This window comes from Sus scrofa, chromosome 1 (genome assembly GCF_000003025.6).
Source record: "Sus scrofa isolate TJ Tabasco breed Duroc chromosome 1, Sscrofa11.1, whole genome shotgun sequence".
Lineage (NCBI taxonomy): Eukaryota > Metazoa > Chordata > Mammalia > Artiodactyla > Suidae > Sus > Sus scrofa.
In genome coordinates, this window is record NC_010443.5 from 1,787,238 (window position 1) to 1,856,919 (window position 69,682).

The 69,682-nt window shown below is 55.4% G+C and overlaps 1 protein-coding gene and 1 long non-coding RNA gene across 13 annotated transcripts; one reads left to right on the forward strand and one right to left on the reverse strand.

The window, feature by feature from the left end:
• Positions 27,534 to 28,727, reverse strand: LOC106506295. The gene is made up of 2 exons (XR_001301502.2): positions 28,594 to 28,727; positions 27,534 to 27,931 (listed from the first exon to the last, which is right to left on the reverse strand). It is a non-coding gene; the product is annotated as an uncharacterized LOC106506295 (long non-coding RNA).
• Positions 29,446 to 47,936, forward strand: LOC106506286. 12 transcript variants are annotated; one of them, XR_002342163.1, is made up of 6 exons: positions 29,446 to 29,572; positions 38,202 to 39,447; positions 40,532 to 40,586; positions 40,934 to 46,857; positions 47,053 to 47,182; positions 47,431 to 47,936. XR_002342163.1 is itself a non-coding variant. In XM_021085861.1 (4 exons), the coding sequence occupies exons 1-4, from the start codon at positions 45,871 to 45,873 to the stop codon at positions 47,614 to 47,616; spliced, it is 369 nt and encodes a 122-aa protein (XP_020941520.1). In that variant the 5' UTR covers positions 44,072 to 45,870; the 3' UTR covers positions 47,617 to 47,936. The 12 variants fall into 12 exon arrangements, 2 of the variants coding, with proteins under 2 accessions (XP_020941520.1, XP_013839775.1); XR_002342167.1 differs by having other exon boundaries at positions 38,202 to 41,055; positions 41,152 to 41,217; positions 41,465 to 46,857; positions 47,053 to 47,936; XR_002342168.1 differs by having other exon boundaries at positions 40,790 to 46,857; positions 47,053 to 47,936.

Below are 69,682 nucleotides of genomic sequence, written 5' to 3' on the forward strand. Positions count from 1 at the left end.
ATCCGCTTTAGTCCTGAATCCCAGGAGCCGGGGGGAGGGGGGGACCCCTGCCATTTTCTGTTCTTTTTGACATGCATTGAAGATGTCTGTCGCCCTGTTGGTGTGGATTCTGAGCCCCTTTGGGATCCTGTGGGCTGTGCAGCCCCCTGTGGGCCCCGACCCGGGGGGAAGCTGACACGGTGTGGCCTCCTGGAACTTGTGGCCGGGTGGCTATAGCCGCCCAGCAGGGCTGGTACGGGCAGCGGTTCCGGGCCTTGGTACCTACGCTCAGCAGCATCGAGTCGGCTTCTCTGTGAGAGAGCATGGAGCAGCTGCCCGGGGGCCCAGCCTGAAGAGCTGCTGAAAATTAATCCGGCAGGGAACATGCAGCCTGGGCAGGGTCGAGAGCTGCGGGAGGTGAGCGCGCGAGCTTGCCCCCGAAAGGTGGACACAGGGCTGGCCTGGTGGTCCCGATTCCCGAGCCGCCACCCCATGACCCTCAGTGCTCTCCTCTGTGTAATGGGAGTACAAACCTGCACTCGAGCAGGCAGGAGTGAACCCGTGTGTAAAGGCCCTGGCATGGAGGCCTTGCTGCAAGTGCTTGTTGCAGCATTTACACAGCTCACGTACTTAGAAAACATCTCTTAGCTTATTGAGCCACGTTCCCGTCAAGGTGACAAATGACATCTAAATGCTATGCGACAGCATCCATTCCCATCAGCAGGATGCACCAGGGCTGCGACTGTTTTCCTAGCACGTTTGGTCAGGTGGACTCCACTGTGGCCCCCGTGGCCGTCCCTGGCACACCCCTTGTCACAGAATCTTGCTTGCAGGATGTTTGCTTATTTGTAAAAATCAGAGCTGAACTCAAACAGGCCGGGCACCCAGGGTCTGCAGGGAATGGGAGCAAAACAGGTCTGGCTGTGCCCCTGTGCACAGGTACGCAGGTGCAGGCCAGGCCCCAGCAGCAGCGTGGTGGGAAGGGGTGCCGTCGGCGGGACCCCGTTCTGTGGACGTTGCCACGGAGCCATCGGAAGTGGACTTCATGGTAAATCTGCAGCGGGCGACAACTCCACGGCAGTGAGTGAATGGGAGGGACGAAGACAGAGGTCCTTGGACAGCGTCTCGAGCGTGTGGCCCCACCCGTTTGTACACAGGGACCTGAGTTAGGGCTGCAGCAGCTTCAGGATTAGACCCCAGGCGCCGAGCTCCCTCCCAGGCCCCATGGCTGCTCCTTCTGCTCGTTTCTAGTGAGATCAAGCGTGGGAAATGAGGGCAAGGCTTACGTCATCACCAGAGCATCAGGGAGCAGACTACGTGGGCCAATGGCAGCTCGACTGCTGGTTAGCGGATTGGAACCCAGCTGGTCCCTCTGGGCAGCGCCCACAGAGCGATTTCTAGGGACAAGGCAGGTTCTAGAAATGCATGTCCCCATCGGATTGGGGACAAGCCAGAGCAAGTCCTGCAGCAGGGACCTACCGTGGTCACAGATGCGCTGAAGATGCGAGTGGGGTGACGTGAGGGCCCCCGAAGTGGGCCTTCGGGGTGTCAGGACCCCTGGGAGCTCCGAGAATGCCCCCTTCCTGCTTAAACAGTCTCCTGGGAGTGGCCCTGGACACCAGGATTTTTTTTTTCCTTTTTGTAAACACTTACACATTTTTTAAATTGAAGTAGAGTTGATTTTTACAGACACCAGTATTTGTTTTTAACGGATGATCACCAGGTGGTCCCAGCAGGTAGTTTGGGAGCCACTGCTCTAGAGAAATACCACTGGCTGGAGCCTCAACAGCCCCACCCACGCCTAACGCCCGGTGTTTCTCAGCTGCGAGCTGCTGTGAGGCATAAAACACGCCCTGACTTCACGTTCATTTTTTCAGGGGAAAACCTGACTTACATTGTCTGTGAGAGACGTCCTTTTCCCAGGAAGGTTACAGTGTGAAAAAGTACGTGTAAGAATTAATGAAAGTGACCTCCGAGTAAACGTGAATTACATAAGCTTTCCAAACGTAGGGATAGCTTTGAGACGGAGTTAACACTTGAAAAAGAAGTCAAGACCCCACATCATCTGAAAGACAGAGCCAAGCGCCGACACGCAGCAGGAGAAACGAAACAGGGACGTGAGCAGAGACGTGCAGAAGATAAAGTGCACAAAACACAAGAGTGAACAGCAAGATCCGGGCGTGTCAGCTGCTGAGATTCAGAGTGGTTCGGGGCTGGAATTCGCAAGCTGATGTTGGGGCAACGGAGCACTTAACAAGCGCTCTGTGTGTCACTGTGAGTGTTTGTAACAGAAATACTACAATCTCTCTCTCACACACACACCCACCCACACACTCACACAGTGCCCTGAATTCTCCTGGAGGCACGAGGTCAGGCTGCAGAAACAGAGTCATTTGGTGAAGATGACAGAGCAGGCTTTGAGCTCAGGAACTCACTCCACCGCCTGCCCCAGAGTCTCGAGAAAATGCTGCTTCACACTAATGCAAACCTTTGTTTTAAGGTTCGTTTAAGGTCAGACCTCCTACAGTGACGAGGCAGCCTCTGGAGCATTACCTGACGTCCTTGTCATCGCCGCCTTTCTGAGTGGTGAGCCTCGGAGGCCATGGACCCCTTGAAGCGAGGCTCCATGGAAAATGCCCAGAAGAACATGCTATGATGTGTGACCTGCAGTTCAGTGCCTCCCCCAAGCCGGCCCTGGACCCAGTCCGTCACCTCCTCTTATGGGAACCTCACTGACCCCCGTCCAGCCTCAGGGGCCGGCCGGGCTGGTGAACATTCCAACGTAACTTCTTAGAAGAAAGAGAGAGGGCGTTTTCCATGCTTCTCTTGGAGAAGCGAGAGAACGGGTATGTGAGAAATCTCAGCACTGTTTCCAAAAACTGCCCGAGTTATCACATGAAAGAAGCGGCACATAGAGTCTGTGGAGAACCAGAGGGCAGAGCCAGCAAGACGGAGACGTGGCAATTACAGGGGAGGAGTTCCCACTACGGCTCAGCAGTAGCGAACCCGACCAGTTATCCGTGAGGACGCGGGTTCGATCCCTGGCCTCACTCAGTGGGTTAAGGATCAGGTGTCGCTATGAGCGGTGGTGTAGGTGGCAGATGTCGCTCAGATCCCACGTCGCTGTGGCTGTGGTGTAGACCCCTAGCCTGGGAATGTCCATGTACTGTGGGTGTGGCCCTGAAAAGAAAAGAAGAGAAGAGAAGAGAAACGTGCTCATGCGTGCGGCGGAGGGGCCCTCCCTGCTCTGTTGCGCCTGGGCGGCAGGGTGTGAGGTGTGCTCACAGCCCCTGGAGAACCTACGCTGTGTCGGGAATCCCTGCGTGTATGGGGTGGGGGTGGGGCGGCGATCTGCAGAGCCAGGACCTGAGGGACCCCGGGACTGGCGGGGGGAAAGGTGGGGTCAGCCTGCAGGCCCCACCCATGTTCCTGTCCACGAGAGATGCCCCGTTGGCTGGCAGCTTGGTGTGGCATGAGGCTGAGGGGAGCGAGGCCTCGGGTCCCCATGCAGGAGCTGTCTCAGGTCAGTCCCTGCTGTGACAAGTCCCAGGTCGTGGGGACCTAGACACTCGCTGGACCCCGGGGTGGAGAAGGTATTGGACCCCGTGGGCAGCTCCAGACAGCTGTTATTAGCGAGCAATCCACAACCAGCCTGGCCTGGCCGGGCTCCTTCCGGGCTGGGGGCCTCCCTTGGGCCTGTGCCTGGCGAGGCCGAGCCCCAGGCTCATGACAAGTGCTTGTGACGGTCTCTGCCCCCTGTCCTGAGAACGTGGGGGCCCGGCAGGGCCCAGCACCAGGAGGAGAGGAGAAGGCAGACCTTTGCTCAGCTCCCTGTGCGTCCACGGGTCCCCAAGTTGCTGCCATGGGGCCTGGATGGGCTGCAGGGAGCAGGCTGGGGGTTCACTCTGGCTCTTCTGCCACTTGTCATCCTAACCTCCACGGTTGCCATGGCAACGCATGCCCTCCAAAGACAGCTTCTGAAAAACGTGCCTCTTCTGAAAAATGAGCTCAGGAGATCTGGACATCAGCTACTTCCCGTCTGACCTTCCAGCAGCCGGGGGATATGGGGGGTGGGGGGACCACGACCCAGGGGACAGCAGGGGACTACTGTCTGCCCTGGCCTGTCAGCGTCCCCTTGTGTTTGGAATTTCCGTGTGATGTGTGGCCAGCTTCTCTGCCAAGGGCCGGGTGTCTGCCTTTTCTCCTGGGCCTAAGGAGCACTCCTGGCTGCTGCCCTTGACCTGAAGCAGCTCACGTGACCCTCGCCTCCCCCGCTGGCCCCTACCCCCGCCTGGGGGCTCTCCTGCAAACCTGTGTGTCCCCCCGCCTGCCCCGGTGCTGTACAGGCGGCAAGTGTGAGCAGATGAGTAAGACTTCACACTGCGAAATCCACAAGTGCAGCCTCTTCTCCCGTGCCAGCTTTTCTCCTGTGCCAGCTTTTCAGATCAGGGAGTGAGGAGGCAGGAAAGAGGCCACGTAAGGAGCAGTAGATAGAAATACAATATTCTGGGGAGAGCTGCATCTCTGAGCAGCCAGGAAAGCCAAGTACGTTCGGAAATGACAAATGAGCCTTGTTCAGAGACAGCCACTGTCCCCCAAAAGCTGTGTCATGCTGCCGTCTCGTTCATGTACACAGCCTGGCCCAAAATCCCGTGAGGGAGAGAGTCACCTAACACTACTTGGTGCCACCGTTCAGGGCATGAGGGCGGAAGGGCGCTGGTTTGACAAAATCTGCTGAGGGGAAAAGTACGATGTCCCCTCGATGGAGGAGATAAGCTTTGTCCTCAAAATAAAGCAGCAGAGGTCGGCCAAGTCTCCTTCTGCCGAAACGCCGCTGCAGGTGCCTCCGCGTCCCCTGCGCAGGTGCTGGCCCAGCGGTCAGGCTGCTGAGCAGAAACTCGAGCCTGGGTGGCCTCCCTGTGACAGCCGGGAGGCTGGAGGAAGGGGTGCAAGAGGGGGAGGGGTGGCGGAAAGAGGCGGGGCCTGGCCTCTGGCACCTCTGAGCTGGGTCCACCCGGGAGTGTCCAGACGCAGGGTGTAGACGCAGGCGTATGAGGGCGCAGGCCCCGGTCCCCTGGAGGACCAGCAGGCACTGAGGCGTTCCGTTTAGGATGCAGAGAGGAGGGAGCAGGGCCGCGTGACGGAGTGAGGCTCGTTGTCTAACGGGGCAGCTCCTGCCAGTCAGCCAGGGCCCAGCTCCGGTGCCCACATGACCTCGTCGGGGGCTCTGGGCTGGCAAGAAGGGTTTGAAAGTCGTCTTCAGTTAAAGGCTGGCTGGAGTCCTGGTCACAGATGCGGGCTCTCGAGAGGCACGTGCAGGGCGAGACGAGAAGGGTGGGCAGGAACAAGCCTCGGGCTTGAGCGCCTAGTATCCAGGGAGGAGACGGCGTGTCAGGAAGGAAGCCAAGGACAGGCCACAAGGATGGCTCTGGAGTCGAAGGGGACAGTGAGGAGGGTGACAGGGCTTTGTCCCCGGTGCACCATGAGTCCCCAGAATGATTTACAAATGCACTTGGCACTATCCCCGTGGCCTCTCCTTTCTGCATGGCACCTGCCAGCCACGTTGCCTTCTGCACACAGATATGCATTGTCCCGTGAAAGTCGTGTCCTGACGACTCTGGGGCACACATCACCCTGCTACTGTCCCTTTCCTCTTAGGACAGTGTCTGCTGCCCTGACAACGTCATATCGGTGGGCACTGGGCTTTGCAGACCTAGCTCTCAGGCTGCTGCCCCAGCTGGGGCAATAGTTTTTCCAAAAATAGGAGAGTCATTGAATTGACATGGATGCACAGTCAGCGTTGGGCTTATTACCACGCACCTTTGCTGTGTTATCTCTTCCGGAACAGTGGGGGGCTGGGGGGGCAGTTATCCTGTTAATGACAAAGTCAGGCTTCCCTTGCGTCCTGAAGAGCCCCTCCCACCACACAGGTGGATTCGCCAGCCCTGGGATGCTAGATGGCTTTGAAATCTCCGAGAGGAAGGCGCAGCTCTTTGTCACCATAAACCGCTCACTTTTCCAAACAACCCATCGCCAAAGCCTGTGTGTTGGAGGGTGGGCTGGACTCTAACCCCTCTGCCTTCCTCTGTGCCCCCGAGGAAAAGCTGGGAGAGCAAAAGGGAGCGAGGAAGGGGAGGGAGAATGGAGCCGAGGTGCTCAGAACCCCAGGCTCCCACAGGCAGGCTGACAGACTGGCCCAGGCGTCGTGACCTGTCCCTGAAGACGAGTGGCCTTGGTGGAGGTGACCCCAGAAGAGCCTGGGGCAGGACCACCGGCCTCTGGCTGTGGCGTTCCTCTCACATACTGTCAGTTGCAAATTGAAAATTCCCCGTGGCTCCTGAAGCCGGTCACGGGTGCGGGGGTGGGGAGGGGGTGATCCATGGGCGGCAGGGACGCAGTGTGAACAGCCAGCCCTGGCCTATTTCCGTCCAGATCGGAAAAATCAATGATTGATCAGCCTTGTTCAGATGGTGGCGAAACCCCGTGCTCTGTTCCCTGCAACACCGGCCCCGGGGGCCCCTTTACCACCCCGTCCCCCAGGAGGGAGCCGCGGTGCTGGACTTTGGATAAACCCGTCTCTGTAACTCGTCCTGCTCCCTTCCTGCCCACGCAGCGCGCCGCGGATCAGCGTGACCCCATCTGCGGCGCGGGCGTCCTCGAGCTTCTTCGGCTCAGTTTTAGGATCCTGAGCTTTGCCACTCTGCTGCTGGTGGATGTGACTGGCTCCTGTTTGTTGGCAGACACACATACGGGTTTTTCCCACTGAGTGTGTGTCCTTTGGTGTTTTCCTGGGTAGACGTCAGATCCCCTTGTTTTCAGCCCCATGGCAATAAGTGATACTGGGTTTAGGGGGTCGCATGAACCTGCGCACTTTGGAACCAACCGAGGACGTGTGAGTGGAAGGAGAAAAAAAATTGGCGGACAGTTCTACAGTTTGAACAAATTGTGAATGAAATAATATGCAATGTGACACTTCAAAGCAGATGGAAAAATTAAAAACAATAAGCTCTCACATTTGAGTAAAGCAAACGGAAACACAGAAAAACTGGGCTGGATGGAGTCACGGCAGACCCACTCACAGGCGGCCCCGTGATTCAGTACCTGAGTCTGATGGAGACAGAGACGCGTTAGAGCAGCGGTGGTCTGTGGGCACTGCGAGGCGCTGGCGCCACTCTGCCCACTGGCAACCCCCACCCCAGCCCCCGCCCCCACCCCCCACCCTATCTCCATCCCCCACCCTATGCCCCCCCACCCCCCGTCTCCACCCCATCCCCCACCTTCCACTGCCATCCCCCATGCTACCCCCTTCCCCCCGGCTCGTCCCCATCCCCTCCCCCCATCCCCGTCCCACCAGCACAAAGGCAGCTCCTCCTCCTTGGAAATGCGTGCGTGTGTAATTACAGATGCCAAGTGTCCCTTGAAAGATGCCTAAGAAGCTGGTTCCACTAGTGCCTCGAGAGATGGGAATCCGGTGCCTGGGGTTGGGGTGGGTGAGACTCTGTGCTGTGACCTCTGACAGGTCTCGAGGTTGACCCCTGTGCAAACGCTACTGAAAAACGCAGGTGAAAAATCGTCAGCCCAGGAAGAAAATTCCATTTCAGCCACTGACGGTGTGGGGGCTTTACAGGCAGAAAAACAGTCCCACCGTGGGCCTGGCCAAGGAGAGAATTTGCTAGAAATGAAAGGACTGCTAGAGTAATTTGGACTTTGTAACATGATGGTTTATTTGTTCGGGGTCCAGTGAGGCTCCCTTGGCAGAGGGCTCCTGAGCGTGAGCAGGCGCCCTGGGGACAGCACTGGGAGTGGGCTGCTGGCCACTTGGAGAGAGCAGAGAAGATTCAGACAGCAGCCCCCCCTCTCCCACCCAGAGCCACACACACAGGACACTGGCCTTGAAGGGTCCGCAGACAGAGCAGCAAATCAGAAAAGGCTGAGAGAACATTTTGGTGACTTCAGATAACTGTGACGTGCGATGCTTTTCCTCTGTTGTTTGAGGCTGTGATTGAAACCTATAAATAACTGGAAGTGTGAACTTGAAACAGATCCGCCTCCGCGGCCACTCACAACCTGCCTCGAGGCTAGAGACACATCTCTGGGTAACTGAGCAGCAGCGGAAACGGCGGGCGAGGGCCCAAGCTGCCCACTGGTCTCCTCTGGGCGGTGGGCAGGCCCTGGGGGCTTGACACTGCTCAGGACTCAGGTGAACCATGTGCTGTCCTGGGTCTCGGCCTGGGTCCTGGCTGAGAGCAGAGCCCCCTGGAGATAAGGTTTCTGTTCTGGGGCAGACAGCTCTCCCCCCGCCCCGGACCCGCGGCCTGCCCTGTCTTCCAGAGACAAAGTCAGAGCAGTCCTGAGATTCTCCCAAAGGGACACATCAGCCAGGCCCAGAGTGTCCAGAAGCGAGGTCCCCCGCCCTCACGGGCACAGCGAGTAGCTCCAGGGCCAGATGTGTCTACTGTGTACCTATGATACGAATGTGCGTGTATATGGCATTGATGATACAGCTATTATGTATTTTAAAACACGTGCAAATGATATCTCAAGGTCAACGCATGCAGTGACTCTTGAACAAGATGGGTTTGCACAGCAAGTCCGCTCCTGCGCAGATGTTTCCAGAAAAGCACCGCTGGACCGAGCCTTAGCTGTGAGGGACCGACGGCAAATGCACATCCCAATCTTCACAGCAGCCGGGGGCTGGCACCCGAACCCAGTTGTTCCAGGGTCCGCCTGCTGTGCATTCAATACATGGATAAGATAAACCCACAGCCTGAGGCTGGCCCTAGAGGGGACTGGCCACTCGCTGAGGTCTGCCTCTTATTTTCTGGGGCTGGAGTTACAGCCTTATCAGAGTTGCTGTCACAGGCTTATCAAAGCAGGTTAAAGTTTAAAAGGTATCATTTTCCTGATTCGTAATAAGAACCTTGCACTGGGAGGTCTTTTTTTTTTTGTTTGTTTTGTTTTGTTTTGTTTTGTTTTTTTAGGGCCATACCCATGGCTCGTGGAGGTTCCTAGGCTAGGAGCTGTAGCCGCCAGCCGCCCCACTGCCGCAGCCGCAGGGATCTGGGCTGCATCTGCAACCTACACCACAGCTCACTGGATCTTTAACCCACTGAGCAAGGCCAGGGATTGAACCTGCGTCCTCATGGGTGCTAGCCAGATGTATTTCCACTGAGCCACTACGGGAACTCCTGGGAGCTCATTTTTAAATGCAATGTTTTTGGCCATGCCCGCAGCATGTGGAAGTTCCTGGGCGAGGGATTGAACCCAAGCCACAGCAGTGACAACGCCAGATCCTTAGCCACCAGGGAACTCCTTAAACACAGTTTTTAATATGAGGAAGTGAATCCGGTCCACACTCTCTGGGTCTCCTAAGAGAGGCATCACAGCGGCAGTGCCCTGGCAAAGACCAGGCTGGCTCAGGGCTCTGGCGTCTGGGCCATGGTGCAGACACGCCATGACTTGATTTCAGGCAGAACCTCACATCAGCGCAGAGATTTTCAACATTTATTGTAAACGTGTGAGCAGAAATGAAAGACTGGCTTCATGACTAGGGACAGCTCTGTGAAACGCCCCTGGGAGGTTCGAGATGGGCTGTGTTCATTTTGATGCCTCTGCTCCTCCACTAGGAGACGTGGAAGTTTTGGGAGGAGGGCAAAGCCTCCCCCTGTGGAGAACCGACACAGGCGTGCCTCAGGCGGGGCCGTGGGACAGTGACAAACCCTCGTCACCAGACATCACAAACCAGCCACCATTCCGCATCCCAGTTTCATTCCTTCCAGTGCAATCCACGCACGGTTTCAGCCCCATCGTCCTTGTTAAGTGAATTTAACAAGGCGCTCTCTGCCGAGGCTGGGCCGGTCACCAGATGTCCACTGCCCCCCTGGCTATTCCAGCCTGGAGGCTCGAGCAGCGTCACGCCGGAGACTGAAGGTGGAAGAGAGCAGGCGGGAATCCCAGGTGCGGGAAAGGATGCCTCTGCATCTTTCATCCTGGGCCGAGGTCACCAGGAAAAGCTGCGCGGTGGCAGAGGGAGACGCTGAGAGCAAGCTCGACACGGCGTTGAAGGGAGCAGTTTTGGCAGCTGGGGTGGAGTCTGGGGAGGGAGGATTTGCTCCATGGTCATCAGGGGGGTAGGATTTGGGGTCCCAACAACCAGACCACAAATCCTGGTTCTGACATGACAAGGTTTGCAGTCCTGACTTTGCTCAGACCCTTAATCTCCTCAGCTGAAAACTGGGGGTAACAGCAGAACCTTCCACATAAGTTTGTTTTAGGATTAAATGGCTGTTAGTACATAACAAACACTCAGTAAATGTTAGGACATGAAATCCTTGTCTGGTTTGTTTTGTTTTGTTTTGTTTTTTTGTCTTTTTGCCTTTTCTTGAGCCTCTCCCTCGGCATATGGAGGTTCCCAGGCTAGGGGGTCTAATCGGAACTGTAGCCGCCAGCCTACACCACAGCCACAGAAACACAGGATCCAAGCCACATCTGCGACCTACACCACAGCTCACGGCAACGCCAGATCCTCAACCCACTGAGCAAGGCCGGGGATCGAACCCGCACCCTCATGGTTCCCAGTCGGATTCGTTAACCGCTGAGCCATGACGGGAACTCCCAATCCTTCTCTGTTTTAAATGGATATATGCATGTATCTAGAAAAAGCTTTTGTAATAAAGAAATCAGCCTCATTGGCGACCGGGGCTCCTGCCCTTTCTCCTACAGGCAGCGTGACCCAATGCAACCTTTCTGACCGCAGATCAAAGCAGAATTCCACGGTTCCCAGAGCCCGCCGTAGATTCTTCTATTTGAAATAGTGAGAAAGAGAAAGACGGAAATAAACGATCAGAGAAAGCTGGGCAAATGCCCCTTTTCTAGCGTGGACACACGTGGAGGGCAGCACACGCCGTCCCAGTCATGCTGTCCTCTGCAGGCCAGCGTCCACATGAGCTGCAGGACTGATCTCAGTACGGGCACCCTTCACCCACCTGTGCTGGGCTCACTCCCTCCACGCGTCCTGGAGGTGGGCAAACCCACAGGGCGGGGCGGTGGCGCTGGGGGAGGTTTCCGGTTTGCTGGTCTGGTTCCCCTCGGTCAGGCGGTATCCGTCCTCGTCCCAAAACGGGAGCTCTTTCCAGACTTCGGTTACCTGCCCTGCGTGCCAGGGTCTGCCTTCCTTAGCAGGGGGTGACATGTACACAGCAGGTTTATTTTTGCATCATCGCCTGTGGCGCCTGTGGTCCGTGAGACTCTTAGCACAGGGGCTGTGCATGACCTTCCTTTGTTTAATCCGGGCCCCGCGAAGTGATGGACACACAGGGGAACCACTTCCTCGGCGCGGAATAAATCAGTCAGCGGGAGGCAGGGGTGCAGAAGGAAGCCTGACGGAGGAAAGGAAAAGCAGCCCGGGGTGGGGGGAGGTGGTGGCGACGGCGGAGGCAGAGATGCTGAGAGTGAGGATGGCGGCGACGGCGACGGGGTCGTCGTGGTGCTGGTGCTGGCGGCGGCGGTGGTGGCGACGGTGGGGATAGGGATGATGGCAGCAATGACAGAGGTGGTGACGGTTACGGGAAGGTGATGCCAGGGACACTGGGGATGATGGCGGTGACGACGGTGACGGGTGGCCATGGCCAGGGTGGAGGCGATGGTGCTGGGGGTGTGTGTGCGGTTTCTCTGTGTAGGGAAATGAGGATGCGGCGTGGTGTGTTTGCATGTGTGCACACGTGTGTTTTCTCCGTGTGGGAGGGGGTGGTGATGCCGTGCGCGTGTGCGTGTGTTTGCCTGCACACCTGCCTGGGCCCCCCGGGTGCCGCCATCGGGCAGAGAGGGCAGCGTGGTTTGCTGCTGCGAGCGGCACGCCTCCCCCGACACAGGGAGGCTTCTAGTTTTGGACTCCCAGCCTCTTTCTTGCTCAGCTTTAGGACCAGAGAAAGGGGATTTTTGCTTTTTTCTTTTAAGGGCTGCACCCGAGGCATATGGAGGTTCTCAGGCTAGGGGTCACATTGGAGCTGCAGCTGCCAGCCTACAGCACAGCCACAGCAACGGGGGATCCAAGCCGTGTCTGCCACCTACACTACAGTTCACGGCAACCCCAGATCCGTGCCCCACTGAGCAAGGCCAGGGATTGAACGTGCGTCCTCGTGGCGCCTAGTCAGATTTGTTTGTGCTGTGCCACGACGGGAACTCCTGAAAGGGGATTTCTCACCCCGTCTTCTGCTGGCATTTGGTTCGCAGAGCAGCGCACCGTCCTCGCCCTCCCTTGTCCCGCTGAGCTCACGGGCGGCCGGATGCTCTGCTGGGGGGACGCTGGGAAACGACCGGGGGAAGGACCGCCTGCATCGCCCCCTCTGAAAGCACACGGCGGGAAATGCTGGGGACGAGTGGAGGAGCCTGCGATTTCCGTCAAGCCCTCCTCCTCCGAGTGGTCGGGGGAAGCAGCGCTTTAATTTTGCTCCCCACCCAGGCCTCCGGCTCCAGAACCCACTAGAAGCCCGCCAGGGAGCTGAGTGCCACGCGCTGGTGCTGCTGCGTTCCGCGGTCAGGCCGGCCTCGGCACCCAGGGCTTGGCGGATGGTTCTTTGGAACTAGGCGCGAGCGCTTTGGGAGACCACGATTCTTAAGGAAAAGGCAAAGAACTTCAGCAGTACGAGTTTTCAGGAAGGTTTTTGACCTAAGGCGCATCCCATTGTCATTAAGGTGTTTGGATTCAGTGGCCATTGACGGGGCTCCCATGCCGGGAGGGTAGACCCTGGCCCGAGGTCCACCCCGGGTCCCAGGTGACAGCAGACTCCCTCGGGGACAGGCTCACCGTGAAGGCCTGAGACTGCCGACCTGCGGGGGCCTCGGGAGAGGCCCTCAGCCTCGTCCCCTGCCGCTCAGCGTGGCTTCCTGGCTCCGCTGTTGCAGGAGAGCGTTGATGGGTGCAAAAGACCTCAGGCAGCTCCAGCCTCGTGCTTGGCAGAGGGGACCCCAAGCCTGAACTCGCCTCATGAATTCAGACACTCGCAGACCCCAGGCCCTCCACAGGGGTTGCGGCATGAGGGCCAGGTGTTTCCCGAAGGTGTTTGCCCCGAGGCGGGAGGGTGGCCCGGGACGACTGCCGGCGCAGGCCGGGGTTCGGAGGTGGCTCGTACACTTACTTGTGTTTAGCACAGTCAAGGACTCGTACATGCTTCCAACAATGGCTTTTCTTTTTCTTTTTCTTTGTTTTTTCTTTCTAGGGCCGCACCCGCGGCATCTGGAGGTTCCCAGGCTGGGGTCTAACTGGAGCTGCAGCTGCCAGCCTACACCACAGCCCCAGCAATGCAGGATCCCAGCCGCATCTTTGATCTACACCACAGCTCACGGCCACACCGGATCCTTAACCCACTGGGCAAGGCCAGGGATCGAACCCGCATCCTCATGGACACTATGTCAGGTTCTTAACCCACTGAGCCACAGCAGGGACTCCCCCGCCCGTGGCTTTTCGACCGTCTGTAGTTTGTGTTCCAGGACACATGGTGAAGGGGATGAGAGGCACTGGAGCTTCCGATCTTTTGTCTGAAGTCAAATGTCTGGGAGAAACGTGAGTTCTGGGGGCTCCTGTCCCCTCTGCCATCACGACCTGGTGTCGGGTCTGGGAAAAGGAGCCCGAGTGATAGGAAGATGCTTTGAAAACCCCTGTGAGCAACCCCCCCCCACCCCCCCAGAAGGAGGGGGAAGGGTGCGAGTGCGGGTTCCCCTGGGTCCACTGTGGACTGACCCCAAGGCGGGGACTGCCACTCCCCCGTGGTCCTGCTGGCCCGTCTGCACCCATCAGCCAAGGCTGGGGAAACAGGAGTGAAGCCTAAGGTGAGGTGAGACGCGCCAAACCCACCGCCTTCCTCACGGAACCAAGACGGAAACAGGCCGTGGGCAGAGAAGACAAAACCAGCCCCACGCAGACCAGATCCCCTTCGGGTCAGACTCGGGACCGGGAGACACACACACACACACACACACCCAAGATCCCTTTCAGATACACGTTCGGAGGCGCGGACGCCTCACCCCTGAGTTCCGTCAACTCGCGGCTCGAGACCGTGTTCCACGGGCGCAAAACCTGGTGTCAGAAGTTGACAAAATCACAGCTGATGAATAACCTGTCCATTTTGTACGCGTTAAAAACCAGCCTTGGACTTCCCAGCGAAGCCGGCTAGGAACCATGCGCCTGCCTTCCTCACGGAACCAAGACGGTAACAGGCTGTGGGCAGAGAAGACAAAACCAGGCCTTGCTCAGTGGGTTAAGGATCCGGTGTTGCTGCGGCTGCAGTGGAGGCCGGCAGCTGCAGCTCCAACTGGACCCCTCGCCTGGGAACCTCCATGTGCCGCGGGTGTGGCCTTAAAAAGATGAAAGACAAAAAAAGACAAAACAAAACAAAACAAAAGCCCAGCCTTTATTTAAACTCAGGCCCTTTATTTAAAATGTAATCTTACAGCGTTTTGTTTTTGTTTTTGTTTTAGGTTCTTTTCTACACCATGAAAATTCCTCCGCAGTGAAACCTGTTTCTCAGGTCCCACCGGACGTCCGCCAGGGGTACCTCCACTTTCCTCAGGTGGGACGTCCCTGTCGTCTGCTCTGGGTCCGAAATGACCTCCCCTCCCGCTGTCCCCTCGTTGTCGTCTGTCATTGTCCTGCCGATGACCAGTTTCTGGGGGGCGTCCAGGCACACGCCCCATGGATGGAACCCTTGGAGCCGGTGACTCCCAATTTGTCTACGAATCCCAGAGCGGCACGTCGTGCCAACGGATCCGATGTGCTTGAACTCAGGCGCCCAGACAGAAACCCGAAAGGAAGGGACCTTGAGATGCGGTGGTGTTTACACCGCCCAAGGGATCATCTTCCGCAGCCCGGGGGGCACCCCCCAGCCGCCCGTCCGCAGAGAGCAGAGCCTCAGGGGAGGGTCTTCCAGGGGCGCTGCCCTCAGAATAAGTCCACTTTAGAAAAGTGGCTTTTGCTCAGCTTTCTCTGGCTCTTTATTGATTTCTCTCTCTCTCTCTCACTCCTTGGAGTGGAAGCGTAGACTCGGCAACCTTTGGGGGCGTCTTCTGTGATTCTTCCATGAGGCTGTGGAATTTCCTCCCGCTCCTCCCTGGCCGCTCTTTGCTGACGCTCGCTCTGGAAGAGGGGCTTGCTGACTAAAGCGCCTCGAGCCTACGGATCCCGGTGCTGTTTTAGCACGAACCTGGGCAGGTGCGTCTGCAATTCTCTTCTCCTTTCCTGGACCGCTTGTGTCATTACCACTGTTGTTGTTATTACCAGTGGCTCTCAGGGGCTTTATGAATTATTTTCTCCCATATCTTTTTCTTTTTTTTCCTTTTTTTTTTTATGGCTGCACCCGTGGTGTATGGAAGTTTCCAGGCCAGGAGTTGAATCAGAGCTGCGCGGCCACGCCACAGCCACAGCCACATCAGATACACGCTCTAGCTCATGACAGTGCCAGGTCCTTCACGCACTGAGCGAGGCTAGGGATCAAACCCGCATCCTCATGGACGCTATGTTGGGTTCTTAACCCACTGAACCACAGCAGGAATTCCTCTCTTGCTTTTAAGGAAAAAAAAAAAAAATTCCAGTGTCCCTTTTGACACGGCGTTTATTTGAAAGGGCGATGTGTACCTTGCTGCATCAAGCAGGCTGAGACCGCCACACACTCCTGGGAAAATCCTCAAAATTAATGCCACTGCTTCATCTCCACCGAGACAAACCCGTTTATTGTCAACCAAAGCCATCTCCTTTTCACACTGTGGACATTTTTACCAGCATTTCTAAAGATTAACATGCAAATGAAAAGCGCCAGTAGTGGCAAGCATGAAGATTTATTGACGTCTCATCCCGGGCTTGGCATCGGAGCCAAGCAGTTAGCAGGCGTCACCTGTCCCTTTGCCTCCTCCGCCGAGCGGGGGCGGGAGCGGCCCTTCCTTCTGCGCCGGGCGAGCCTGGGGCGGGTCTCCCTAGTGCTGCGAGGCCACCACTCCTCCTCATACGCTGCTCCTCTGGATCGCAGCCGCCACCCCCCTGGGGACCTGTCCCCTCGCGGCCCTGCCTGTCCCCACGCGGCCTCTCATCCTGACCGCCCCCTCTCCGTCCAGGCCCCTGGGGACCCCCAGAGGCCAGAGCCTCCCTCTGACAGCACTGGAGCTTCAAGCATTGTCCTTCAGAAACAAGAGAAAGTCTCCCAACTGGGGACTTCGGGGACCAGGGCTGCCCCTCCAGCAGGGGGTGTCAATGACCTCAGGGCCGGGTGACTTTGGGGGCAGCAGGAGAAAGAGCAGCGGGCACTTTCCTGGGGGGTCCCGGCGCCCAAGGCACTTGAGTTAGTGAGTGTGAGATCACAGACACGACACACAAGCAGACACACGTGTGACGGAAAGAAAGCATTTGACCTAAGTCATCGGGTCTGTCTGTTTTTAAAAATACCTCACCCTTGAACTCTGGGGCTGCTGGGGGTTGAATGTGTGCCCCCCAAGCCCTGACCAGAAAAAGATATGTTTAAGTCCTAAGCCTGTGCCTGTGAAGTGACTTTACTGGAAACAGGGTCTTGGCAGACAAAATGGAACTAAGATGAGGCCAGTAGGGTGGGTTCTGACCCACTGTCATGGGCGTATTTATGAGGAGGGGGGCCTGTGGGGACAGAGCCCACAGGGACGCTGTGAGGTGCCAGCACAGAGCCTGGAGCAAAGCAGCCACGAGGGAAGCAAGGCCAGAGGGGGAGGGAAGACTGGGGACAGGCCCTCCCTGGGGACCCACCCAGAGAGCAGGGCCCCGCCGATGCCTGGTGTCCGAGGTCCTCCCGACGCTGGGAGAGTGAACTTGTGTGGCTTTAAGGCGCCCAGGCCGTGGTGCCCGTCCCCACAGCCCTGGACACCATCCAGGGAAGCCCTGCATGGAGATGCTTCCAGAACGCCGGGGGCGGCCGTGCCAGTGCGTGCCCACGTGAGAGTGCGTCCCCACGTCTGCTGTGACAGAGGTTAAAGGGGACACGAAGGGGCCTGACATGGGTGTCACGTTAAGGAGAATTCAAATCCGCTTTACATGGAGGGTCCTGCTGGTCCCAAGGATTTAAGCCACCGGTGGACAGAACACCTTCTCAGCAAAGTCTCGTCGCCACGCCGGCCACAGGGTGGGGGCGAGTCCCAGCGTCCCCTCCAAGGTGCTGTGGCCTCCCCCACCTCACCAAAGGATGCACTGAGCTCCCCCAGTTGGGGCCCCAGTTCAGCCCCTCGAAGCCAGGGGACTTGGGTGCTGCCCCTCCAGCGGCCATCCTGCCAGCCTGTGGTCACGCGTGATGACTCTGGGCAGACGCAGGGTCACCTGGTTCTCACCGCCTCGGCCCTGACCCTCCAGAGTCCGTCCCGCCCATCCACAGAAACCTGCATGTTCCGGTGCCGACCGTCCTGCCCCAAGCCTGCTGGGCAGCATCAGGACAGCAGGTGTGCGCCCTGCCCGGCCGGCCGGGTCCCCGCGTTTCCAGGTGGACACCGAGGTCGGCAGGGCGGTGCTGGGAGGGGCCGGGATGGTGGTGGCTCTGCGTCCCTGTTACTCTCTGGGCTTCCAGCGCGGGGAACCCGATCCCTTTGTTAGATCCAGCCTCAGCTGCTGAGGCTGGTGCCAGGCCAGAGTGGCCCCCCTGCTGAGACAGGGCTTCTCGAGGCCTTTGCCCCCTCACCCTGTTCTGTAACCAAACACCAAAGCACAAATGTTAGCCTTTCTGCTTGTTTTTCTCCTAAAAGGCACTGGGGAGAGTCTCAACACTGGAACTTGAAAAGAAAAGAAATATTTATTCTTAAATAGCTCTCCCACCCCGGGAAATTCCTCCAGACCCAAAAGCATGAGCCCCTCCCTTCGAAAGCACAGCAGACTTTACATGCCGCGCTGCTGCACTGAGCCTTTTCCTCGCATTTTCTAATTTATATTCCAAAACTTCTATGGCTTTTTACTCCCATTATTCAACGGGTGGAAAGACAGAACCAGAAGGGTGAAGGGCAGCGTGGGCTGAGGGCCTAACTGGGGAGAGGGGGAGGGGAGGGGAGGAAGCGGGGTGGGGGGAGGGGAGGGCAGGAGCTGCTCCCAGGGGGTGTGACCCTGGGAGGGCTGGGGGAGGATCTGGGGGAGGCGTGGTCAGCCCAGGTCTGGCGTCTCCCCTCCACCACCTCCCACTGCCGTCCCCTTACTTGCGCTGGCACAGCTCTCTGGTGGCTGCAGGTGCTCTGGGCCCCGGGGTCTCCCCAGCACCAGCTGTGCAGCCTGTGCTGCTGGACGCGGTCAGGCTGAGAGGGGCCTGTCCTGCCGAGAAGACAGGTTGATCTGCTCCTCAGGAACCTCTTCCCTGTCATCACGTGATGCTTCAGGGCAGGGGCAGAGCCCACCCCTGCGGGCCTGCTGCGGGGGAGGGTGGCCTGGGGAAGGGTAAGATGCTGAGGGTGGGAGGGGCAGATCCCTTCAGGGTCCCCAGACACTGTCCCCAGGCAGGGACTTGCCCAGCCCTTGTCCTGAGTCCCTTCACCTGCAGGGCTGGAGCCGCAGGCCTCCCCGCCAGGCACACGCACAGCCTGACTTGCGCCACCCACAACCCATACTCCCTGCTTCCCCAATCCCCAGAGTCCTGGAACCCATTCTTGGGGTACCTCTCTAGATGTGGGGACCCTGGGAGCCTCAGGCAGTCAGCACAGTCAGGCTCCCGCCAAGGACGCTCCCCGCTGTGCTGCATGATGAAAGTGGACGTTCTGAGTCACTGCCAAGGTGTCTCGGTGCGCTCGCCCTGGGGTGGTTGGGACCGGACCTTAGGACTTCCACCCCAAGCTCCTGAGTGGGACACCTTTGATTTGATTGATTGATTTTTACTTATATTTTTATGGCCACATCTGAGGCGTATAGCAGTTCCTAGGCCAGGAATTGAATCTGAGCCACCGCTGGGACCTACACCGCAGCTGCAGCAACACCAGATCCTTTAATATCAAACCTTTCCCTCTGCAGCGACCCTCCCCTTAACCCACGGCAGCACAGCGGGAACTCCAGGGACACCTTTACAATAACTACTTAGAGTCGAGCCCTTGAAAGTCGGTGACCTCCTGCCCGGCCACGGGAGGGGGCAGAGGGCCATGCCGCTCCTCGGTCTCCCCTGCTGGCCGACGGCCCGGACGTGGTCACATCCCCCGACCCGCTGCCACTCCCCACCCCGGGATGTGGGACCCCGTAGGAAACCTCTGACTCTGCTTCCTTTGTGTGACTACTGAGACGGCTCCTCCAATCAGAGCGAGCCTGGAGTTTTCTGCTCCCCAGGGTGGGGGCTCGGGTGCGGAGGGTGCTACCTGCCGACCGGGCGCTGCCCTGTGCCCTCTTTCGTGGGTTACCATCGGCACATTCTCAGTTCAGGGCACCAGCTCTGGCCCGGCCCCAGCACAGCCTGCCCCTCTGGTCACACCCTGGCCGTCTCATGACCCGCAGAGAGGGGAGGGGTGTTTGACTGGACTTTTCCATCTCAGAGGAAATACGCAAACCGCATCTCCTCCCATCTCCCCGGAGCCGCGTGCAGGGGGCCTGCCGAGGTCGCTGTGAGCCTCTGCCACACCTGGAGCTCAGCTTCCAGGAGGTGACAGAGTAAGTTGCTCCTGAGTGAGCCCGTGACGACTTGTTACAGCCGCCTTGGGAACAGAACTCCTCTGTAAAGTGTGAGGGACATTGTGTCCAGAACCATTGTCACCTCAGTGGATATTTATCACCTGTTCACAACGTAAATGCACCTGCTGCAGGTCGATGAGCACCTGGGTGGAAAGGGCCAGGGGCCAGGGCTGGCGCACAGCTGGCAGCCGGACCGCGCCACTGTGAGGATGGCAGCTCCTTGTCCCCCAGGGGCAACCTGGAACCCGGTGCAACCCCACCTCTGGGCTCCAGGGAGCAGCTCCGTCACTGCCACCGACACGCTGGGCCCGTGCCCCAGTTTGTGGTTTAAACCATGGACACTCATGTCCTAGAGAGCCTCCCTCACCGGCGGGGACAGGGCTCGGCTGTCTGGAGGTCGGGACGCGCTGTAGCCCCGGGCCCCGCAGGGACCCCCAGGTGGGCCGCCTGGAGTCGCAGCCCACCTCCTCCGGCGGCAGCCCCACTTGCAGGACATGGCGCGAGTGGAAGAAAGATTTGCTTAGGGACCAAGAGCAAGGAGAGGTTCCAAGCACCTGCTGGAAGAAAGGTTGGACCCCGTCCCTCCCGCTCTCTCTGCAGGACGGTCGCAGACCTAGTTAGCAAAGGGGTTACTTTTCTCTCTTCCTGTTATGCTTATTGGCATTTGCCAGCTTTTGAATAATTAATCTGTTGTGATTTCTCTTCCGTTCCAAATAACTGTTCTCATGTCCACTTCCCCATGTGCCATATTTTGTGTTCTTTTTCCTAAGAAGAGCACCCAGGTTGCATGAGTTTCCAGCCCTTCAACCCTGGGCCGGCCTCTCCCCATAGAGACCGCAAGCCCAGGAGGGCAAGGGGTGCAGGGGGGCCGGGGGGTCCCAGCTGCCAGCAGGGTCATTGCCACCGCGACCCCATGAGCGTCTAGGGCGGAAAGGGAGAGAAAGCTTTTGAGCAACTGTGATGAGTCTGGAATTCAGGGAGTGGCAGAGATGTCACAGAAGAATTTTAGGAGTTGCTGCTGGAGCTGTGCCTGCATTTCCGCCTGGGGGTGTGTGTGTGTGTTGTGGCAGGAAGAGGAGGAGGGTGGGAGGCAGAGAAAGACAGAAAAACTCAAATATTTGCACAGCGTTTTGTCCTCTGGCAGCTCGACTCGGGTACTCGAATGTTACTTTCAGCCAAGAGTGAGCAGCGTGGGACCTGGGGTTTCAGGTTAGGTCGAGGTCAAAGTTCCTTGCTTCGCCGGACTCGCTGGCGCCCAGCTGCGCAGTCACCCCCATCAGAGGTTCCAGGCTTCTCCTTCCCAGCCTCGTTCTGTCCCCTCCCCACAAGTCCCGCTGGCTCGGTGGCCAGCCCTGGGGCCAGTCTGGAGATGCCTGAGCGGCGCTGGCCGCCCATCCTTCCAGCCCCTGCTCCCTGGACACGCCCGCCCTTCCCAGTCCCTGCTGCCCCGTTCGCTGGTCTTGCTGGGCCCTGGCCCTGCCCGTAGGAGACGTGCCCTTCCCACCCTCCGAGGGGACCATGTCTTTATCCGTTCGGGTCCTCTGTCTGCCGCTCTCCTCGGGGAGAGCCCCGTCACCAAGAAACGCCCTGTGTCCGCCCCGAATTACACACACTCTGAGCATGTCTCCTTTCATTGCTCAGACCTCTCTCCCCCGACCCTCAATCTCTTTTTTCCAAGAGCCTCTAATGTGAGACTTTCTTGTGAATAACTGAGGGTCTGTGGGAGTTTTGCTCAAATTAAAGCTCATCGTCTCGTGCAGAAAATTCTGCTTTGCTCTCTTCCCTTCCACCCGCCCCACCACCACCACCAAGCACAGCAGTGCTTTCATTCTGCTTTTCACACACAGTGGCATTTTCTGAATTTCCTTCAAGCAGACGTTGCCATTGTGGCTTGGAGCAGGGAGCTTTGATGAGAGTGGGACGTGGAGCTCCCTGGACGGGGGTGGTCCTGGGGTGACCCTGGCCTCTGGTGGGAACTGGATGAAGCTTTAGGGGCTGCGGGGGGAGGGGGAGGGAGCGTGCAGATTCTGGAGCAGGACCAAGGGTAGAAATAACAGATTATGCGTCCATCCGTCCGTCCAGTCGCCGGGCGGCTGAAACTGTCCCCAGAGGCAGGATCACTCCTGGCCTCGTCCGATGCTCAGAAAACACTGGGTGTGTCCTGCCCCCCCTCCCCGTCCTCTGATGCTGCTGTTACGGAAACGCCTCCCCCACGGACGCTTCCCCTGGGGGCTATTTTCCATCAGGTCACAGCCCATGATTTTCTGGATGGAACTGCATTTTTGCTGCTGTCGGCTTGTATTTTTAACCTATCTAGAGCCTTCCTTCATTATTCACGCTGTGTATGGATGAAGTTAAAATTAAATGACCTAATTTCGACTTCTCCCCCCAGCCACGAACTTCACGGTGAGAGCAGAAGCGCCGGATCCTGGGTCGACCTGGGGGTGAAGCGGCGCTCACGGCCCCGCCAGCCGCGCTGACCTTCGTGCCTCCTCCCTCCCCCTGTCCTGTGTCCTGCGTCCGGGGGGCGGGGCATGATGCCCATTCCCTCCTCCATCAACGGTGGATTTGGTTGTCGCAGTACAGGTCTCGTTCTGACCCTTACATTTGGGCCCCGAAATAGGAGGCCAAGAGACCCCGTCGACCCCAAAGAGAGCTGATGATCGGAACCAGAGCAACGCCCTGGACGCGAACCGCGAACCAGGCGCTGCGCGCAACCCAAGTGCCTCTGGCTGGACCCCCGCGGCCGGCCCAGCGAGGTGCTGTCGCCGCATCTGGGGATGAAGGTCCGGGCGCGGAAGGACGGAGGGAGCTGGCACAGCTGGCACGGCCGGCCTGCTGTCAGAATCTTCCCTCTTTCGAGACCCGGATCTTGTGGCTGGAAACGGCGCGTGCATTCGTGCTGGTGTGAAAATGTCCCTGATCAGTTCCCCGGCGGCGAGTTGGGCTGCGGCCGCCCCGTCGGCGGCAGGGTCTCCCAGCTCACTCACCTGTCTGAAGGCAGTGGGTCCGAGGTCAGCGCTCGGGCGCGAGGCAGGTAACGACCTCCAGCCCCTTGGGCTGCAGAGAAGCTCACTGGGCCGGGCCACCCTGGGTCCAAGGACGAAGCTGGCTCCGTGGGGGAAACTGGCAGGGTCACGGGGGACGCTGGGAGCCGCCTGCAGCTGACGTGGATGCCAGGCTGGCTTTTGTGGCCTTTCAGAATCCCTTGAATTGCTGGTCACGTGGTACATTTTGTGCAGGAAAACATCATTTTAAACTAGGCTGATGAAAAACCATCTTCTCAAAACTCACAGCTCTGTGGCCACTCTGAACAAGCCCTGCGGTTTCATCCGTCTACTGTGACTCAGTTTGGTCTGTGTCACAACTCACCACAGACGGGGGCTTAGCAACCTTTCCTTCTCACGGCTCTGGGACCAGCAAGTTCAAAAGATCAGGGCCTAGAAGGGGGTCTGGGGAGAGACAGACAGAGAGAGACAGAGACAGAGACAGAGAGAGAGACAGACAGACAGAGACAGACAGAGACAAAGAGAGACAGAGACAGAGACAGAGAGAGACAGAGAGAGACAGAGAGAGAGACAGAGAGACAGAGGCAGATAGAGACAGAGACAGAGACAAAGAGAGACAGAGACAGAGAGAGGGAGAGAGAGAGAGACAGAGACAAAGAGAGACAGAGAGAGACAGAGACAGAGACGGGGAGAGGGAGAGACAGAGAATTCGCGCTCTCTTGCCTCTTCTTATGAAGACACGGACCCCTCCTGACGCAATCACCTCCCAAAGGCCCCTCCTCCTAACAGCACCCTTCTGGGGGTCAGGATTTCAATGTGTGGATTTGAGGGGGACACGAACACGCCGCCGGCGACACCAGGCTATTTCCAAAGGCTTTTTGAGCTAATGCTGAATGGATGAGCTGGGTGGGCCCGGCGGGCCGCACCTCCCCCAGTCAGTACCCTCTCCGGCCTCCAGCCCCCTCCGGGCTCAGAGCTCCGATGCCAGCCTTCAGAGGACAGAGGGCAGGAGGAGGGCGCTGCCCGGGGCAGGCTGGGGAAGCGGGAGCCCCTGTGACAGCGGCCACAGGTCCCGGGGACCCCGGGGCTGGAGGAACATGGATTTGGAAGCAGAAGCTCGGATGGAGATGCAGAGACGCCCAAGCTGGACAGCAGGGCGCCTGTGGGGGGCGTGGCAGTGCTGTGGCAGAAGGCCCCTGTCGCAGGGCTGTGGCCTTGGGTCTTAGGGCCAGAAAGGACCTAATGTGAAGGCCTGGGACGTGGAGGTAAGAAAAATAATTTCCTTTGTCTTTGTGGTAATGTCCAAGCTGAGAAAACAAAAGCGTTATTTCAGAAGAATCTAACAGAAAGAGAGCAGCAGACTGTTCTTTAAGTGCGGGTGTGGGCGTGTGTGTACACACATCATATGGTGCCTTTTCTAATTAAAACTAATATAATTTTGTTGGGAAAATGAACAAATCAGGAAAACAGACTCCACACTCCCAGTCACCCCGAAGTAGCGGGTCTTGGACGTGCCCTCCTGAAGCCCACAGCGGAAAACTTGAAGACAAAGGTATGACACAGCTGTGTCTGAAGACACTAGTAAGATGGAAGGTCTCCATCTATCTGACCAAGGACTTAAATCAGAATCTGCGAAGAATTCTAACCACTCAGTAACGTTCGGGTGGGTAACCGTGCAATAACCGACCAGGAATGTGGACAGAAACGTCACAAACGGAGATACACGATCGGCCCAAAGCCCAGGGAGCCGTGGAGGGCCTTCGAAGTGCCACCTCCCTGGGCTCGAACGAGGCGACCAACACGTTGGCAAAGAGGTGAAACACTGCCTCACGCGCTGCTACCGAGGATGCGAAAATGCCTCTTCGGCAAACTGTCTGCCAGCCCCTCATGGACTCAAACACACGTTCATTCCACTCCAAGGTGGTTCCTGAGGAGACATGAAAACCTTCCACTACGAAACGTGTACACAGATGTTAAGAGTGACGTGATTTCTAAGTGTTTCAAACAGAAACCACCCAAATGTTCAAAACAGAGGACTGTGTAGCATATGACCGCATACCCACACGAGGAAAATTTATCCCGCAGCAAAAAGAAACTAACTACTGATGCGTACAGGACGAACCCAACTCAGAAACATTTTGCTGCACAAAGGAAGCCAAATACAAAGAATGCTTGCTGGATGATTCCAGCAGTACGGTTCTAGAGCAGGCAAACTCACCAATCGCGACAGAAATGCCACCCGCGTTTGCAGAGCCAGGCCAGTGGGATGTGCCCGGCTGAAGGGCTTTCTAGACATGGATGAAGTCTGTCCATCTGCCCACACACCCATTGCCAGGTTTTGTGCTAAGGCTCCCTGGCTCTCCATCCATCCATCCATTCATTAGTCATCTGTTGTAGCAGAATCACCCGACCAAGCATGTACGAGCCTGGAGCTGGCACCAGACTGCCTGGATTCAAATCCTGCCTCTGCTTCTTGGCAGCTGCGTGACCCTGGCTAAGCTCCTCCGCCTCTATGTCTTCTCACAGAGGTGTCACGAGGCGCGAGCTGATTTACACCTGCGGTGCCTTTGGGGGGGGGTCAGGCACCAGCCCCTCTCCCGGGCGTTCTCCACCTCCCAGTGTCAGGGAAGCTCCAGCCCGGGGGTGCTCTGCTGATCTGCTCCAGGACAGAGGATGGCGCGGGGCTTTAGAACTGAATGGAGAGCCACGTGGCAGGCATGCAAGCATCAGTTGTGGAATAAGCAGATGAGAGGAGGCGGATTCATCTTCTGTTGGCCAACGCTGTCCCGCGACAGTGACCATCGTAAGTTAGGAAGACAAAGACACCGAGGCAGACGGGCCGGTCTCCTCCGACACCTGCAAGTGCTCTGCGTGACTTTGCTTATTTCTCGAGAAAGCTGTCACAGGAGAAGGCGTGTTGCCTGTGAGGAGGGAGGGAGGCTGGTCTGGGGCACAATGGGGACGACACTCGGTCCCCTCCTGGTCCCCTGTCACGGCTGCCTCTCAGGCCGAGCCCACGGGGCACAGACAAGAAGGCAACGGGCCTTTCCAAGGGCAGGGCCCTCTGAGTGGGTCACGCCTGTGGCCCTGAACGAGGACTTCGGGGGTGGGCAGAGCTGATGGAGTTGGGGGGTGCCTGGGGTCTAGGGGGCAGGGGCCCCATTTCAGAGTCAGAGCTGCCACCTCCCGCCACGGAGAAGCAGGACCCGGGCCCACCCTCCGAACTGCTCTGTGGGTGGGAGCTGTTCCTCGCTGTTCCTGGTTTTAGCGGCTGGCCAGGCGGGCACCCTTGGATGCCCCCCTTCATTTCAGGGTTAGAACTTCCTCCCATTGAGGAGGGGGTCTGGGGAGGGGACACGGGGCTTGGGCTGAGTTCCATCTGGGAGGCCGGGCAGCCAGTGGTGTAGACGGTGCCAGAGCCAGGCTGGCACCATGCAGGGTGGGTGGGCAGGTGGGCGTGTGGAGCGGGAGCAAAGGGCGGGATCAGGGAACCAACGCCCACTCCGCCCACCTCCTTCAAACTGGTTCCGAACCCGCCTGCAAAGCTGATGTGCTCTTTGAAGAGGGACCAGATCACTCCCAGTTTCTGTAACTTCCTTTTTTTTTTCTATAGAAAAGGAAATAAATACAATGACTATTGTATTCACCCTGCCCAGGAATGCGGGCCGGGCTAGTTAAACATCTGAAGTTTGTTTGAGCAGCAGGATCTGCTAAAAATGGAGAATTACTTTTTTTTTTTTTTTTTTTTTTTTTTAAAGAGCTGCTGAATTTTAGAAACAACGTGAGTGTTCCTTCCACATCCAGTGGAATCAACGATGGTGTGGCCAGGGCCACGCCGCAGGCCAGCGACGCCCGCGGGCACCGCCGTCGGCTCCCGTCCTTGTGGCAGGTTCAGGGCTCTGCAGGCTCCGGTCCTCCTTCTCCAGCCCTGGTCCCGTCAAGGGGCAGCTCTGTCACGTCCATTCACGCTGGCACACTCCCCCGTGAGGGCCCATGACAGGTGGGGACAGACGGGCCCTGACGCGGGGGCCTGATTTTCCAGCAGCCCTCCCTAACCTGCACTGCCCTTCAGGCAGTTAACCTGAAAACATGAACCTATTTTTTAAAAATTAAAATAAAAAAAGACATGCACTTCGTGAAAGAATTTTTTTGGAGACAAAAACTATTCAAGCCCCCAAAGAAAGCCCCATTGTCCGGTAGCCTCACCAGCCAGTGGGAGTTGCTATGACCATTTTTGGAGAGAAATCTTGCAGCACAGTGTGTATGAATGTGAGAAATACCCAAGCCCACCTCTAGGAATCCACCCTACAGAATAAACGCGCTTGCATGAATCAAGCACCAGGACGGGAGTTCCCGCCATTGCGGCTCAGTGGGTTAAGGGCCTGATATTGTCTCTGTGAGGATGGGGGTTCCATCCCTGGCCTTGCTCCGTGGGTCAAGGATCTGGCGTTGCCACAAGCTGTGCGTGTAGCCTGCAGGTGCAGCTGATTTGACTCCCAGCCTAGAGACTTCCATGTGCCGCGGGTGAAGCCGTAACAATGAAAAGACAACAAAAAAAAAGAAAGAAAGAAAAAGAAGAAGCACCAGAACACAAAAAAATTATGTTCAGAACTCAACGTCATGGAGAAAAAGGGTAACCAACCTGCATGCTCGTTGATGGGGCAGGGTCGAATAACTAATTCCAAGTCCACTACGGAATAGGATGCATTTGTTCAATGCTGACTCAGGGATGCCCGACTGATCTGAGGGTGTCCAGTGTCCAGGAAAAGAGAATAAGTGGCAGACCACATGCACCTGCAACTGCTTTTCCTAAGAAGAGTGACAGTCTGTGTCTGAGCGAAGAAACACAGTGGACAGAGGTCCCCCAAGGGAACGGGCTGGGGGGCCTGGGAGCGGCTATTGAGAACAACTTTCAGTGGCGTAGCTCCTATTATTTTAACTTGTTACAAGAAATGGATATTATTTTTTAAATGATTAAAGAAAAAAAGTCAAACAATTAAACATCAGCAACAACCGTGGCAGGTCTGGAAGACCCCCCAGGACCCCCCGAGGGGCTATTTCAGGCACACAAGAGCACCTGCCAGGTTTCAGGTCAGGGGTCAGCAGATCTCCTCTCAGGGGCCGGAGGGCAAGCCTTTTCGGCCACGTGGGCCACGCGGTCCCCGCAGTCTCAGTGGGCGTCTGCGTCTGCGGCTTGATGCTGCAGGTCAGTGTGGCCGGCTCCACTAAATCTTTCCTTCTGGACACGGAAGTTTGGGTTTTAGATAATTTCTGTGTATCGTGAAATAGTCTTCTTCTGTTGATTGTTTTCAACCTTTTAAAAATGGAAAGAACCCCAGGTCAGTCCTGATGGAAAATCCAATGGAATCAGAGCCTTCGAGGTAGAAACAGGTGCCCAACCCCCACCCCGTGGAGGGACAGAACCAGGAAGATGAGGTTTCACGGAGAAAAACAAATGCTTAATGGGGGGGGGAGAAGAAACAGAGTTATGTGCTCTGATCTCTTTCTTTCTTTCTTTCTTTTTTTTTTTTTTTTTTTTATTTTTCAGGGCCACACCTGCGGCCTATGGAAACTCCCAGGCTAGGGGTCAAACCAGAGCTACAGCTGCCGGCCTACGCCACAGCCACAGCAACGCAGATCCTTAACCCACTGAGGAAGGCCAGGGATCGAACCCGCGTCCTCATGGATCAGCGTCAAATTCGTTTACCGATGAGCCACGAAGTGAACTCCCTGTGTGCTCTGATTTCTGTGCTGTATTGAAATAGAAACTAAAAAGGAAGCGTAGCATCCATTCCTACGCTGTGGATGCAGGTAAGAGGCATGAGTGTGCCCTGCCCTTGGACCCCCACTGCTGACACCTGCCCAGTCCTGCTCGTCTTTTCAGAAGACGGAGGAGAGGGTGGCGGGTCTGGTCCCTAAGACACCAGAGGACAGGCTCTGACTGCGGAGGAAGAGCCGCCCGGCCCCCCGACTCACTCTGCCAGCCCAGCTGCTCCATGCGCTGGCCTCCTGCTTCTCTCCGGCCGCTCCCCACCCAGACCTGAGCCCACAGCTCCGAGAGTCCCTCCGGCTCAGTCGTGTGCAGGCCGTGCTCCCAGGCCGGATGGACCGGCACAGTCCCGGTCAATGTTCCTGAACAAATGATGCTGTCTTCCCAACAGCACTCACAGTCTCTGGGTGGTGGTCACGCCACGAACACCCCCCCAACTCAGATGGTGATGGGCTTTCAAAGCAGGGCGTTGGCGTGACACCAGCAGGACTGTCCCAGTCACATCTGCAAGTGGGGGCGGAGGGGGCCACCAGGCAGGGCTCGGACCCCGAGCTGCTGTCTGCAGGGGCCTGGGACCCTCCCTCCTGCGCACAATGCAGGGGGCTGGACACACGGTCAAAGCCAAGTCTTTTCTCTAATGGGCCCTGATGTGACTCCATCCAGGGTCTCTGCTCTCAGAACAAGGAGAGCTCGAACGCTGATCTTTTGTTCAGACGGTGTCTTTTGCATGAATCTTGCTTTGATGAAATTTTCTACAGCCATGAGTCTACCTCTACCAAGCCTATTAAAATGAAAACACCATTAAAGACGAGAAAGCATCTGGGCATTCGCACACCCCGCGACAGAAGAAGAAAGGAAGAAGAAGAAAGGATTCGTCACTGAAGCCCCCTGTTCAGCCCAGAGGAGCCGCTGACGTCTCAGCGCAGACGCAACAGCCGCTGTGGAATCGCCATGGCGACCGGCTTTCTCAGGACGCCAGGCCACATCTAAAGGGGGAAAAAATGACACGTTGCTCCCAGATGGAAAGCCGCCTGCAGGCTGAACGCATTTCCATTTCGCTTTGAATTTCCTCTCTGCTGGGAATCAATTTTTGATGAGATTTGTTCAGAATGTTGATGCCTCTGTTGTGAAAAGCAGAACAAAACCTGCACAGACAAAGCAGCAGAAGAGGGACAGCGAGCGCTTGTGAGCTCAGGACGGGAGGGGGAGGAGGGAGGGGGGGGGGGAGGGACGGGAGGGGGACGGGAGGAGGGAGGGGAGGCGGGACGGGGGCGGGCACGGCCAGCCTGCCCTCCTTGGGAAGCCTGGTGGAGGAGGCTGGGTGTCACCTGCTCGGCGCTCCCCGGGCCCCTGCGCCCTGTGGTGGCACCTGGCCAAGGACATCTCGGAGCACACCTGGAAGCTGGGGCTCTTTCTCACTGAGGTCTGGACATGGGGGCACAGGGGGCAGAGTTCAACAGTCCTGCTTCCCGTTCTGCCGGTGCCTCTAAAAGCTCAGGCAGTTTCTAGCCTGTTCTCCGGGGTGTGAGGGCTGATAATGCAGCACAGGAATCTCTTATCTGGGGCCAGGCGCGCAATAAATGCCTAACTGGCAGTTGTTATTTTTATTTGATTTAGTGGGACTGTGGCTAAATTTTAACTCGGCTGAGAAAGGTTTGCTGCGTTTTATCATCCGCAGGGGCTCTTGGCCCCTGGGGCTCAGGTGCTGGGAGCAGTGAGCAGCTGAGCCCTCATGGGGGGTGGGGCAGGTGCCCCCTCGGCCGGGCCCAACCACAGATAAGGGGCCATGGCAGGGACTGCCCAGATCGGGGCACCGGCCGACCAGCTGAGAGGAACACCAGAACCCCAACAAAGTAGGAACCCTCCCAAAAACGGGTCTGAAAATCCACCTTCAGCACCATCGTGGACGGGCTCCTGGAGGGCGAGGGGACCAGGACAGGACACAGGACAGCCTCATTGTCCCATTGTGTCCTGGGTGGCCCCATGGTCCTCTGGGTCCAGAGAAGGACCTGGGTGCAGGAGAGGGGACGCGGGGGGCTCGCGAGGGGGAGGGCAGGCCCAGAGCGCTAGTTCCCAAACTGCCACATGCCTGGGCCCATTGCCCCAAGGCAGGTCCACCCAGACTGTTGCAGGTGCATCAGTGAAGGAAGGGACACAGCCTGACAGGCTGGCGCTGGGCTCGTGGGTTGGCCGAGGTGCCCTGCGCTTTCTTTGCCTTCTAAGCAAAGCACAGACCCAGGGAAGGTGAGGCCGATGGCCCTGGGCCCCCTCCCGCTAGCCAGGTGAGGCTCCCGCACTGCTCTTCCACCCTGGGAGCTGCTGCCCTGGAGGCACTGGGCGCCAGTCACCCGAGAACCTCCAGGCCTCTCTCTTGGCTCAGGGGTCGAACGTGCCTAGCTGCGTGCCTGGCCTGACAGGTGTTTCCCACAAACCCACCACCAGGGTCTCTACCTCTTTCTTCTCTCCTATTCTAAGGCTGAGGTCCAACCCTAACCTAAAACCTGGGCCTAACCTTGATCTTGGCACTATCCCAGGTCCTGACCCTGACCCTGACCTTGGCCCTAACCCAGGCTCTGACCATGACCCTGACCCCAGGGCCATGGCCTGAAGGACTTACAGGGAGCCAGTAGAATCCTGCCCACTGTAGACACCAGGGCTGCTCTCAGGCTGGGACACCTGCCCAGCCTGGGTGGACTCTGGGTCCTGGGGCCATTCATCTGTAACTTTACACGGCCCCCAACATAGCCCCACAAGGAAAGGGGCAGCGGGGCAGGGAGGACCACAGGCACCCGTGGGGACAACGATTAACTTTAAAGAGACAGAGTTGGCATTGCCATCTGCTTACAGGAGAAACAGTTACCTGGCCTCCAGGGGCCCCTGAGCCACGCTGGGCAGGGAGGGAGAAAGGTGAATAGTGCACGGGACTTCAGCTGGAGGAGAGAGCACAGTTTTTTCCTTAAATGCATATTCGATGACCCAGACACGGAACATATTTCCGGTTGCATCAGTCAGCACAGGCTGGATTGTGCTGTGGCACAAACATACCCGAGTCTCTGTTCACAGCATTATGAGCTCTCTCTGGCCACGCTCTGCATCCAGGGAGGGTCGGGGGGGCTTTGCTGGTGGCATGGGGACCCCACGGAGGCTCCGCCTCCACACAGCAGGACAGTGTTTTATGTCCTGCTGGAGTTCAAGGTGAACTTGGGAAGTAGGTCATAGCCTTTCCTCTGCCCTTTATTAATTCTGCCCTTCTGCCCCTTTAATAATTTATTATTATCATTATCATTATTATTTTTTGCTTTTTAGGGCCGCACCCGTGGCACATGGAGGTTCCCAGGCTAGGGGTTGAATCCGAGCTACAGCTGCCAGCCTACACCACAGCCACAGCCACATCCACGCTGGATCTGAGCCACATCTGCGACCCACACCACAGCTCACGGCAATGCTGGATCCTTAACCCACTGAGCGAGGCCAGGGATCGAACCCACAACCTCATGGCTCCTAGTTGGATTCATTTCTGATGCGCCACGATGGGAACTCCTGCCCTCAATTTAAAAACCGAGCTTTTTGTCTTGCACAGTCACCTGGCAGAAGGAAGGACAGCGGTAATTGCACTTGGCCTGCCAAGGTTTCTGTCTGGAGGAGACAGACGTCACTTCTGCTGAAATTCATTGACCAAAGCAGGGCCCAGGCACGTCCCACCTCACAAAGGACAGGACATGCTCTCTGCCCTCGTATGGCTGGAAGGACAAGGAGCAGTGTTGGTGGAGAGCCCAGGCGGACCACCCCACCTGGCTGCAGGGAGGAAAACACGCCTGCGGAGGTTTTAGGAAAAATAACATGTGGGAGTTCCCTGGTGCTGCAGCAGGTGCCACTGCCGTGGCAAGGGTTCAATCCCTGGCCAGGGAACTTCCACGTGCGTGGGTGTGTCCCCCCCAAAAAAAGAAAACTAATATATGAGTAATCTTTGGGGACTCTCTCTTCATGTTTCTCTGATTGCAAGTGATTTCACATTCTAAATTTTCTACACCTTACATATTTTTAAAATAAACATTATTTTGCTCTTTTTTTTGGCGTCTTAGGGCCACACCTATGGCATACGGAAATTCCCAGGCGAGGGGTCAAGTTGGAGCTACAGCTGCCGGCCTAGACCACAGCCACAGAAACGCCAGATCCTTAACCCAGTGAGCAAGACCAGGGATCGAACTTGCATCCTTGTCGATACTAGTCAGATTCCTAACCCTCTGAGCCACAGTGGGAATGCCCTGAAATAAACACTATTTTATAATTTTTTTCAAAAGAGCCCCAAAATGTTCCAGATAGGAAATCTGAGTAGTTGTAGGAAGAGTTTATAGGAAATCACCCCTAATATCTGTATAGTTGTTACAAACAAACAACATCTGGAGGAGCCCCCCCGGGGAAAACCATGTGCCCCCCAAAGGCCCCTCCCACCCCCAGCCAGATGTTGGCTGAGACCTAGAGGGCAGCTGTGGCGTCTCCCCCGAGGGCTGGCCAGCCTCCGCCTACCGCCGCCAGTCTCACTGTTTGTTGAAAAATAATGAGGTCGTAAGAAAGAAATCCTTTGAGAGTTATTTCCTTTAAATCCCGGCTGCGGGAGTAACGGCTGAAGCAATTGGATGGGTCTAAGGATTCATGGGCAATGAAAATTAAGCCGATCTGGAATCTACGTGCTCTGCTGGGCAGAAAGGGAAAGGTGTGATTTCTGTTATGTTTTGTCTTGTTGGGAGCAGGGAGCTCAACTCGTCATCCTGGCTTTTTCCCGGGAGGTTTATCTCAATCCCTGTCTGCGCCCCCGCGGGGGGGCGCTCCTATGTGTGGATGGAGACAAGTGGGGGGACTTCCCAGCAAGGTCTTCTGCTCGTGTCCCAGTGCTGCTCGGCCCGGAGAAGCGCCGCAAGATACCCAGCAGCGTCCAATTTCAAAAGGGACCAGGAGTTCCCGTCGTGGCGCAGTGGTTAACGAATCCGATTAGGAACCATGAGGTTGTGGGTTCGGTCCCTGCCCTTGCTCAGTGGGTTAAAGATCCAGCGTTGCCGTGAGCTGTGGTGTAGGTTGCAGACGCGGCTTGGATCCCGCGTTGCTGTGGCTCTGGTGTAGGCCAGTGGCTACAGCTCCAATTCGACCCCTAGCCTGGGAACCTCCATATGCCGCGGGAGCGGCCCAAAGAAATAGCAAAAAAAAAGACAAATAAATAAATAAATAAATAAAAATAAAAAGGGACTAGTTACGACTATGGGCTGAATTGATTCTACAGGTGCATGATTCTGTAGAAGCAACACTTCCACCTAAAAATTGCTAACTTTGTAGTATTTCTAATTGGCTGAAGATGTCAAAAATTCTATTTCAGGGAGTATTTCTTCTGGGTTTTTGTTTGTTTGTTTGTTTTGTCCACATGGAATTTCCTGGGCCAGGGGGCCCCTCTGAGCCACAGCTGCAACCTACGCCCCCGCTGCAGCAATGCTGGGTCCTTAACCCTCTGTGATGGGCCAGGGATCGAACCTGTGCAGCTGCAGAGACCACTCCAGATCCTTAACCTGCTGGCCCACAGCGGGAACTCCTCTTCTGTGTGCTTTAGAGGAGGTGCGTGCTGTGTGTGCCTTGCGGTACTGTAATAGAAAAATAGGAATCTTTGGCCGTAGGAAAAAAATTTTAATGAAATGGTAGGAAGTAATTTGGGGGGCTAACATTAAAATTATAACTTATACCTGATGAAATAAAATAAAATCTGATGGGTCTTAATAAAGAACTTCATTTAATTTCCGACCGGTTTAAGGAAGGAGGGTGTCAGAGAAGAGCTGCGGCTGAAGGTGTGGAGGGCGCTTGTCCGCAGGTGTTTCTTGCCCAGGAGACCCCCACCTGCCTCTCACGGGGTCGGGGCGGGGGGCTTTCCTTCTGATCCGGCCACTGGTCAGCTCTGGGGAGTCCGACCTCGTCGACAATAGAAATTCTCGAGCATCGGATGCGTTTAATTTGGTTGTGTGGCTCTGGGTCTTTTTTCTTCAGGAAGGTCGTGGTTAAAGGCGTGATCTGGGAAGAATTTTGAGAGCCCAGCCTGGGCAAAGACCATGAAGGGAGGATTCTTTTTTTTTTTTTTTTTTTGATAAATTTTATTGGAGCAGAGTTGACTTAGAAAGTGGTGTCGGTTTCAGGCGTCCGGCACAGTAAAGCGGTTACACGCATCCACGCATCCTTGCTGCTCCGGAGTCTTTCCCACGTACGTTATCACACAGCACCGAGTAGAGTTCCCAGTGCTGCGCGGCAGGCCCTTGTCACCTGCCGTGGTGTTGTATATGTCAATTGCCACCCTATAATTTTGGAAGGAGGATCTTTTGGCGCGTGTGTCTTTTTAAAATTTTTCATTTTTTTTAAAATTTTTTTTGCTTTTTAGGGCTACACCCGCAGCATATGGAGGTTCCCAGGCCAGGGGTCAAATTGGAGCTGCAGCTGCTGGCCTCCACCACAGCCACAGCCACGCCAGATCAGAGCGGCGTCTGCGACCTATACCACAGCTCACGGCAACGCCGGATCCTTAACCCACTGGGCAAGGCCAGGGATCGAACCTGCATCCTCATGGATGCTAGTCAGGTTCATTAACCACTGAGCCACGACGGGAACTCCCCAAAGGGAGGATTCTCAAGAGCAGGTGCCCATCAGGGAATCAAGGTCAACCTGGATCCCCCAGCATCTCAGTAAACAGACCCCTGGCTGGTGGTTCACAGCCACGTAAACGCCACGTGAGGCCAGGAAGGCCTGCAGAACGCGTCTGCTCACGAGTTTTCCAAAACCACCGTCACCTTGCCGCGGGGGCTCCAAGCCTGCCAGAAGCGTACAGGAGACAATGTATAAAGAACAACTGTAAACACACCGATTTTTAGCAATTAAATTTACCAACAGTTGTCAATTTTTATCATTTGGCCATATTTGCTTCACATCGTTTAAAAGATAGATAAGATACCACATATTCGGCGGAAGCATGGGGAATTTTCAGATTCTTTCCCCAGGAGTTCTGTGGTGGCTCAGCGGGTTAAGAACCCAACACGGTCTCTCTGAGGATGCAGGTTTGATCCCTGGCTTCGCTCAGTGGTTTAACGATCTGGTATTGACACAAGCTGTGGCTTGAATTCAATCCCTGGCCCTGGAACTTCCAAATTTGGCCTATGCAGCTGTAAAAAGAAAAAAAAAAAAAAAAGGATTCTTCTCCCATATAGATATTATAGAATATTGAGGGTAGTTTCCTGTGCTGTGCAGTAGGTCTTGTTTATTTTATATGCAGTGGTGCGTATATATCAACCCCAAGCTCCTAATTTATTCCTGCCTGCCCCCCACGATACCTCTATTTCTTGTGTGAGCGTTAGCAGTCTGTGTCTTTCAAGGAGTTTGTCCATCTGGCCTCAATTCCAGAATTTGTGGGCACACGTGTTGATACAGTCCTGTATCCTTTCGTCCCCTGGGGCCTGCCTGTGTTGCGCTGCCCAGGCCAGCCGCGATGCTGCTGTGCCCTCTCTCCCTCTTCCTCTGATCCGTCCTGCTCAAAGCTTCTCAAGGTTATCGATCGCCTCAAAGAAGCAGTTTCAGTTTCGGGGGAGTGTTTTCTTGTTGTCTACTTCACGGAGCTCCTCTCCAACGGTGTCCGGCACACGCCACCCCAAAAAGGCGCACGGGCACCCAGAGCATCCTCGGGGGAGGAGTCCCTCTGCCCTCCCCGCCCACCCTCCTTCCCTGAAAGCAGGAGCGAAATCTCCCCTGTGAGAGGGGCCCCTGTACAGGAGGGAGGTTGGGGCCGCGGCGGCTGTATACAAGCCGCTCGCCAACCTCACCCTCATTGTCTGGGTTACCCCTTCACCGTTCATGCTCCCAGCCCACCCCCCACCCCTCTGGTCAGTTCTTCACCCGTTTATCGTTTCTTTGCCTGGAAGGGGTCACAGCTCTTTCCCAGGGGCTTCCTTCTCCTCTGAAGGCTCCTTACACACGTAAACAGTCAATAAAATGTTCCCACTTTTCTCCTATTAATCTTTGTGGGTTGAATTTTTAGACCCAGCCAGGGACCATAAGAAGCATGGGGAAAATTTTTCCTCCACTGCAGTTCTGGTTGCTAGTTTTCCTTATCTTCTGTTTCCTTTGTTGTATTTGCTCTTTGTTCCTTTTTTCTTTTTTTGGTTTTTTAAGGCTGCACCTGTGGCATGTAGAAGTTCCCGGGCTAGGGGTTGAATAGGAGCCTACCCCACAGTCACAGCAATGCCAGATCCGAGTCGCGTCTGCGACCTACACCAAGTTCACGGCAACGCTGGATCCTTAACCCACTGAGCGAGACCAGGTATCAAATCCACGTCCTCGTGATTACTAGTTGGGTTCATTACCGCTGAGCCACAGCAGGAACTCCCTCATTTGTTCTTCGATGCTTATTAAAGTGAAAAGCAATCACTGATTTGCGAGCTTTCTTATTTAAAATACAGCTGCTTCGTGTGATACACCTGACGCACTGGCCCCTGCTTCTTGCTCACAAACTTTGACAGGATTTCATTTTTATTCTAGTCGTAAGGTTGTCCTTTTTTCCCAGTTCTATTGAGATATAATTAAGGTATTACACTGTAATTGTCCCAGACATGTAACACAATGATTCGTTATTTTTATCTATTGCAAAATGACCACCGCAGTAAGTCTAGTTAACATCCACCACTACACAGCTGGATTTTGAGAACTCTTAAGATTTACTCCCTTGGGAACTTTCAGACACGAAACTCAATATTACCAACTATATGGGCGTTCCCGTTGTGGCTCAGCAGCAATGCGCCCGATTAGTATCCATGAGGACGCGGGTTCAATCCCTCGCCTCACTCAGTGGGTTAAGGATCCCGCATTGCGGTGTCTGTGGTGCAGGCCAGCAGCTGCAGGTCCGATTCGACTCCTAGCTTGGGAACTTCCATGTGCCGCGGGTATGGCCTTAAAAAGGCAAACCACCACGCTGTACACACATCCTCGGAAGTTACTTATTCAACAGCTGGAAACCCCTGCCTTCCGACGGCCTAGGCCCATCTCCCCCCCACCCCACCCCCGCCGAAGGGCCCCACCCTCCGCCTCTGGCAGCCACACATTCTCTTCTCTGTTTCTGCAAGTTTGATTTTTTAGATTTCACATGTAGGTCAGATCAGGAAGTATTTGTCTTTCCCTGCCTGACTTATTCCAAAGTCTCTAAGGTCCACCCCCCGTCGTCATAAATGGCAGCCTGGCGTTGTTGGATAGGCTGCATGTTCTTTCTCCACTCAACCATCGAGGGCCCGAGGTTGTCTGGGCATCTGGGCTGCAGTGAACACGAGGGTGCGGTATCTTTCCGGCCGCTGTCCCCTCAGACATCTCCCGGGTACCCTTCGTGGGGACTCACGTTTGGACGGCTGCTCCCCAGGCTATGAGCTCGTTTCAATCGACAGGATCACCAGGGCCAGGGCACTGCTTTTTCCAAAGGCTCTGCGTCTCGCTCTGCCGATTTTCTTACTGTATTACTTTTCTCTTCGGCGGGTGACCAACTTATCAATATTGTTTTCTTTTGCGTTGATACGAAGTAACTGTCCGTCTTTACTCTTTCTGAGTAGCTGAGATTTAGTATTTTACTCTTTAAGTCTGAATCAGAAGCACACGCTTCTGTCACGGCCTTTACCTTGATTGTCAGTTAAATTTCTAAATTTTGCCATCATGAATTCTGATCTTACTCATTCGTGTACGTAAGTTATTTTATCTCCAAGATGAAAGATGTTCGGTCCTTCTAAAAATGCGTGTATGTTTATTATTTTGTCCTCAGGGAGGATGCATCTATGGAAAACCTGTGCAAACTAGCTGAGGAATGTGTCTGCCTAGAAGCCTCTGTGACTGCTTGTGCCGTGAGACCCAGACTCTTCTAAGAGACCCTTAGATTGGCTTTATGACTTTTCCAGCTTAAAAGTCTGCAGCTTTCTCAGTATCAGTTTTTAGTGTGTTTTAGTTTATTTTTAAAACGTCTTCTTATAAAACAGTAAGTATCTATTTAGAAATTAGAAGAGAAAGGAGGAAATAAAAATGAAACATTATACTTCCATCACGCTGCTGTTAACCCCTCCGAGTGTGTACTCCGGGCCTATTTCTTCTTCTTTCTTTCTCTGTATTTCCCAATAGCGTTCTCTCTCTTTCTCTCTTTTACTAAATTGAGGTTATAGTATAATAAAGCTTATTTTAACATAGTAATTGGTATAGTATGTTATATGTATTATGTAATTACATGAAATTACTATATTTGATAATTCTTGTAATACATAATTACATTATCATAATATGAGGTATAATATATAATAAGATAATGACATGTGTAATATAATAATGTTTATTATATACATAATGTTTTCTCAGTTAACTGTCTCCATCTTTCCATGAAATTACATTTTTCTCTTATCCCAAGCACCATCCATCTCAAACTTTCCCAGTTGTCCCAACATTTTCGTTACAATGAGTGTGTCCTGAGAGGGCCCCATCCAGAACCATGAACGGCATCTGGCCCTTCTCTCTTTAAAGACCCATTAGTCTGACGCAGTCCTCATTTCTTTTCAAACTGGAATTCACTTCTGAAGTTCTGTTTGGGATACATGATAAACGCCCACGGTTATTGGGGGTGCAGCGAAGGTGACGGGAGCTTCCTAGGGCATCAGACCAGGAGGCACGTAATGGCTGGAGCTAAGAATGCCTTGAGCTAGATTAAGGTGAGGCCTGTCTGATGTGTCCCTTGTGCAACTGGGCTTTGTCGAAGTATAATTTTCCAAAAGTGAAGGCACGACTCTCTCCAACACAAAGGGAGAGTGTGGCAGGGGGTTTTATCCCACTCGCTGGCGAGGCAACAAGGACACGCTCACCTTGGCTCAGAGGATTCAAGGAAAGAGACGTCATTAAAGTCACTGGAAGAAATAGGTTACAGGGAGATGCTGATTCGCTACAAGACAGGTCAGGGGCTTACGGGACAATGAAACCGACAGCATCATTGGGTCTTTCTACCAGACAGCCATCGTCAGCATCTCTTCCAGGTAAGATTCATTTACACCGAATCCATTTTCCGCAGCTTAGCATCTGCCCCGCAGAGCCGTGAGACACCTGATCAATAGCGAATCGTGAGTTGGCGCGGACACACACCCCTGGGAATTAGATCGCCCGCGGAGGGCGTGGACGCGAGGCTCGGCCTGGCGGAGCTGGGCTGCCACCAAGTTCGGGTTTTTGTCCTTGACGTCCCTCCTCAGCCCCTGTTGGGCCAGAGGGTAGCTTGTGTGCTGTGACCTTGGCACTCGCCAGATTGCTGCTTCCCTAGGTGATAAACGTACTGGTTTTATCAACACTGGATGATCTTTGCCTGAACCCACCGTTTCAGCAGCATCTCGAGAAGCCGTCTCCTGGTCCCGTGTTCCCTTTCACAGCATCAGCCCACGCGCCTCATCAAGTGTGGTTGTTTGTGACCGGATCAAATAGAAGAATCGGAGCCCAGTGCCAGGAAGAACGGGCCATTAGTCATGATTTATCAGGGGAGAGCTCCCCCATCAGAGCCCATGGAAAGAGGGTTCCTCTGCCTAAAAAGGGGATTTGCTTAGTGTTCCCTTTGACCGGAGTGGGGGGACCCTTGGAAGCGTCCATCTTTATCTTGGGGTTTCGGTTTGCATTCCCAGTGCCCCGGAGACCTTAGGATCCAGGTGCTGGCTGGTGACACCAACCCTCTCTCAGGGCTGCCTAAGCTGCGCCGCCCGCACTGGTCTCTGTGTCCTTTGTCCTGACCTCTGCACACGCTTAAAAGGATGTGACACGTTTTATTCAAAATGTCTTGGTGTAAATAAGGAGTATGTTCAGCATATTTTACCCACAACATGGTTGGAAATGAACGGTACTGCGCAGATTTTTCAGATACCTTTCTGTCTAAAGTTTAACGGGTAAAGGGCCTTTCCAGTAAATAGCTTTGTGGCCGAATGACCTACATTCTCTCATCCTCCCGGAAAGTTGAAGGCCTGTCACACAATATTGTCATGGGGGGCATTCTATAATTGTCATTATGTAGAGGTGCAGGAGAGACTATGTGGTCGCCCTCTGACTACAGCAAGAGTTTACTGAGTTTTCCCTCTTCGGTAGGTACCACGTTGAAACTTACATCCGTTATCTTCCATGCCCCCCCAACCCTGATAAGGTAGGTGTTGCTATTCTCACTGGGTAAAAGGAGAACACGAGGCAGACAAGTTAATGAGCTTTCCCGGGACTGCTCATATATTCTAAACGCCAGAGCTGGGCTGCTAGCCGGGTCTGGGGCTAAGACTCACATCTAAGTATGACTGTCCTTGGGCTTTGAGCCACGTTGTACTGAACACACATATAACACTTGCTACACAACAGGCTCTCTGCTTTCTCTATGGGAGCCGCACAAAGCCCCTGGGATGGATGGACGGCTCCTGTTCCGCAGATGAGGAAGCTGAGCTCAGAGGGTTCCCTCGCTGACCCGTGGCCAGGTAGCTAACAGACCGCTCTTCCACCATCCAGTGTGCCAAGACGCCTTTTGACTGAAAAGTGGACCCACGGGACGTGCAGGCAAGACTGCTCTGGGCTCTCACTTGGGTGCTGCGGCACCACCTTCCTACCCGAGACTCAGAATCCAGGTGCAGGTGAGCTGGGAGCGGTCACCCCCCAGTGCTGCCAAGTGAGGATTCAAATTGAACCGGATTCTTCTCTGTCTGGAGACTTTTTCACTCTCATCCTAGGAAAGAATCCCGGGAAACGAGGTCAACCAGATGTGGAGCTGCTGGCCGGTCTGCGAAGCGAGTTGGGTCTGTCCCGGTCAGGAGGGGTTCATGACACAAAACCTTGTCGGTGTGCAGAGGGAAAGGGGGACGAATCCACGCTCCGAGAGACACTTCCCTCCCCACACCGCGCAGCCCAGCCTGTGGGGGCAGCACCTTCCTGCTTATCTGAAAGCGGCAGGCTTGACCTTTCTTCGGGGAATTTATACAACGCCGACTCATCCAGGAGACCCCAAACTGCGAAGACATTTAGAACCTGTCTCTCTCTCCCCAGGAGCCTGATGCGGAGCTTTGGCTTCAGAAGAGCTGGTGTGTACAAAGGAGATGCTTCTTCTGCCTCTTAAAGGTCCCTCTGTGTGTTTACCTCTTTGACTCAGTGGAGCCTTTCTGTAGACAAGGCATCTGGAGGAAGGATGGGAGAAGCAGAAGGAAGCCTTGCAGGAGAGAGCGAAGGACCCAGGCGTGTGGTCTGCAATCCCCGAGATGGTTGACAGGTGCAAGCACCAGGCTCCTCCTGCAGCTGCATTTCCAGGCTGACCAGCAGGAGAAAAAGGACTTTCACCTTGAAAACCCCAGGTGGATCTATTCTGTAACAGAACGTCTAGCAACTCGGTGCAAGTGGTTAAAGACTGCTTCTTTCCAGCGTTCATTCTAAGGGGCTGCACCTCGGGTGCTCGGGCCGTTTCCCTTTTGTTGGTAGGAGCCATGGACCAAGTTCAGGTGTTAATCCTCTTGAGAAAAATGATTTTGTTTGGGAAGGTAAAGTAAGAAGCACGCACCGTGCATGAATCTGAGCAGTCAGGGCGCTCGCGTGGCCGTCGCAGCGTCAGTCAATACGAAGTGTTTGCTGAGTATCATCAGCAAGACAGGAAAAGGCAGATTCCTAAAAGATCTTGAAGACTAGTTTTTAGAGCAGTTTAAGGCTTACAGCAAAGTTGGTAGGCAAGTTCAGTGATTTCCTTTAACGGCCCCCACCCCTCGCCCCCCCAGAAGGCACAGCCTCCCCCCTCATCTATGTTCCCAGCAGAGGGTACATTTGTGACATTCACTGAAGCGGTGTTGACTGGATCATAGTCCCCGAAGCCCACAGCTTACCTTGGGGTCCTCTCTTGGTGTCGCGCCTTCTACGGGTTTGGGCGAGTGTATGATGATATTTATCCATCATCACGTTATCATACAGAATATCTCCACCGCTCTAAAAATCCTCCATACTCTGCCCGTTCATCTCTCTCGTCTGACCCAGGCAACCCCTGATCTCCACTGTTCTGCCGTTTCTAGAATGTCGTGTAGTTGGAATCAGACTCTATGCAGACTTTTCAGACTGGCTTCTTTCACTTGGTTGCATGGATTTAAGGTTCCTTTGTGTCTTTTCATGGCTTGATAGCTTCTTTCTGTTTAGTGCTGAATGATGTTCCATTCGCTGGCTGTGTCTGTGTATTTAACCATTCCCCTACCAAAGGATACCTTGATTGCCCCGGGTTTCTGCAATGGTAAAGAAAACTCCTACAAACATCCATGGACAAGTTCCTGTGTGGACATAAGCTTTCCGGTTTTTTGAGTGAATATCAAGAAGTATGATTGCAAGATCATAAGATAAGAGTATGTTAACTTCATAAGAAACAACCAAACTGTCTTTCTTAGTGGCTGCGCCACTTTGAATTCCCAGCACCGTGAACGAGAGTTCCTGTTGCTCCACAGCCTGACCAGTGCTTGGTGGTGTCAGTGAACCAGATTTTGGCCATTCTGACAGGTGTGAGTGGTGTCTCCCTGTCGTGTTAAGCGTCATGTCTCTGACGACACAGGATGTGGAAGTCTGTTCCTACGCTCATTTACCATCTGTGTCTCTTCTCTGGCGAGATGTTTGCGTAGCTATTTGGCCCATTTTCTCATCAGGTTCTTTTCTTATTTTGAGTTTTAAGAGTTCTTTCTCTAGTTTGAATATCAGTCCTTTATCAAACGTGTCTTATGCAAATATTTTCCCCCAGTTTGTGCCTTGTCTTCTCATTCTCCTTCACAGAGCAGAGCCATTTAAAATTCCTACATCTTGGTAAAATGCTGCTTATCAGTTATTAATTTTATGGATCGTGCCTTTGGTGTTATATCTAAAAATCATTGCCATGTCCTAGGAGAAAACATAGTTTTCTCCCAAGTTATCTTCTGGGAGTTTTATGGTTTGTGTGTGTGTGCGTTTGACATTCAGGCCGACGAGTCATTTTGAGGTAAAATATTCTGTTGTTCTTTTGGCCACTCCTGTAGCTTTTGTGGAAATTCCTGCACCCGGGGTAGAACCTGCACCACAGCAGGGGCCCAAACTGATGCAATGACAACGCCAGATCCTTGACCTGTGGCCCTGCAGGAGAAGGCCAATTTTCCATTAATTTTTGTCAAATGTATAAGGTCTGCATGGAGAATTTTTTTTTTTTCTGTGTGGACGTCCAGCCGTTCCAGCACCATTTGTTGAAAAACTAACTTTGCCCATTGTATTGTCTTTGCTCCCACTACCAGTTGGCTCTATTTGTGTGTGTCTATTTCAGGATTCTATTCTGTTCTATGAACGTGTTTTCCTGTCTTTTTACGAATATCACCCCATCCCGATCACTACAGTTCTGTCGGAAGGCTTAAGACCCAGTAGAGTCAGTCATCCTGCTTTGTTTTTCTCCTTCCATATTGTGCTGCTTTTCTGGACTTTTTGACTCTCCATATACATTTTATTTTATTAAAAAAATTTTTTTTGTCTTTTTAGGGCCACACCTGTGGCACATGGAGGTTCCCATGCTAGGGGTCCAGTTGGAGCTGAAGCTGCTGGCCTGCACCACAGCCACAGCAACACGGGATCTGAGCCACATCTGAGACCGACACCCCAGCTCATGGCAACGCTGGTCCTTCGCCCACTGAGCGAGGCCAGGGATCGACCCCACATCCTCATGGATGCTAGCCAGGTTCACTAACCGCTGAGCCATGAGGGGAACTCCTCCATGTACGTTTTAGAATCCATTTGTGGTATCCACAAAGAGCTGCCTAGGATTTTGAGTGGGATGCCTTAAATCTACAGATCAAATTCGGAAGAGCTGGCCTCTTAACCACTGCCTTCCTCTCCACGAGCTTGGAACCTCTCTCCACTCAATTAGTTCTTCTTTGATTTCTTTCATCAGTTTTGTAGCTTTCCTCACATAGATTTTGTTCCCGTTTTGTTAGGTTTATTATAAGCATTTCCTTTTTCGGGGGCTCATGTACATGATACTGTGTTTTAAATGTCAATTTCCAGTTATTCATTGCTAGTATATGAACTAGGAATGTGACTTTTGTATTTTAAGCTTATATCCTGCAGTCTTGCTATAATTGCTTATTAGTCCCCAGAGTTTTCTGATTCTTCGGATTTTCTGTTTAGATGACGTGCCATTTGCGCACAAACACAGCCTTAGTCCTTCCTTCCCAACCTGCATACCTTTTATTTCCTTTTCTTGCCCAACTGCATTAGCAAAGACGTTCCATACAAGGTTGAGAAGGTGGTACAGCTGGTTTTTCCGCTCAGCAGTGGATATTTGTTGTTTCTGGGTTTTGCCTGCTCTGAGGAGAGCTGCTTTGTTCAGATCATACAGCACATGTGTGGACATATGTGCTCTCTTCTCATGGGGAAGCGCCCAGGCGTGGGATGCTGCATTGCAGGTCAAAGAGATGCCGGACGGTCCGAGGCACAGCCGAGCTCCTGTCCAAGGCGGGTTTCTGATGGGCAGCGTGTCGGTGGCTTTTGACGCTCATCTGATAGTCTCTGCCTTCCAGTCAGAGTATTTAGACCATTTAAGTTTTGCTGACTCTGGACGGAGAGGGTTGAAACCTACCCTCTTCCTAAAGCTTTTTGCTTTTGTCCTGTTTGTCCTTTGTTACTTCCCCCTTTTTTGCCTTCTCTTGGGGCCTCTTCTACAATTCCATTTTACTGCACCTGTCAGCTGACCAGTGACCCTTCGGGGGCTTTTCAGTGACGGGGCAGCACCGTGACTCTCACGTTCGCCCCTCGCTCAGACACAGAAGAATTCAGAGACACGGGTCTCTGCAGGGCTTCCTGCCCACTAGGAGTTTGCAGCATTTGCCTCATGTGGGAGAGAGGTCCAGGGACTGCCCAGTTTCTCCTCTGCAGCCCTCGGGGCGGCGGCGTGGTGGGGGGCATTTCTGTCCCTCTTCTGGGCACCTGGCAGCTGGCACAGGCCCTCCCTGTAGCCAAGCCAGCTCCCCAGCTTGTTTTGCCCTTAGGAATCCATCAAACCCTCAGCCACATTCCTTTTATCTGAGGTCCGGGCCACCGTGCTTTGGTCAGAATCATCTGAGGTTTTGTTTGCTTCATTTTGTTTGGTGCAAGAGGCAAGGAGCAGATGGTATACTGTTAACAGATGGAGAGGAAACCAGAAAGCCTCCAGTCTCTTCTCTGCTTCCTTTATGTAAAAACGGAGTTCCTGCAGAAAGGACACGCAGGCTTGCTGGGAGTGAGATCCCAACAGAGAAGAACGCGACACCTGCTCTCCAAGGGCGTGTGGGCAGTCCGACCCAGATAACCTGAAAGACCTTGGGAACGCGTGTGAAGTGCTTGGAGGGAACCTCTCTGGAATCTTGAAGAACGAGACAGACACCAGGACAGAAGAGGTGGCAGACGCGCCAGCTCTTGGGGCGGGGAGGAGGAGACTACGGATGCGCAAGCTCACTGTCCACAGGTGGGTAGTTTTGGTCTAGAGGTCAACTGCGTCCCGAGAAATGCTCGGGGAAGAAAGGAACAAGCATTGGCTCATTGAAAGGAAAAAGCCAAGGTCGCCTCCTCCTGCGTATGAAGTCTTAGGAGGTGGGGGAAGCCGCCTGGGTCTGCTTCCATCGGGGCGGGGGGAGGAAAAAGGCAACAGCACACGTGCGTGAATTCAGAGCTGGACCCAGGGAATTTTAATGCTGTGTCCCTGCATCTATTCTGCTCAAAACTGATTCTCTCTCATCCCAGTGACGGTGGGATCACTGTGACTGAGCAGCCTCGTGTCTAAAATAATAAAATATCCGCCCCAATGAGGAAGGGTAAGGGCGTGGCGGGGCACAGTCTTTGTCTTCCTTGCGTGTTGCTGGTGCGGCCGGTGGGGAGGCCGTCGAGCCGAGGTCCGCCCGTCGCCGTTGGCCCTCGCGCCCTTCACTTTGTCCCAGAGCCACCGTGTCTGCGGAGATGCTCGCCGCTGTGGGCGAGGGTGGTGCCAGACGCAGGGAAAGGCCAGGGGACACGCACAACGAGACATCTGAACTTGGCAAAGTACGAAAGCTCCCCGCTTGCGAACTCTCTGGACCCCAGACTAGAGAACGCGATGTCCCGAGCTGAGTCTCTGTGCCTAGAATTGGGGGGCAGGGGGCGCACGGGCCTCGAAGGGCTACCGAGCTCCCGGCAGTCCCGCCTCAGCCTGGGGCGCCCGCAACAGCGCCTCGGTCCCCCTGAGGCCGAGCAGAGGCTTCTTCACGCTCCTCCTGGTGAGTGATGGGCGCAGAGTTCACGTGAGCCCACGAGCACCTTGAACGCCAGGTAAGCCTTTCCGTTTCCCCAGGTCCTTGGAGGATCCGTTCAGCACTCCAGGTGATGGTGCGCCAGAAAGAGCAGCCTGGACGTTCCAAACCCTTCGAAGCATCGCAGCGCCGTCAAGGCACCAACAGGTACGGACAGCAGACACTTCAATTTTTTAATGTTTTCTTAAATGCTCACAAATCTTTCCCGAAATTCTCCCCGTAGTCCTGTTTGAGGCTCGGATTAACGCAGGGACAGCTGAGCAGAAGCCACCCTTTACCTCTCAAGCGAGGGAATGAGCATAGTCTGGGCCCCGTCTAACCAGTCTGTCTGTCGGTCAACAGGTAAACCTCAGGCCGGAGAAGCCACAGGGGTTTCCAGCCACAGCGGCCAAGCTGAGCTCAAGCGTTTCAAGCAACCCCTTCAAGAAAGAGCCGACTTGGGGGTCCCCATGCCGCTCACTCAGAGAACCAGGTAGGGGATCCGGGTCCCTGCTCTTGGGAAGAATTTTGATCAAGTTCATCAACCCCTGAAAGAGTTGAGAAATATTTTACCACATTGGAAAAACGACTGAGGCCAGCAGAGGCAAAGAGGTGGGCCGGTCGGCTCCCACAGGCCTGTGGTCCGAGCCTGGGCCTCTTCCTGCCCAGGGCAGCACGACAGGATCCGTTCCCTGTTCCTGCTCCTTCTCTTCAGCCCCTCCCGTCAATTCCTTCTCCCAGCTGCGTGGGCATTTGATACCAGGTCCCCGAAGGGTGAGCCCTTGCTCAGAGACCTCTCCACTGTCCGCACCCCCAGACGAGGGCACGATTTCAGAACACCTGCTCTCCTTGCCGTCACTTCTCCACGTGACTCCCAGCCCACGAGCCACCTCTGCAAAGGACCGAGGCCAGCAAACCTCTTCCTGATGTACAGCCAGTGGGACTCAGCTGCGTCCTGGACCGATTCACTTCTCACAAAATTATCCTGACAGCCTCGCTTGCTGACCTCGGGGAACCCAGACTGAACCCGTTGCCTTGCCTTTGGGACCAGGACGGGCGTTGTTTAAAGATGGGCCCTGTATGTCGCTCCAGATCAGAATGTTTTCCTTTTATAGCATTTTAACAGCTTTTCCCAGAAAACATCAGCCTTACACTGTGTCACGCTGTATTTAATTGCACAATATGCTCGGCTCTTTAAAAGAATGTTGGAAAGATTAAGTTTTAAAATGATAAGCCTGGGAAAATGACCGATTGGAGGCGTTTAACTGTTATAAATATTCCTGTGTCATAACGTGGTAAATACTTGTTGAGGCCTAGGATATGCGATGCAGTCAAGACCTTGGAGAACTTGTCATTTACGGCACTCTCGCCTCCCACAAGGCACCTAACACAGCGTGGTGTTTAAAACCTGCCATCCAGGGAGAAGCCACACTCCGACACCAGATGTTCTCAGCGCCCTTGCAAACCCCGGCTCCGACCGGGTGCTCTCTCTGTGCCCTTGACACTGCGCCCCTGTGACTCCCATCCTGCACGTGACCCCGGGCAGACGCCCTGGGCCGCCCGGAGCTGCCCTGCTCCTTCTGTGTCTAATGAGAGGGTGAGAACCCCAGCATGGAGGGAATCACAAAGCATCTCGGGGCCTCTGTCGAATCGTGCTGGAATCCTTCCGTGATCTGGAAGTAATTTGCCCTTTGCCACAGTGTGATTTAAAGTGAGCTTTCGCAGAGGCGTGGGTGGGAAGCCGGGGGCGTGCACGGCCCGGCCGCAGGGCAGATGCTTTCCTTGGGTCTCGTGGATGAGTTTACGGAGCGCCTGCCACCCACGGGGGGAGGCCGAGACGGGGCAGCTGGAGAAAGAGGCCCCCTCGCTGCAGGCGTTTGCCATCTATGTGGGAAGGTGGGACCTCACCAGGAGCCTGTTCCGTGACCTTCAGACAGTGAGGAGATCAGGGCCAGATGGAACGGTACTCCAGCCAAACGTTAAAAAAGGAAAAGAGAATTTTACCACATCATCCTGGAGTTCCCGTCGTGATGCAGCGGAAATGAACCCAACTGGGAACCATGAGGTTGCGGGTTCGAGCCCTGGCCTCGCTCAGTGGGTTAAGGATCCAGCGTTGCCGTGAGCTGTGCTGCGGGTCGTAGACGCGGCTGGGATCCCGCGTTGCTGTGGCTGTGGCCTAGGCTGGCAGCTACAGCTCCGATTGGACCCCTAGCCTGGAACCTCCATATGCTGTGGGTGCGGCCCTAGAAAAGACAAAACGACAAAACAAAACAAAAACAAAAACAAAAAAATCCCAGTTATAATGAAGAGGGGAATTTTATTAGACATTATCCATTTGGTGTTTATCACCAAATGAAAACCAGGGAGCCGCAGGTAGAGGATGCCCCCCCCCCCGTGGGGATATTCTCTCAGAGGTTCAGAGGTCAGGGCAGGTGACTGCAGCCTCTCCAGGCTGGGCAGGCCCGGGATGCGGGACTCGGGGGAGGAGGCGGGGGAGGCCTGCCTGCGTGGTGAGTGGTGTCTCAGGTTCGAACAGAGAGGGAGTTTAGGGAGAAGGGGCCAGCCCGGACAGAACAGGGAGCTTCTCAGAAGGGCTGTGGCTGAACGGGGTTGGCTCTCGGTCTCCGAGAGCTGTTAATGAGGACGGGACCGAGTTTTCGTTAGGGTGTCGACCGTCTGGGGACAGCCTCGCTGCTCTGCACCAAGGCTGGGAGCCTCAGGGACACAGTCTGAAGTCAGAGGGGGCCTTGCTGGGGCGGGTGCGGGGGGAGGCTTGGGCTTGGGCATGATTGGGGGGGGGCTGGCCTCACGGGGGCAGTGCCAGTGTTGCCAAGCAGGGAGGCCGGTTTGGTCTATAAGGTCACATCAGATTCTAGAAGTTCTTGAATACCTGGTGGGTGGTTGCTTTTAGCCAGCCGGTGCTGAGACGCCATCTGGAAGGTTACAAGGGTGAGGGGTCTGAGGGAAGTGGGGTCTTGAAGCCGGGACCCTCAGTTGCAGAGCCACTGCCTGGGCCCTGAGCGGGTTGTAGGAGCTGGTTAACCAGGCGGCAGTGATAAAGCAGAAGAGGGAGTGAGCAGAGACCGGGTGGGGGATCTTCCAAAGCTCAGGTCCACACGGAGGGCGGCCGGGTGGCAGGAAGGGGGATTGCACCCAGAGCCCCAGAGGGGTCCCCAGAGTCTGGCCAGCGTGGCAGCATCCGTGCGCTGTGTGGCTGAGGAGGTGGGGCCAGCTGCCTTCACAGGGTGAGGAGCCGGGACCCGGTGGCTCTCGCGCCCCGGCTGTCACTGCCCAGGACGCTCCCTCCGAGCGGGGACCCTGATGAAGTTCAGGCGGGATGTCTTCCTGCTGCCACCAAAGGCTGGGCCCGCTTCCGAAACGGAGCTGTGGCGGGGGCCGCGTGCCTGGGGGGATGCTGGTTCTCTGGGGGAGGGTCCGACGTGTTTGCTCCGAGGCCGGAGCCAGTCCCCTGGGCTCCTGACCAGGTGTGGAGTGACCCTTGACCCTGTGCAGGTTCCAGGCCTGCAGGGGGCTTTTCTTCCCGGTGGCTGAGTGGAGCCCACAGGAGGAGCCGCATTCACCTCCAGACTGTGACGGCCACCCCGGAGCCAGAACAGGGGACAGAGCCACCCGGCTCAGGCTGCTCTGGTTCCCTGCCTGTGCCTGGCCAGCACGGCACCCGCCAGCCCTGGAGGTGCCCGCCAGACACAGCATCTTGCAGGCAGGCATCAGCGGCTTGGGGAGGACTCGATTCTGAGGCTGGAGCTGCAGGCGCCTTTGAACAACCCCCGTCAGCCTCGACCTGTCCCGTCCCTCTGAGTTGCTGGCTCATGTGCCAGGCACAGATGGGGGGGAGGACCCGGTGACCAGAGGGCGTGGGTGTTCGGTCGGGTGGGGGTGGATGCGGGGAGGGAGTGCAGGGCAGGACGAGGCGTGGGAAGAGGCCACGGCGCCAGGAGCTCCGACCAGGACAAGGTGGCCCAGCCTCTCATTTGTTCTGAGACGTGAAAGTTGGAAACAATAACTTTGCAGAGGCGGTTTGTTACAAAGCGCTTTCCTATCTTCCGTCTCATGCTACCTGCGAGGTAGGTATTAGGACCCCATTTTACAGATGAGCAACCGAGAATCAGGGTGGGTAGCCTGACCCCAAATCCTCCAGCTGAGCCAGTGCTGTGGGAGATGCCTGTGGGGAGACTTATTAGTCAGGTTCCTGTGTGCGTGTGTGCGAGTGTGTCTGTGTGTGAGTATATATGTCTGTGTGTGAATGTGTGTGTGTGTGTCTGTGTGTGTGTGTGTCTGTGTGTGTGTGTGAGTGGGTGTGTCTGTGTCTGTGTGTGTCTCTGTGTGTGTGTGGAGAGAGAGGTTTCTTCGCAGGAGTTGGCTCACACGACTGTGGGGCTGGGGGTCTGAAACAGGCAGGGCAGAGGCCCCCGGGCTGCAGACCCCAGAGAGCAGGTGAGGCAGGTCGCGTCCGAAGGCGTCTGGAGAAGAATCCCATGTCCCTCCAGGACTCCAGGCTTTTCTCTGAAGCCCTTCGACTGTTTGGACGAGGCCCACCACACTGCGGGAGAGCATCTGCTTTGCTCAAAGTCTACTGATTAAAAAGTTAATCACAGAGTTCCCGTGGTGGCTCAGTGGTTAACGAATCTGCCTAGGAACCATGAGGTTGCAGGTTCTATCCCAGGCCTTGCTCAGTGGCTTAAAGATCTGGCATTGCCATGAGCTGTGTTGTAGGTTGCAGATGTGGCTTGGATCCCGCGTGGCTGTGGCTGTGGTGTAGGCCAGCAGCTACAGCTCTGATTCGACCCCTAGCCTGGGAACCTCCATATGCCATGCGAGCAGCCCAAGAAATGGCAAAAAGACAAAATAGATAAATAAATAAATTAATTAATTAATTAAAAAGTTAATCACATCTGGGAGTTCCCATCGTGGTGCAGTGGAAATGAATCTGACTAGCATCCATGAGGATGCAGGTTTGCTCCCTGGCCTTGCTCAGTGGGTTAAGGAACCAGTGTTGCCATGAGCTGTGCTATAGGTCGCAGACATGGCTCGGATCTGGCATTGCCGTGGCTGTGGTGCAGGCTGGCACTATGGCTCCGATTCGACCCCTGGCCCGGGAGCCTCCATATGCCACAGGTGCGGCCCTAAAAACACACAAGACAAAAAAAGTTAATCGCACTTTAAAAATACCTTCACACAGGGCATAGACTGGTGTCTGAGCAAACGCTGGGTACCGCAGTCTGCCCAAGTGGAGGCAGAGAGCTGCCCCCTGAGGACACTCTGAGGGAATGAAACACCGAGAACCGTGGAGGCCCGGAGACCGGCGGCTCTGAGGTTGCCCCTCGGCCGACAGTCCTTCAGAGCACGGGCCCCAAGCAGACGACTCTTGAAAAGTCCCTTTACAGCGATGGTGCCAAGTCCTTTTGAAAAAGCCATGGCAGCATGTCGCCCTGCTCGGGACCCCCGGTGTCCCCTGACCCGTCTGTCACTGTCCCTTCCATGGACAGCCTGTGACCCGCAGCCCCTATGTCCCCTCCTGCGCTCACTCTGCCCTTTGCCTGTAGCTCCTGCAGCCGGAGGCCCAGCCCCATCCCCGTGCTGAGTGAGGGGGCGGGGGGAGTGGGGGGGTCACTCTGCTGAGCGAGAGGGGCTGGCGGGCTGTCCTGATGACATGTGGGTGTGGAAACATCAACATATGCCATAGAGAGAAGGGCAGTCTTTTACTTACTCATCGGCTTGTTTATTTACTCACTCACTCATTCATTCAACAAACGACATGCTGCACGGCCCAGGCGCAGGCCCCCGGACGCCACGAAGAGATGAGGGCTCCTCCAATGATGTTTAAAACCAGCTAGAGGCTGCGTGGCCAGGGGCTGGTGGGGCGCGCCGCGGGTTGGAAGGTCACAGGGGCTGTAGGGTGACAGACAGATGCTGATGAAGGAGGCTCAGGAAGGGGCCACAGAGCCGTGGAGCAGGCAGGGCCTCTGGGGGGGCCTGGGAGGGGGGCGCCCTGAGCTCGCCGAGGGCGAGGACGGTCCCTGAACTCGGGGGGCGCTGAGAGGGGGCCTCGGGCTCACGGGCTCAGCGCGGGCTGCGTGGGGCTCGTTGCGGGACGAACTCAGGATCTCTGCTGCCAGATGTCCCGTTAGATCTCGTTTGCTGTGCCCTCAGCGGCTTCCGACAACAGAGGTTCATTTGGTTTGGGAGGCCGGGAGTCTGGAACAACAAGCCGGGCAGCGCACCCTCTGGTCCCCACCCCGGCACACACTCCCCCATCCTGCTTCCGTGGTACCATCCATCCCTCGTGCTCCTGCCTTGGCCCCATCCCCACGTGGCCTGTCCCCATGTGGCCCGTCCTCGCATGGCCCGTTCCCATGTGTGTCTTTTCCCCTTCTCGCAGGAGCACCAGTCACCTTGGGCGAGGGCCCCCCCCTTCCTCCAGAGCCACCTCTCTCTAACTTAACCAGTCACATCTGGGATGAGCCAACTCCAGGGAAGGCCACGTGCCGAGGTCCCAGGAAGCACATGCGTCTGGGGACACTGTTCAGCTGGGGTCACGAAGGTGGCTTCCCCCAAGTTCATAAATGTGCTGGAATGGAGACACTGAGTTCCGCCTCAGAGCTCTGGCCGAGGAGAAGCTGTGCTGAGAAATGGGTGTGGGGGGGGGGCCTTGGGGACAGGGGACAGAGAGCCAGGAGCAGCCCTCTGCCCCACAGACCCACTGGGCTGAGGCCTGGGCGTGAGTGACGGGTGACACAGGCTGCCTCCTGCATAGCTCTGCCCGGAGACGCGCCTCCAGGACGGAGGGACAGACCTAGGCTGTGATTTCATAAAAGTGCCTTTAACCCAACATTCGGAGGCTAGACCATGACTTTCCCTTTCTACACGGGGTTGGCAGGGTTGGGGGATGGGGAGGAGACGTGGGGAAAGGGGGCCTCCTGTACCCCCAAGGCCAGAGTCGGGGGAAGGGGGGACGTCCCTTTCCTGGGACCTCAGGGCCCAGGCCACGCAGCAGGGGCTGGAGACGGCCCTCGCCCCACGGCCCGTCCCGGGGCCGGTCCTGAGGCCGGTGCTGTGCGCTCACAGTGGGTCTGAACCCTGCAGTCACACTATGGTCCCGGCTGGGGACCCTCCGTGCTGTTTGAGGTCCAGCCATCCTCCCTCCAGGCCCCCTTTCCTCTAAAGAGATTATTCAGAGACGGGCAGATGGTTTTGCGGCAGCTGCAGGGCCGTCTCGGAGCACATCCCACATTCAGTCTGGGGGCAGGTGCGGCCGGGCCCTGGTCTCCTCGGGAGCTCCCCCACCGCCGGCTTTCCTCCTGACTCGCTCATCACCGTGCCCCGAATTCTGCCACCAGCTGGATGGTCTGCTCGGAAGCGGCCACCGAAGTCAGAGCCCCTCCTTCCGACCTGCTGATTAGGGGTGAATAGAGATTTCTGTGTTTACATTCTGATCCCGAGTGGAGTGCCTTCTCAATCTCTAGCTCCTTTAGCCAGGCGGTGCTTCATTGCTTTTCCAAAGGTTAGGCTGGTGTGTTCAGGATGAATTACAGGGCAAGAATGTCCCTGATAAACCCGGGCCGGCAGAAAACAAGGATGATTTACGCAGAGTGGAATTTCAACACAACCCAGCACAGGCGCCTCGAGTTCCAGCCTCGTCGGAGCTGACTGCGCTCGTCTTTCTCAAGGATTTATGAAGCGTTGCACATGGACTTTAGTTTCATTTTTGTGCCTGCCCCTTAATGACATTAGAAGAATTTTTAAAAATAAATTGTTTAGAAGCAAATGGATTTTTTCCAAAAATCAAATGATTGGTATTAAAAAAAAAAAAAAAAAAAAAAAAAACCAAAAAGCACTCACACAGCAGAATTGCACTGTTTACACATTTGGAGGAAAAGCTCCTTTTGCCCTCACTTCTCTCTGCCAGCTCGGGGCGAGGGGCTCTCCCGGGCACTCTGCTTGCTGGAATCAGGGGGCAGGGTGGTCAGGGAGACAGGCTTTGGGGGCCGTCCAGCCCCGGCTCCCATCCCAGAGCGCACATCGACCAGATGGTGCTGTGGTCTGGTCGTGAACCCCGGTGTCTGTTACCTTATCTAGACAAGGTCAGGCAATGGGAGAGGGTCTTTGTGACACCCGGGTGACAAAGTGCATGTGCAGCACCGCGCCTCATGCCTGGAACCAGGAGACGCTCGTGCCATGGAGGGCTGCTGGTGCCCATGGTGGTGGTGGTGCTGGCGATGGCGCTGGTAGTGATGGTGGTTGGTAGTGATGGTGGTGACAGTGCTGGTGGTGGTGACACATTTAGCGTCTGTGCAATAGCTCGACTTTGGCCATCTGCTGCCACTTGCACGTCCACCGTTGTCATACGCACTTTGAGCTTTGTTCTTGAAAGCGAGGTAGGGATGGTGCACCCTTCACGGTGTATTTGCATGCTTCCCACTGTGCACAGCGCTCGGCGTGACTACGGGCTGTGTCATCGGTTGAGGACTCCCTCGCTCCCTCCCACTCTGATCCCATCTCATTGGGGCCCTTGCCGTCCTCATCGTTCTCAATCCCGAGTTGGACTCTCTGGAGATAAGCCCGAGCCTGGGCCACTGTCTGGTAGTCACACCTGTTGAGTGACCCCATGTAGGAGACAAAGAGGAGCGTCCCTTTGGGGGGGTCTCCATGGTCTGCGTTTGACGCCCTGTTTTATTTTATTTTTTTTGTCTTTTGTCTTTTTTTGTTGTTGTTGTTGTTGTTGTTGCTATTTCTTGGGCCGCTCCCGCGACATATGGAGGTTCCCAGGCCAGGGGTCGAATCGGAGCTGTAGCCACCAGCCTACGCCAGAGCCACAGCAACGCGGGATCCGAGCTGCGTCTGCAATGCACACCACAACTCACGGCAACGCCGGATCGTTAACCCACTGAGCAAGGGCAGGGACCGAACCTGCAACCTCATGGTTCCTAGTCAGATTCGTTAACCACTGCGCCACGACGGGAACTCCTGACGCCCTGTTTTCTGAAGCTGAGCCTCTCCTGCCAAATGGCTGAGGAGTTTGGAGGCTTCGGTGTCTGAGCCCCGTCTGGGTGGAGCCTTCTTGCCGCGGGTTGACCGAGGCTCTCTGAACGGGATCTGTGTCTAGGCGAGGTTTGCACTGTCCGTCCTGAGAGCCGCGCTGGCTTTGGACTATGCTGGCGGCCAGGCTCACCTCCTTCCTGAGCCCTGGCAGCCCATCCCCCTTCTCAGCTGCCTCCGTGCCCTTGTCCCTGTGCCCCCACCTCCGCCTGCTGCTCATCAAGTCCTTGTCCCTTGTCCTTTGCCAGAAGCCTGAGGGCGCTTTGCTGTTCCGAGGCAGCCCGGCTGCTGGAACGCGCTGCCTTGATTGACTGTATCGTAGGGGAAAACATTTTTCTTTTCTTTTGAAAGAAAAACGGTCTGTCAATGTATCAGAGGGACTGAGACGAGGAGGAATCACTATCAGATAGTCTGTTTCCCTTCTCCTCATTTTCCCCTTTCCTTTGTCTCCTAGTGGGTGACAAGTGTGACCACACGCCTGCTGTCCCCCACCCAGAAGTCTCTCCCCGACCCACTCAGTGGAGCTGAGCTGGCCTGGTGGTATGTGTGGCAACACAAGTGACAAAACGTTGTCACGTGTGCCTTGGGACGGAGGCCGCTGTGCTGTAAAGAAGTCTGGGGGCGGGGGCGGAACAGCCCCCACAGACCCCTGCCCATTGCGGGGCAGGGGGGGTCCCCGAGGCCAGAGAGGGACCTGCCGGCCGCAGGGAAGGATGCCCCACTGCAGACACGGTAGCCTTTCCCGCCTCCTGCATCCACGTGCTCATGTCACCTCCTTCTTCCTCCTTTGCTCTCACGGAGAGAAGTGCAGGGGGCAGAGGAATAATCAGCCTTTAAGCCCTAAGAGGAGGTGTCGTGGTATGCGGTGCAATTTCGTTTTGCTTCTGTTGAACGCCGTACCCCGTTCCAGGGAGGAATTAAAGAAGCTTCCAGAAACAGATGGCCTCTAATAGGGTAAAAATAAATAACTGGGGGGAAAGGTTACCAAAGGACAGAGAAGTAAGACGGGCCGGAGGCTGGGCCACTGGCCACATCAGCTTTTCAGTGACACACCCGCCCTCCCTGGGTTCTGTAGGCGCCCTCATGACCCGCCGTGGCCGCGGGCCTCACTCCTTCCAGGGGCAAGCGAGCCTTTGCTGTTGGCCCCTTTGCTCAATGAAAAATGCTCGAGGGAGACGTGGCGCCTCGCTGTCCTGCAGACAGCCTGGCCAGACACACGGCCTCCAGGCCGCGCCGCACAACGGGTCAGAGAAACGGGGACACACATCAGCATCGCCGCGTCTGGCCGCGACTCCCGACGCTGCTCTCCCCACGGACAATCCAAACCCGCAAACGTGGGACCGCGTGGAGATGGGAGGTCCTGCCGACCCAGCCGCCTTCTCCAGGGGCTGCCGGTCATCTCAGGCCTCCGTCCTCTGTGTTCAAAGACGCTGCTCCAAAGCGTTTCGGGCACACTTGGTCAGCGCCACAGCCGAGGGCCTGTGTCTGTTTTCCTGGAGGACCGACAACGCACAAGAACGGTACCACCGTGTCGCACCAGTTTCAGGAGGTACCTTCTCCCCCGGATTTGCTGTCTCCCAAATTGGGTGCATCTTACAGCTGATGGAGTGGATTATTTAATAGCCACTTTGATTTTGTTTCTTTTGTTTCTTTTTTTAAAATGCCATTTCCCATCATTTTGATTTTTTTTAATGTTATTATTTTTTTAGGGCTGCACCTACAGCATATGGAGGTTCCCAGGCTAGGGGTCTAATTGGAGCTACGATTGCCGGCCTCCACCACAGCCACAGCCACAGCCACACTGGATCGTTAACCCGCTGAGCAAGGCAGGGATCGAACCCACCTCCTCACGGAGACGATGATGTCAGGGCTGGATTCTTAACCCATTGAGCCACAGCGGGAAGTCCTGAAATCTTCTTTTGAGGCACGAGGGGGAGGAGGGTTCAGGGCAAGGCAGACACCCGGGAAACCTCAAGTGGGCAGATCTGTGCCCGAGGTGAATTAGAGGAATAGAGTCGTTTTTCAAAGACGGCAAGGTGTTGGACAGCACGTGGGTCGTCTCCTTTGTCTTCACTGAAATTTGGCTTCAGGGACTGAAAAACATCGGAAAGAAAACCACGCAGGGAACCCAGGGCCCAAGGAGGGGCTCGGGCTCCTGACAAGACCCGCGGGGTCGTCTGAATGACGGTGGGTTTGCGATCGTGTAGCCCGGCGAGGAGTCTGAGCCAGTTCGAGTGGGCCGTGAGGGGGAGGGCCTTTGGTCCCCTGAGGGGGCCTGAGGGGTGCTGGGGGCCGGTCAGGGGCTGCCCTGGCCCCTCCCCCTCCCCCGTGTGGGGGGCGCATCCCGCTCTCAGGGGCTGTGTGGACAGTGTCGGTGAGACGGTGAGACCCGCTCAGCCTGGTGCGTCTGGCTCCAGGTTCACCTGGTGTTCAAGTCCATTCCCAGCTGGCCCTTCATGCTGCTCTGGGGGGTGGGGGGGGCGGGGGGGCGGGGGGGTTCCTGCCCAGGGTCAGAGCAGCCTCTGCACCCCACCTGACCCTGGGACTCCCGTCTGTGCTCAGCATTCCCAGCAGCCCCCCACCCCGTGCCCTGGGAATGCCCACCTGCCCCCACCTGGGCCCGTGTTCACCTGCTTGGGGGGCTCCCTTGGAAGCCAGGTGAGGGTCCTGTTCCCTGGATCCCCCTCACCCCCAGGGCTCGGGTCCTGCAGGGGACGTGCAGGGGCTCCCCAGGCCCCCCTGGGGGTCCTCCCCCCGTCAGCCTCGCTCTCTGTCTCCTTCCAGGAAGGAGCGCAGCTGAAAAGGACGTTTCCTTGACTCCCGAGGCCGCGGTTTGCACGGCAGCCTCCTGCCTCTGCCTTCCCTGTTGACGTTCAAAGCCCAGCTCCGAATCCCGAGGAGAAGCTTCCTCTCTCATCAGAGCCGGATCCCGCAGATCAGGAGGGCCTCAGCTTCCAGATACGGCCCCGGCGACACGCGCGCAGAGCGCCTACCGTCTGTTTAATGGCCCCAGCGTCAGGAAGGTGACTTCTCCTCCCTGGAGCAAAGCCGCAGACACACAGACGGTAATGATGGCGGGAGAGAGAGAGAACAAAAGAAAAGGAAGAAAGAAGAGAAAAAGAGGCCACCTTCCCCAGTACCTCAAGGTAGTATTTCAAAGCACCCCATTTCCTGCACAGCAGCACGGCCTCCCACAGCCCTGAGAGCCCCCGGCCCCAACACCTACCCATTCTCACCATCTGTGCCCCCAAAGGCCCCCTTTCTACCCTCCTGGCCTCCACCGCCTTCTCCCCCCGGGCTGGGGGCCTGGGCAGTGGAGGGTAAGATTCTACATGAGGAGCCGCTGTGTCCCGACCAACCAGACCCACCCGGGCTGCGTGGTCCGAGCCGGGGCCCAGCCGTGCCCCTGAGCTGGCAGGAGGAGCCCGGGGGGCCCCAGGGCCAGCCAAGGGCAGAGGCCTCTTAGCCAGGGCCATGGTGTGTGTGTTGGGGGGCAGAGGAGGAGATCCGCGTCAGTGCCAAGCGGGCCAGCTGGAGAGGTTTGTTCTAACAGAGCCAGGGACCGAGGGGCAGTGAGCTGGGGGTGGGGCCTCAGAAGGAGGGGCTGCGGCCCTGGTGGGGCCGGATCTTCCACTCACTGTTCCCGAGAGCGATTGCTGTGGTGTTAGCCAGGAAGGGACTGAGGAGCCGCGGTTTCTTTCTCTGCCCTGCTCCTCGCCCCTGGGCGAGCTGACGGCCTGCAGGCTCCGCTGACCCAGGCTGACCACCTGCCCCGGGCGCAGCTCCCGCTGGACGCACAGCAGAACTGCAAGGGCGAGCCGACTGCATGTGAGAGCCAGGGCGGGGGCTGCCCCGGAGGCCCTGCAGCCCGCGGAGTCTCACAGTGTCGGTGCACTTGTGCGATGTTCTCTGAGGGCAACGACGCCTTCGAGAAAAGCCTCCGGCTCCTTTCCCCCAAAACAGAATTTCATTTGAAAATGAAAACACAGCACATCCAAACTTGGGAGATACAGTCAAAAAAACGCTTGGAAGAATATACGATTGTCAGGGGACCATGGGCTGAACCCGCCCACCTTGGCCAGCGAGGCGGTTGCTCGAGCTGACTCTCAGCAGGACGCCTGACAAGGAACCCAGGGCTGCCCTGAGACTGAGCTGGAGGACTTGCGAGGGGCCAGGAGGAGGGAGGAGACCCCCGAGCTCCCAGCATCCTTGCACTGGAATCCGCCTCGGCCGAGAGGTGCACGTGCCACCAGGAAGGACCCTGAGCCAGACTAAGCCATTCCCATAAACCCTGAGCCTGCGAGCCCCATGGCAGGGCAGTTCTCCCGGTTCCCGTACCTGCTGCTCTCCGCCCGGCCGCCCCTTCCCAGCACAGCCTCTTGCTTTGTCAGCACGTGTGTCTCCCCGGACAACTGATTTCTGCGTGTCAGACAAGAGCCCGCACTCGGGCCCTGGAAGGGGTCCCCCTTCCGGCAACATTATGGCTTTAAATGCCTATATTAGAAGAGGAAAAGGAACTCAGTAACATAAGTTTTCACATGAAGCTTTCACTGCTGCAGCCTGGGTTCAATCCCTGGTCTAGGAACTGAGATCCCACATGAAGCCACCGCTCCCCCGGCCCCTCACCCCAAATTCAACCTTTTTGTACCTCAAAAGGCACCATTAGGAAATTGAAGCGACATACAACAGGCTGGGAACGAATATTTGCAAAACACACCTCTGCTAAAGGACTTGATCCGGATACACGAATAACGCATGCGTGTTATGGTAAGAATGCAGTTCGGTGGGAATAAGATTTGAACAGATGCTTTGCCAAAGAAATGCAGGAACGGCCGATTTGCACATGAAAAGACAGCTGTCATCATTAGAGGCTGAGAAATGCAAATCAAAGCCTCGGTGCCAGAGCCTCTCACAAACCCCAGAAGGGCTGAGCAGGAAGATGGAAAGTACCCCAGACAATAACCAGTGTTGCAGAAAATGTGGAGAAACAGGTGGGGATGTAAATGATGCAGCCGCCTTGGAAAAGGCTCTGGCAGTCCCTTAAAAAGCGACTGACCCCATGACCCGGTGTCTCCACTCTTCGGTATCGACGCAAGAGACATGAAAACATCCCCATGCTCCATCAAGAGAAATGGATGAACAATGTGGTCTGGTCATACGATGAAATATTACTCAGCCATGAAAAGGAATGAGGTCCCGACACATGTTACAACATGAAAAAAACCCTCAAAACATCGGGCCGACTAAGAGAAGCCAGACACAGGAAAACATGCATTATAGGTTCCACTTGTATGAATTGTCTGGGAAAGTGAAATCCACCAAAAGACAGAAAGTGAATTAGCGGTTGACCAGAGCAGGGAGGGGAGACAGACAGGGATTTACTATAAATGGATGAGAGGGGGCTCCTTGGCTGATAAAAAATGTCTTAAAACTAATTCATGGCAACCGTTGCATGACTTAGTGAAATGACTCAAAAATAACTGAACGATACATTGGAAACAAATGAGTTATGTAAGATGTAAAACGTGCCTTAATAAAGTCATTTTAAAAATCTATTTAAAAAAAAGACCAAAGGGAGTTCCCCTTGTGGCTCAGCAGGTTAAGGACCCAACGTTGTCTCTGTGAGGATGCAGGTTCGCTCCCTGGCCTCCCATAGTGGGCTAAGGATCCAGTGTTGCTCTGGCTGTGGCGTAGGTCACGGCGGCAGGTCCTATTCAACCCCTGTCTCAGGAACTTCCACATGCCACAGATGTGGCTATAAAAGGAGAAAAAATTAATTAAAAAAATTTTGAAGTCTAAGGAATGCATGTGGTCAGAGTAATTATTTTCCCACCAAAAAAAGTGCCACCTAGTATCTGATAAACAATTATAATGTCTTCCTTACTCCTGAAAATACCATGTAACATATTATTCATCATTAAAAATAAAACTAGAAAAAAAAAAAAAGAACAAGTATCCTTCCATGCTAGGTAAGCACCCGGCGACATCGGGGTCCGTGGGCACCTTAGGTTGCAGGTCAAGGGGCTTCACCCTATTTTGCCCCCTGGCAAAAGTAGCTCAGGCTACGGGGATCCCAGCTTCCCAGGCACCTGCTCCGGCGTCCGTCTCCTCCAGCAACAACGAACCAGTAGCGGGGGGTCTGGCTTCCCGTCTCATGGGTGGGTGTGAAGCAAGCTGGAAAAGCACACGCAGCCAGACTTTTTGGAGGTGGCTGTGCTGGGTTTGCAATCGCGGAAGGCAGCAGGTGCCGGGCTCCCGGTGAGCTCAGGCGTGGCCCACCCACCAGCAGCATCCACGGTGCCTCCTGTGAGCCCAGCCCCTGAGGTCGGGGACCTGGCCCAGGTGCGTGAAGGCCCTGCGAGCCCTGCTGGGGCCCGTGCATTCCTGTCCTCCGCCCAATAGGCATCTCAGACCCAACGCACCCTCGGGGATGGGACCGCTGCTCCAACCACTGCTTCCTCCCATAAAAGGCATGTCATTCCCCACCCGTGGCCAGTGGCGTGACCTGCGTGTCCCGGGGGAGGGAAGAGCCTCAGCTTTTTCGACGGTGAGCTCAGCCTGTGACGAACGCTGACCAGTGAGAGGTCCGTGGACGCACATGGCCGTCTGAGCAGAGCCCCGACTACTGAGCCGCCTCCGGGCCTCCCCCTGCTCATCTGGGTCTTTGATTGATGGTCACCTCGTCCCACGGCCCATCCTCCTCCTGGCTCCTGTCACCCTCGTGCCCCCAGCTGCCTTCCGCTGTGAGGGAGGGGAGGGTCACGGTGCCCGGGGTCTGAGCCACGGCGGGAGAGTGGCAGGAAGGGCCCCGCCACGCTGTGTCTGGGAGGCGGCCTTGGGCGATGCCTGAGCCTCGGGGAAACGGCCACGTCCTGGAGGCCTCCTTCACGTCCTCCTGAGCTTGGGGAGAGGGCACTGCTCTTTCTAGGGTGCAGATCGCTGCTCCACGCGAGGTCTGAGGCCGCGAGGCACTGCCCCCGGAGGCAGTGCTGTCACCTGTGGTGTAGGTCACAGACCCGGCTCGGATCCCGCGTGGCTGGGGCTGTGGGGCAGGCCGGCAGCTGCAGCTCTGATTTGACCCCTAACCTGGGAAGCTCCATATGCCCAAGGTGCCAGCCTAAAAAGGAAAAAAAAGACTGTGTGTGTCTGTGTTACTTTTTATTAAGAACAAGTGGGACAACAACGGCCTGGAGCAGAGCGTCCATCCACTCTGGCAGGGCAGGAAGAACCCAGAGCTGCCGACTGCCCGCCGCCCCCGCCCAGGCGGGGTGGAGAGGGTACAGTTACTGCCGCACTTAACCAGCCTCCCAGTTAATAGCTTCCTCCTCCTCCCTGATTAGGAAAAATTGGTTTTAGAAGATATGACGTTTCCCTGACAATCCCCAACAGACGTTTCCAATAATCCGTGGTTAGGCTTCCAAGGGCGGGCAGTCAGCTCCCCGTAAGGCCCTTGGGAAACATCTGGGGCTGTTTTTGTTTTTCTCGGGCGATGGGGCCCAGGGGGCAGGGAACATCCTGCCAGGCGGGGGCGTCTGCAGGTGAGGGTTGTCCTGCCAAACGCCCGCGGACGCCTAATGATAAACACTGGTTTTCATGAAAAAATGAGTGAGTCAGAACCAAAAAAAACAAAAAACAAAAAACAATTGTCTTATTTCTCCCTTCGAGAAAGTTCTACCCCCAGGCGCAGCCTCCCAACCCGAGGGTGGGTCTTCCAGCCTTTCTTCCCCTTCTCCACCCTTCGCTCCGACCTCCCGGGGACAGTGCCACAGTCCTGTCACACCCACTGTGACACAGAACCTCAGATGGCCCTCAGCCAAATCTACCAGGACGGCCTCAGCGACACAGCAGGACCTGAACTGATCCTAGAAAAGCCAGTGAGTGAGTCTCCCTTTCCACTGTCCGGCCACCACCAGGCAGCGTCCCATGTCCCGGTGAGGGAAGGTGTGTGCCCGCCAGAAGCCAAGTCACCCTTCTGTGGGCAGGTGACCACGTCCTGAGGAGCCCGTTCACCAGCTGCTCGGAAGGATGAGGAGGAGGCAGAAAGAGGGGGAGACAAAGTTCTTCTATAAAGAAAATGATGGAGGGAGCTCCCATTGTGGCTCCACAGGTTAAGAACCTGACATGGTATCCATGAAGATGCAGGTTCAATCTCTGGCCTCACTCGGCATATTAAGGTCACAGATGCGGCTCAGATTCAGGGTTGCAGTGACTGTGGCGTAGGCTGGCAGCTGCAGCTCCCATTCAACTTCTAGCCTTGGAACTTCCATATGCTGCAGGTGCAGCTCTATAAAGAAAAAAAATGATAGAATTAGCCAAAAAGAGAATGAAATACTGCCATTTGCAGCAGGATGGACCTAGAGATTCCCACACTAAGTGAGATCAGTCAGAAAGAGAAAGACACATCATATGATACCATTTACATGTGCGATCTTTAAAAATGATACAAATGAACTTATTTACAAAACAGGTATAGACTCTCAGACACAGAAAACAGACTTACGATTACCAGAGGGAAAGGCGAGGAGAATGAACTTGGAGTCTGGGATCAACGCACACTACTGTGTCTGAAATAGATGACCAACAAGGACCCACTGTACAGCACAGGGAACTCGACCTGATGTCTTGTAATGACCCATAAAAGAAAAGAATCTTAAAAAATGGATACATATGTATATATAACTCATCACTGTGCTGTACACCCGAAACTAACACAACACTGTAAATGGACTAAACTCCGACTCAAAAAGGAGGCAGCGAGGGACTGCTAACTCCTGACGAAGTAAAGCAGGTGCCACATGAAGGCAGCCCTGAAAAGGGACAGGGACATGGGACCATCCCCATCCTTCTCTGTCTCCGTCTGTCGGGTCAGGAATTGGGGGCAGTGCTGCCGAGAGCCGGGAGGAGTTGCTTCCTGGGCAAGTCTGTGGAAAGTCTGCCTTTCGGATTTCCCTAAGGCCTAATTTCAAAGAAGCTGTACTAGGAGCCCCGTAAATATACGGATGTAGGAATTCCCGTCATGGCTCAGAGGTTAACGAATCCGACTAGGAACCATGAGGTTGCGGGTTCGATCCCTGGCCTTGCTCAGTGGGTTAAGGATCCGGCATTGCCGTGAGCTGTGGTGTAGGTTGCAGATGCGGCTCGGATCCCATGTTGCTGTGGCTCTGGCGCAGGCTGGCAGCTGCAGCTCCAATTCGACCCCTAGCCTAGGAACCTCCATATGCCGCAGGAGCAGCCCTAGAAAAGGCAAAAAGACAAAAAAAAAAAAAAAAAAAAAAAAAAACCAAAAAACTATGGAAGTGCATCAGAGCAGAGAGTGGGGTCTTGTTTGCTCAGAACACCCGCCCTGCACCTGCGCTGAAAGCAGAGCCCTTTCAAAGCTTCCCGAGGGCGGTCGAGTCGGTGACCCAAGCAGTGTAACCCATGCCGTGGGCCAGCAGTTACTTGCTGAGCCGCCAGCACGCTGCCCCTGCCAGGTGCCGAGGGAGGTCGGGAGCCCTGCGGAGACCTCGCGACTCCGAGCAGGACGGTCAGCCCAGCCCTGGAGGGGAAGGCGGCCTCTGTCCCACACTCGGGAGGGTTGTGGGGCAAACGTTACTATCGACGTTCCCGTCCCAGCCGATCTGTGCTGTGGTAACAGCTTCCAGATCTGTTTGCACGTTTTCATCTGTTGACAATGAACAGAGGAATCTATTGACAATCCGCTCGCATCCATGAGCTCCAGTCCAAAGGCCTGGGTGTTTCGGGGTCTAGGATGACACCCCACTCCTCTTTCCACAAGCCTCCATGGCCCAGGTGGGCAGCTGGGGGACGGCATGCTGCGGGCTCCCCGTGGGCAGAATTAGCCCGTCCTTAGGGCGTGAGAAGGGAAGAGGCGGGGGTCGTGCTGGAGGGAAGGGCAGGTGAAAGGGGGCTTTGGAGAGAGACCGCAGACTCAGCCTGAGGACCACTCATGGGGCCCCATGGGGCAAACGGAGGTTCTCGGGAAGGACGACTCTGTTCCTCTTGCTTCTAGAAACAATCCAAGCTGGTGCCTGCTGACTCCAGAACACTGAGGGGTCTAGGACGGCGCCTTTCAGATGCTCTCAGGCTCATGGATCACCCGGACATCTTGTGCTGTTGATTCTGTGTCTCCAACACGCGTCTCGATGCCGAGAGTGGGGCGGTGCTGGTCTGCGACCCCCGAGAAGAGCCAGGCCATCCCATCGGCGGATGAGAAACTGAAGCAGGATGGGAGCTAAGCCGCCCCGCGCTGCCAGCAGAACTGGGGTGGGACCCGCGGCCTCCTGCCTCTCCCTTTGGAAGCACCAGGTGGGAAGCACCTGAAAGTGACACACCTGGCCCCTTCTCAGCTCAACTGCCAAAGCCCCACATCCCTTTGAGACTGTCCCTGCTATAAGCCTCAGTGTCGTAGGAGGGAGGCAGCTTCGGGGAGTGTAGCAGAAATAGACAGACGTCACTCCCAGAGGTCAGAGGCAGCGGAGGCTGTCCAGGCGCTCCTTCCTCTGTGCCTCGGCTGGTGTCCAACAGAAGGCACACTCTTCCTTCCTTCAATTAAAAAACTTCCTAAAACTCAACAGATGCATTCACCGACGGCAAACCCTCAAAGGAAACACCTCCTTTGGCAAAAGTAGCAGGGAGCCAGCTGGGGAGAGGGTGAGAGGGACACAGAGAACGGGCTTCTGGTTCCCGTCCCGAGCCTCCTCCTCCCTCTCGGCCTCTGCTCTCTGGTCAGGCTGGACAGGTAGATGCCCCGGGCGGCCACCTCCCGCGTCCTCGCTCGGCCGTGACCGCTCCCTCCCCGCACTCTGCAGCTTAGCGTGGGGTCCTGGCCTCAGGCCACCTGGGCTCAGGTTCTGGCTCCGTTGCTTCGAGCTGTGTGACCACAAACTGTTCTGAGTCTCTGTCTCCTAACTTGGAAAAGGGACGTAATTCTATTTCATGCTTCGTAGGATCACTCAGAGGATGAAATTCCATGGAATTTGGAGGAAGCTGAGTCCTTGATGTGAGACTGACTTCTAAGGCTTTGAGGATCTTTGCGTCCCCAAGGACAGCCAAGCTCAGCTCAAGGTCGCAGATGAAGGCAGAGATAAAAGATGCCCCACGGAGCTTGCGCATCTCAAAGATTCTTTAGTGGAACCAAGAAAAGATAAACCAGAACCAGGGCCTTACTGAAGGTTTCAAATATCTCCACACTGCAACGATATGTTTTGAGAAGAATTATCTAACTTGGAACTCAAAAGCAATGAAATTATTTCAAGTGGATCTGCCCCATAAGAGAATTTATTGGGAGAAAGATTCGTTTTAATTTCCTGCAATCATCCGCTTCCAAAAGAATCAACCCAAAAGTTAGCAAAGAATGAAAAATGGCGGCTGAGTCAAAATGCATAATTGAAATCGATTCTCGCCAGCTCATTAGTTCAGGTTACATGTCTGTTTGGTGAATTTACATTTCGGGTACCTGATTTATAAAGAGTGTGTACAGTTCATAAAGGACTATTTTACAGGGCTTAGAGCACACACTATTATTTTAGGTGGTTGTAAAGATTTTACAGCTCTTACATTTGCTCTGTTATTAGTCCTGGCAGTGTGTTTTGGGGGTAAAAGCACAGAAAGGAGAACTGACCCCAATTATCATCCAATCCCAACGGGAAAACACACTCATCTGTGTGGTTTGCTTTGTAACGAGGATTTCATTGACGCGTTTTGGGAATCCTGAAGCTTGCCTGGCAGAAACTAGGCCAGAGGCCCCTCCCTTCAGAAAGCTGGTGTTTTCTAAGTCATCTGGGGGGTGGAGGTGGGAGGTGGGAGTGGAGTGGGGGTGCTGGAACAAGCGGAAAATATTCAAAAAGCCTCACCCTTGCTTTTCCCCTTAGGCGGGGTCCAGAGCGCTAGAGAGAAAGAGCATGAAACACAAGAGTGGAAACAGAAATCCGAAGGCCAAAGCTGTGGCCACATCCTCCAGGTGGCCCGTCCCCCATCCCCGGCCACCGCCGCACAGCAGCCCCACCCCCCACCCCCGGGGCGTTGTCTCTCCCAGGACAGGGGCGCACAGAGGCGGGGGTGATTAGAAGGGTCACGCAGTGGCCTAGGGAGCTTGTAAGATCCACCTCTTCGCATGTGTGCAGGGGGTAAGGCTCTGGCAGAAAATGGGCTTTGTTTTGTTATGTAACCAAAAGCATCAGGAGAGAAATCAGTTCTTGAGATGCGTGGAGGGCATCCCGCTTCCCAGAGACCCCCTCCTGGAACTCGCCCCCGCACAGCACATGGGGGGCACTGCAGAGAAGGCCCCGAGCCCCCCTCCTGCGGGTCTGCACCCTTGGACCAGAGCACAGAGGGCGTTGCACGGGCCGTACACACCGTCCGGGTGCTGGACACGCTGACCGCAGGCTCTCAGGGGCTCTTCGCGTGGAGGGAGCTCTGTTCTGGATTTCACAATTCTTGCTTCAGCATCTCTCTGTTTCCTTTCAAGGGTCAAGGCCGCCCCCACGAAGTTGGGTTGGAAAAGGGGTGCGTCTAAATCTGTTATGGTTCCATTTATGGTGCACCTTGCATTCCTTCATTAAAAAGAAATCACGGAAGATTCTTTGCCCTGAAGCTTTGCCTCGGCTGCCAAATGTTACATTGGCACAGGGACAAAGCGCATCAATACAGATCATTCTGAAGTGATGTTTTGCTCTTAAAAGAAATATTCTCTCTCGCCACAGAACATGCTCAAGATGGTTCCAGAAAACCGGCTTCAGGAGTTCGGTCACGGCCTCAGTGGGGACCCTTCCTTATCGCAGACCCGTCGCTAGCAATGAGCAGTCTCTGCCGTTTCTCTTGTCTGGTAGAGACAAGCTAGGCCTTTCAGCCAGACGCGACAGGATTAACTCGTGAAATGTTAAACAATTCATCATTCTCCATGGCTGTTTGACCATCTGTCCATCCATCCACCCGTCCGCCCGTCCACCCGTCCACCCGTCCACCTAGTTCTCCATTCATCCCTTCCTCCTTCCCTCCATCCTTCCCTCTCTCTCTCCCTTCCTCCCTTCCTCCATTCTTCCATCCTCCATCCCTCTATCGGTCCACCTATCTGTTCACCCACTTGTCCATCCATGCTCCCCCTTGTTCCAGTAAACTCCTTAAGGCAGGCTACCAGTGTTACTAGAATTGCTTAGATACCTGGAAGTAGAGAACGAGGACGATATGGGGGACAAAATGGAAGAGTGAGTAAAGAGAAAAATGAAAGAAATGAACTTACCTGTTTTCTTAGAAATTTCATTATGTTGCCAAGCAGTAAAATCAGTGAGGAAAGATCAGACATTTGTGAAACAAATCTAAGCTAATATTTCTCTAAGATAACAAAGCAGGAATTGGCAAGTTAGGAGGAATAAGGCAACGCTGACCCATAGAAAGGCCAGCGTACGTGAAACCTCTGCACGCTTAGCTCACGAGACGCCAGCTAGTGTGCTGGGTGATGGCGTGTTTGCCTGCCTGGAAGCAACTCCAAGCCTCTCTAACCACCTGATCCCCTCTGGGGGTCACTGGTTTGTGAGAGGACGATGTCCTCCCAGCCCTGGGTGTGGACACGCAGCCCAGGCCTGCCAGTGCATGCCTTCTACCCCTGACCTCGCCCCGGCTCAGAGATGGTCACGTGACCAAACAATCCAATCAGCTTTCGCCCTGGGACTTTGTCTGGAGCAGCGAGGAAAGAGGGGAGGCAGCAGAGCCTGGAGTTTAACTGGCTTAGGAAGAGGAAGGAACAGACTCAAGAGAAGAGAAGGAGAAAAACTGGTCCTGGTCCTGAAGACATGGTTGGAGCTCATGCACCCAAATGTATGCAGACTCTCAGTTACAGAGCTAAGGCCTTCCACTCTTTGGCTCAAGTCAGCTAAGCTGGATCTTAACACCCGGCAGTCCTGGTTGTTACAACCAGCAAAGAGGCAGCCCCCTAAGC

Excerpts from the sequence above, each read along its gene's own strand:
- LOC106506286 (XM_013984321.2), top strand. The coding sequence starts at position 45,871 with ATGCGCAAGCTCACTGTCCACAG. Across the intron at positions 46,858-47,052 it reads CGCCGTCAAGGCACCAACAG|GTAAACCTCAGGCCGGAGAA; the intron begins GTACGGACAGCA and ends GTCGGTCAACAG. Across the intron at positions 47,183-47,430 it reads CCGCTCACTCAGAGAACCAG|CTGCGTGGGCATTTGATACC; the intron begins GTAGGGGATCCG and ends TCCTTCTCCCAG.